The sequence below is a fragment of the Solanum dulcamara genome, chromosome 3, assembly GCF_947179165.1.
Source record: "Solanum dulcamara chromosome 3, daSolDulc1.2, whole genome shotgun sequence".
Classification (NCBI taxonomy): domain Eukaryota; kingdom Viridiplantae; phylum Streptophyta; class Magnoliopsida; order Solanales; family Solanaceae; genus Solanum; species Solanum dulcamara.
Window position 1 is genome coordinate 73,896,062 of NC_077239.1, and position 72,089 is coordinate 73,968,150.

Sequence of the window (72,089 nt, forward strand, 5' to 3'; positions counted from 1 at the left end):
GAGTTACAATTGGGGTAGGTGAGATGGGGAAATCATGATCATAATATCAATCATGTAAATCAGTAATTTGATAACCATCTAAAATCCATAGAAGAAATACGACGCATGAATTATTAGTTAAAATGCAGCCTTGGAATTGTCCAAATCATTGTAAGTCAATATTATTATTTAATTCTTGCAACTTTTAGCATGCATATACCAATCACACTCTTTAGGTGCGCTTAAATAAATAGTTAGACTTAGTATAATTTAGTAAAATAGTTTATCGACAAGTCCCTGTGGGTTCGACATTTGACTTTTAAAAAGAATCACTTTATTACTTGTCCGACCGCGTATACTTGTTTGGACGCAATACAACACTAGTAGCCTTTCATCGTAATATTATCACTGTAATTGATGAGAACCATTTAAATACATTTACTTTTTATTTTGGATGATTGTATTTGAAATTTTCTATGTGCATGACATTAGTGATGATTATTATAAAGAAATAATTTTAAGGTTTGTCTGAGTATGCTTGTTATAGAGGAATAATTTTATAAAGAGTGTACCATATAATGAATGTCATTGTTGTTATACGTAGAATGTTGAAGTAAAATATAACATAAAAAATTAGTTCAAACAAAAATCATGTTATTATAGCGAAGGTTATTATAACAAGATTTGACTATTAGATATTTTTAAAAATTGAAAATCAAATTTAGCGAACCAAAATTTTTAATATCTTACCATATTGTGCCATGACAACCTTTAAGTGTCATTACAACAAAGATAAAGTAATAAAATGGAAATATTTTGGTTTATAATTTTTTTTAAAATAGAAAGTTACTACTAATTAATTAGGTAAATATATATGAATGTTTAATAACGATAATCTTGTCCCGAAAAAAAAATCAAAAATAGTTATTTTTTAGGTGTAGTTACGTTTACAGCTTTTGCTTAAAAATTTAAAAACAACTTTTGCTATTGCTTCAGATCACTTATTTTTCAACAAACACTTTTATTCTCTAAATTATGTTGTTTTAAGAAATAAAATATTTTTACTTTTAGAAGTTTGGTCCAATAAGCTATTAGTTAAAGAACAGCGATTTTGACTGTTCAAATTATAGAAAATTATGACAACAAGAAGTCCAAAATTTATGTTTTAATGAATTTATTTTTACATTTCTATCACAAAAATAATTACACTCTTAAATTATATAGTTGAATGAATTTGAAGATACTTTTAATGATTAACCCTAAATTTAGGTCCCTAGTTTATTTTTATTTTTTTACTTACCAAAAAAAAAAATCTCTTAGGTTCAAGTGAAGTCATGCACCTATTGAGTGATTGTAACTTATGTCAATGTAATTCCATGTTTTTTTTCAATCGTAAAAAGGAATAATGAAAACGCTATCATAATCAATTGTGAACATACTAGTTAAGGGTCACATTTCAATGAGAGAACTTCATATTATATGAGGAAATATTATCCCAAAGTAGTTGTGAAAGATATTTTTAATTAGTAACTCAATATAATCATATTTTTAAAAATATAGCAATTTAAGAAAATGTTGATCTGTTTTACTTTTCAAGCTCATGAGCTAATCTCTTCTTATCCTGAATTACATCTACCCTTACACGGTCAAAGGCTTCACAACACTTTGGAGAGCTTTTAAATCCTGCTCTATTCTAAAATCCTTATTTTACTAGTATTTTAGTTGTAAATCAATCATTTTCTCCTATTTCAGGTGTCATCATAAAATTTCGATCATTATCGTAATAGTCAAATTTATCTTGTGTCGATTTCATGCATCTTTATAATTCTATTGACGACATTTTAAAATTACAAATATTTTTAAAGAAAAAATGTAAAACAAAACTTCCTTTTAGAAGGTTGGTCAAACAAGTTGTTCAAACTTCAAAGTATAGAAGATTAAGATGACAACAGGTCCAAAATTTAAAGTTTCATTACTTTATTTTGCGTGTTCCTATCACCAAAGTTATTACACTCTTAAAATACATATTTGGACTTTAAAGATACTTTTAATTAATAAACCTAATTATTAAGCCTTTTTTTGGACTTTGAACCCTAGTTTTTTTTATATACCTAGTTTTTTTTTTGAGGTTCAACTATTCAAGTGAAGTCATGAACTATTTTCATATCACCATAAGGAGAAGAAGCAAATGAGGGATTTTCATATCATATAAGGAAATATGATCTCTAGTTATCAGTTTTAAAGATATTTTTGGTATAAATTCATTGAATTGGTGGATTGTCCATTTGCTTGATACATGAACTATTTACATTCATGTATACATATTCCTTAGGTTCTATGAATCATTAAGATAAGAATGTATCTATTAATTATGACATTTCACATGGTAATTTTTAGAGTGATTTCTCAACCTATAAATCTGGTTGTCATTTACCATTGTAAGTGACACTTGAATAGAAGAAAAGTTCTCTCCTTCATTAACATTTCTTGCCTTCTTCTCTTTATACTTATATTATTCTGAGTTTAATTTTCCAATAATTTTTAATTAATAACTCAATTCATATTTTTTAAAATATAGCATTTTAAGAAAAATATAGGTATTTCTTAATTTCTGGCTTATATCTAATCTCTTCGTATCAACTAACTCTAATTTTTATCTTACATGCGTTTCACCTATCGAACAATTTCTTATTCTCTATTTCAAGTATCGTCATAAAATTGGGCTATTGTCATAATATATCAGTCTTATATTGACTTCCTACATTCTTGTAATTTTGTTGATAGTATCATTCTTCTTTTCTTCTCTTTCTCCTTCTACTGTATGAAAGCGAATTGTTAATAATTTTTGCCTTATAAAGAACATGAAAGTAACTCACAAACTAATGACATTGTTACTATCAGATCTTGTTGATGCTGATTTCATCATTTACTAGAAAAGGGATATATCCAGATCCTAATGGGCTTTCTTTTTCTGTCACAGTGAAGCCCATAAACTAAAGATGAATATTTTTACTTCTCAAACAAAACCTATCTACCCTAACCCCTATATTCACCTATGTACTTGTAGGAGACCGTTTGAATTGTTAAGGTTTGATTAATCAACTTAAAATTATTTTGTGAGCTGCCTTTCTGCCAAAGTTCTCTAATCCCAAATGATGTTCAAACATGAAGCTCCAGGACCCATTTCAGCTTTCTGTTTTTATCAACATTCAATGTATCTCATCAGAGATTTTTAGATTTGTATAGCTGCTGATCATGGATCACTTCCTTATCAAAACTTTGAATTGATGGTGTAGATTGATTCTTGTGGATCTATAGATGTAGAATTACAACTTGGGTGTGTTTAGTTTCATCGTTTGGAAGGACATTTTGGTGGGTTTTTCTTATCGACTGCTAGGGTTTCTCCATTTTATCCAAGATTGAGGCTTTTTTAATCAAAGATTTGATTTTTATTATCAAAGATTGGAGCTTTAGCTTTATAGATGGATGATTATCAATTTTGGCGTATGTTTATGGTGGATTGTACAACACAGAGCTGACTTTATTACTGGGGTTTTAGCAAGAAACAGGATCTGGGTATTAGGTGTAGGAGGATTTTGGGTCTGGTACAAAATTTCTATCCAAGTTTGATTCTTGAAAACGTGTAGGTTGCATTGGGTGTTGTTTTTTTGGTTTGTAATTATAGAAAGAGATCTTCTTTGAAGTTCACTGTTGAGGAAATTTTTATCTGTTGAGGTATATGTGCTTAAAATGTCCTTCAAGAGTATGATTCAGGACATGAAGGATGAGTTTGGGAGCATTTCTCTGAAAGGATTTCGTTCTAGGTCACATAGGGTGGTTCAGGATTGTACTGTAACACTCGATGCTTTAAGGCAAAGTTGTTGGGCTAATATGCCGCCTGAGCTATTGAGAGATCTACTAATGAGGATTGAGGCCTCTGACTCTGATTGGCATCCGAGAAAAATGTGGTTGCTTGTGCTGGTGTATGTAGGAGTTGGAGAGAAATAATGAAAGAAATTGTCAAAACACCTGAAATTTGCGCGAAATTGATGTTCCCCATCTCCTTATAGCAGGTTCGACTCTTCATTTTTATAAACTATTAGTGTTGTAATGTATGCCTTTGCATTCTTGTTGTTGTATTGCTATATGTTAGTTTGACTTAAGGTAGTTATCTGCATTTTATAGTTGATGTTTATATCTACTACTGTTGTTAGAAAAGCATTTGTTATTTCTAATGAGGATTGAGGCCTCTGACTCTGATTGGCATCCGAGAAAAATGTGGTTGCTTGTGCTGGTGTATGTAGGAGTTGGAGAGAAATAATGAAAGAAATTGTCAAAACACCTGAAATTTGCGCGAAATTGATGTTCCCCATCTCCTTATAGCAGGTTCGACTCTTCATTTTTATAAACTATTAGTGTTGTAATGTATGCCTTTGCATTCTTGTTGTTGTATTGCTATATGTTAGTTTGACTTAAGGTAGTTATCTGCATTTTATAGTTGATGTTTATATCTACTACTGTTGTTAGAAAAGCATTTGTTATTTCTAATTAACAAGCTACTATTGTTTACAACAACAACAACAACCCAGTGAAATCCCACATCGTAGGGTCTGGGAACAAGCTACTATTGTTTATTGAAATGAAATGGGTCTAGGTAGAATGGAATGAATATATATAATTCTATTATTATTTTGAGATTGTGTCAAAATTGTTTTGTTGTAGTATTTGTCCTTAAATATCTTCTCGTTCTCTTTAAATTACCAAAATCTCATGGCATTATTGCAGATTTAGCTAGAACATTAACACAATAAAAGGGAATTATTCATGTAGATGATATCAACTAGACGAGATAAGTGTGGCATTTAGAAAGTCTCTGATTTGCCTTAGAATGCAATATTTAGTAGCGATAATTACCTGATAGAGCAACCCAACCCTCTAATTAGCCTTTGTAGTGTTAGTTTTAAAACAATTCCAAACATAGCTATACTTGGGATTTTATAGCAAATCCCTAAAGATATACCCCATCGCTTCCCCAACCCAATGTTCAGGGAAGCGTGCGGAAAAAAGTGACTAGGCCCCACTTCACGCTTTAAGCGACGCGCTCGCTTTATTGAAGTGAAGCGTAAGTTAAAAGAAAAAAGACCAAAATAAATAAAGACAATATATATAAGCGAGATTTCAAATTAAAACTCTAGCTGCGTTAAAATCCTAGAGGAGAAGCCAATAGTCAAACTAAACTGGGTCTTTGAAATAAAAGGCCGCGACTCTTTTTTTCCTCTTTAATCGACCTCTTAAGACTTAAAAAAAATTAAGCGTCGCTTCCTTTGCTATGCGCATCTACTTAATAATTCTCCTAAAAGAGAATAGATATATGAATGTAATGCAGTACTACTCCAGAAAATCCCTTTTATGCTTAAGAGAAATATTTAAAATAAAATAAAAAGTGAAAAATATGATGCTTGTATATATACACATTTACAAATATATTCATATTCACATATCTACTCTCCAATGCACTTATTTTTATAAAAAAATAAACAAATAAAATTAGAATGAAAAATATGATTTACTTTAATTGAAGCATCTATATAGTAGCAAAAAAATTAGTTTGTAATGCGACCATCACTCATCTGCATATAAAAAAATAAAATATATTGAATCAAAGAACGTTTCTAAAAAATAAAGATTATGAAGAATGTAGTAAATAAAAATTCATCAATAAAGCTAAAGAACAATAAGAATAGTAATATTTATTTTAATTGAAGCATGTGTATTGTAGGCAAAAAAAAATTAGCTTGTAATGCGACCATCACTCATCAACATATAAAAAAGCATATAAAAAACTAAAAATATTGAATCAAAATTTTTTCTAGAAAATGAAGAATGCAACAAATAAAAATTCACAAAAAAGTGATGGTCAATAACAAAAAAAGAGAAGTTTAACATTATAAGTAATCATAGGAGTATATATAAGAGAGGTTAAGAAGTTAGAACCCTATTACAATTCAAATTTCATTTAAATTCGAATTCAAATATCATATCAATTTTTTTAAAAGAAAATCTTTTTATCACTCTTTCTTATCCTTGATTTTTTAAATATAATGATATTTTTCTTATAAGCTATATATTTGAATTGAGAGGAATATTTGAAATCAATAAGTTTTTTTTCCCTACGTCTTTTTCATCTTTTTTTTAGTTATTTATCTTCTTTTCTTTTTTAATTCTTTCTTTTGTTTGTTTGTTTGTTATTTTTTTTTACTTTTTTAATATTATTATATTTACTTCTACTACTATTACTATTATTGTTAAGGTTATTATTATTATTATTATTAGTATTCGTATTCTATTATCATTTATTACTTTCTATACTTTGATTGCCTTATCTTGCTTTTCTATATCGCTTTGAACTCCATATTCTTATCTGACTTCTTTCTTATCTGATTTTACTGAGCCGAGGGTCTCTCGAAAACAGCCGTCCTACCTTGGTAGGAGTCAGGTCTGCGTATACTCTATCCTCCCCAGACCCCACGTTGTGGGATTTCACTGGGTCGTTGTTGTTGTTGTAGTAGTATTCGTATTATTAGTATGTCTATATTATTTATATCAAATATTTAAATTAAATATATTTAAATTTATATTATGATATTTGAAAAGGATAAGTTTAATGAAATAATAGAGTTTATTTAGAACTCTTCCATCTGTGGATTTTTATTTTTTTGTGGGAGGTTGTTAGACTTTTTTTCTTTTCTCTTTTCTCTTTTTTTGGATACAAAAAATAAATTATTTTTTTTCCATATGTTAGCTTAATTATAATATATTTTCTCAATGTAAATATTTAATATAAAAACTTTAACAACTTCCCACAAAGGAAAGTTTTAAATTTAATGCTTTTTATTTAAATATTTAATGTAAACAATATGCAAATTTAATATAAAGGAGGAGTTGTTATGAAAAGTTAGTTTAAATATACAGTATAAAAAATCTGATAACTTTTCAGATAAAGTTAAATCAGATTGTTGATAAGGTTGGATGGATATATAAATATAAGACTTTTTAAAAAAAAATATGTATAATAAATTAATATTATTGTTGTTGTCGTTGTTGGTTTTGTTGATAAGATTGAAAGAATTTTAAAAATAGGACTCTTTCAAAGAAATATTATGTAGAACTCTATTTTTTATTTTTTTAATATTATTATTGCTACTATTACTGTTGTTGTTGTTGTTGTTGCTGCTACTACTATTACTGTTGCTATAATTATTTATATATATATACATTTATATTATTTTTTATCTAAAATTTAAATTTAGTATATTTTAAATATATTTTATAATATTTGAAAGGATAAGCTTATGAAATAGTAAGTAGCCATGAATTTCTCCTTTTAAGTTCATCGAAATTTATTTACTTTTTTTTTGAAAATTTTCAATAAAAAGCTTTTATTACAAAGTATATTAATTTTGTCCTAAAATTGCCAAGTGGCTTTTCAATAGCTTGCCTCTTGGCTTAATCATATTGCAAACTATTCTCCTTTATTAACCTGAATTAAGTGATAAATTGTCTCATTGTTATTGGTTTTTCCTGTTTCGTTTATCTATTATCTTCTTGTTATTACTGCTTATTTTTCATCTCTCCTTGAGTTGAGGGTCTATCAGAAACAACCTCTTTACCATCCACAGTAGGAATAAGATCTACGTACACACTACTCTCTCGACCACTACTTATGAGATTATAATGTGTCTGATGCTGTTGTTATTATTAGAAAAGCAAGGCTAATTAATTGAGGATATGCTAGCACATTAAAAAAACTAAGAAAATGCATGCATTCTTGCAACATCAAGATCAATAAGAAAATGCTCTATCCTGCTTTTTACATCTGAAATTTTGGCCACTTCGGGTTTGACTATGGAACGAATTTTGTGAAGCCCAAGTTCCCTTTAAATGAACATGAATTTAAGTTATTAAGTGTTGGGCGAGCTTGCTTGCTCTTTGGCTAATCCACTAGTAGCCGGCAAGAACAATATCGGTAATCATCCCGCTCCAACCTTCAAATGAGGTCAAACTGAGCATTGTAGTTAGGATTCGAACGTGGAACTCTAGGTCATTATTTCTATGCTCAAACACTTAGTCACTGCCCTTACCCTTGAGGATTTGGCTATGCAAATGATATAAGATACTGAATGATTACAAGTATGAAAGAAAAGAAAGTTACAACAACATACCTAGTGAAATCCCCATAATTGGGCATAGTAGGAGCGACAAAATTAGGAATTAGGTTATCCTGGAGAAAATAGGAGTGACCTCTATGGCGGACAAGATGAGAGAAGCGAGATGGTTTGGGCATGTGCAGAGGAAGTGCGGTGACGGTCCAGTGAATAGGTGTGAGAGACTAGTTAAAGGGGATACGTAGAGGGTTAGAGGTTGGCCGAAGAAGTATTGGGAAGAGGTGATTAAGCAAGACATAACGCAACTTCATATTATCGAGGATATAACTCTAGATAAGAAGGAGTGGAGGTCGCGTATTAGGGTAGAAGGTTAAAAAGGGTTAAGTGTTGTCTTGCTGTGCATAGGTTTAGGCTTGTTAGTGCATGTCGTAGTATTAGTCGTACCCTTGTAGTTCTTGCCACATTTTATTTATTGTGTTTTTATAATCACACTATTTTGTTATTGGTATTTTCTAGTAAACTTTACACTGGTTTTCTTATTATCAGTTATGCTTTGTTCATTGTTTTTTTTTCTTCTACTTGAGTTTGATGCACTTAAGCCGATGGTCTTTTGGAAAAAGCCTTTTTACCTCCATGAGGTAGTGGTAAGATCTGCGTACACTCTACCCTCCTAAAACCACACTCAATGGAATTTCATTGGCTATGTTGTTGTTGATGTCTGGGGAAGATAGAGTATATGTAGACCTTACCTCTACCTCATGGAGTTAGAAAAGTTATTTTCGAAAAACCCTCAGCTCAAGTGTAGCAAATTCAAGTACAAAGCATAGGAAAATAGTGTAGAAAACAGTGTAGAAAAAATAGCAATTAACAAGGGAAGCAACAAAGCCTACTAGATCAACAAAATAGTAAGGCTATCGAACCACAATGAACAATAGAGAATGATAGAGATCAAAAGTAGGAACTACAATAATACAGCTAGTACAATGACAAACACTAACAAGTCTAAACCCTCGAAAAGCAAGACAACACTCCACTACCTACTAAACTTCTACCCTAGTATGTGTCCTCCTATCTAAGTTCATGTTCTCGGTAGCCTGAAGTTGTGCTATATCCTGTCTAATCACCTCTTCTCAATTCTTTTTTCGGCCTACCTTTACCTCTCTTCATACCTATTATAGCCAACCTATTATACTGTAACACCCCATAAATATTATTGATTCATGGATCCTTTCTTTCATGAAGTCCAAATAAATTATCAAAGTTTTCTATTTAATTCAAGCATGAAACTTTATGGATTTTTCATATCATAATTCCAAATGCATAGATTATTAAATATATGAAATTTAATTACCTATCTTATATTAACTTATATTGGCTTTTAAATGCATTAAATTGTTGATTTATCAAAAGTCCTTATATGAAGGCATGAAAAGATTTTGATCATGTTCTAAAGTATTTTGATCATGTTCTAAAGTATTTTGATCATGTTCTAAAAGTATTTTGATCATGTTCTCTCATGCCTAAAGATTTTGATCATGTTCTAAAGTATTTTGATCATGTTCTAAAAGTATTTTTATCATGTTCTAAAGAAATTTGATCATGTTCTAAAGTATTTTGATCATGTTCTAAAAGTATTTTGATTATGTTCTCTCATGCCTAAAGTAATTTGGGCATAACTTTTCATAGGATGGTCCAAATTAGGTGATTCAAATTTCTGAATAACCACAACATCATTACCTACAACTTTCATGAAGAACATATCTTAAGATTCGGATTTTAAGTAGATCAAATAAATTGATCTTTGGAAGACATAGTGCTGTGACGGAATGGAGTGTTTGTAGAATAAAATTCATATCTCGATGTAGAATGCTCCAAATTGGATGATTCTTGAACTAACTGAAACTAGACTTCTATATCTACAATTCTTATGAAGACACCAAATCCTAATAAGGAATTTATCTTATTCAAACGTAGCTTCGAAAACAGATATTCCGTTAAAAGAGATTTCATCTCACCTACCATAGAAAGATCTAGAACCATTTGACATCATCCATGACATCAAAATTCTCCATTGAATTTTCAAGATCATCCTTTATGATTATGTTTATTTATTGTTAGGTCCCTCCTCCACTCCTATAAATACCCACCTTATTTCCTCATTTTATTCACCAAGCTTTCTTAAGCAACTCTTCTCTCTATATACTTCTTTACTCCTTCTCAAATATAGTTTTAGTTTTAGTAGTATAAAAATACTACTCTAGTGATTCTTATACTCCGGGTAGTACACAAAATAAACCGGCGAGAAGAAAAGGCTAGGGGTTCAAGAGTGTTCCAATTCGAAGTAAAGCTTCCGATTTAAGGTATGTAAGGCTTTCATAGCATCGGATTGAGTTCGTCCATGCGCCCAATATTTAAATTCATTATAATTGAGTTATAGTTGAGTTTTATCCAAATCGTGAATTCTAAATGAAATAATTCTTCTCCTATTGAGTTAGATATATTTATGCATTAATATTATTATTATTATTGTTATCTCTCATATTATTGGAATTATTGTTCATGGCTACTTTCCCATGAATCCTAATTGATTTGATGTTCATGAATATTTTTACACATATTTTGAGTAAAGATGTTGGCTTTTTAATATTTTCATTGATAAAAAGAGTGATATGAATTAATACTATATATGTATTTTATTGAGTTTTGAAAGAGCAAAAGAATTGAGTTTAAATGATTTTTTGAGTAAATGATGTTTTGAGCAAGATGTTTTGATGAGATGTAAATGATGTTTTCGAAGTATAATAATTGATGAAGAGGTAATAAGATGAGTTTGATGATTTAAATTAAAGTCCAATGAGACTAGATGATGAGTTTAATATGAGCACATATTTTGGGAGTAGTATTGAGCACCGAGTTGGGTAAGAGTTTAATTGACTCAAACCCCAGAACTACGTAGCCAGCGTAGGATGGAGGCTATGCCTCTTAAGTCCCAAAAAGAGGACTTTGATGAGTGGATCCAAGATGGTGATGTCCTTTACCCTGGCAAGGTATTGGATGGATGTGGCAACGACATCGCTTCGTTGTATCATCGCTAGCTCATAAGTGATGGTTGTCGGTTAGAGAAACTCCCAATTGAGTAAGCATTGCTTGTTACTATTATTTTTATTATTATATTTTAAACTTGCATTACATATTGATGTTGAGATGATGTTGAGTTCTGAGCTGAGTTTTCTTGAGAGAAGTTTCTTGATATTTGTCCTTACCTTCCTGCCATTTTACATACTCGTACATTCCACGTACTGACGTCATTCGACCTGCATCGTTTTATGATGCAGATACAGGTGTTAGAGATCCTCAACAGGCGCTTCGTTGAAGATCATTATTTTTCAGCTATTTGGTGAGTCCTTCTTATATTCGGAGGAACTCTTTATCCTTTAAGTATTGTTGAGTATTATGTTTCTTTTAAGGTAGCCATGGATATGTCATTGGCACCATCTAAGAGTATTAGAGGCTTCATATACAAAGTTTAATGATGTAATTGGAGTAGTTCTCCTTTGAAACTACTTCTTCAAAAAAAAACATTTCTTCTTTCATTAGATGTTGTTAATGGAGAGCCCACATAAGTATTCTTATTAAATCTTCCGCTGATGAATGAATAAGTGATGAGACCAAGTGGTTCTCTCAGAGGCCAGAGATGGTTTCTGAGTGCCGGCCACGCCTAGGGTACCCTCTCGGGGCGTGACAAACTTGGTATCAGAGCACAGAGTTCAAGAGTCCTAGGGTGTCTATGAAGCCGTGTCTAGTAGAGTCTTGCTTATAGGTGTGTCGTGCACCACACTTATAATCAGGAGGCTATAGGACATTAGGAATTATTTCACTTCTTTCATAATCTGAGTTCGTGCGATAGAGTTTAACTCTATAAAAGCTTCCTTTATAATTCGTGCGTTTACACGTTTCAGACATGCCTCCTAAACGTTCATCTAGTCAGAGGAACGCTGCCAGCACTGAGGTTCCACAATCAGTGATGCCTCCACGGAGAGCTAGGGGCCGACCTGCAAGGTTTACTGAGGTACCCCAAGTACCTACTGTTCAGACCACTCCTACTTCTGAGGAAGATTTTCGAGGAGCGATTGCTATGCTCACCCAGTTGGTGGCTGCTCGAAATAGTAGCCAGAGTTCACCAACTCCTAACTCTAGTTATCAAGAGCCGTCTGCTGCCACGAGGATTAGAGATTTTCTGAGAATGAATCCGCCGGTCTTCACGGGCTCCAACGTTGATGAAGACCCCCAAAATTTCATTGATGAGATGTGGAAAATACTAAAAGCGATGCATGCTACAGAGATTGAGGGGGTTGAATTGGTGTCTTATCAACTCAAGGATGTGGCAAATGTCTGGTATAATCAGTGGGAAGAAAGTAGAGGTGAGGATGCAGAGCCTGCTCTTTGGGATGAGTTTGAAAGAGCATTTCTTGATAACTTCTTTCCCCAAGAGCTACGTGAAGCAAAAATTGAGGAGTTTGTGAACCTCAAGCAAGAGAGTATGACTGTGAAAGAGTATAGTTTGAAGTTTATTCAATTGTCCAAATATGCCCCAGAAATGATTCCTCATATGAGGTCTAAGATGAGGAAGTTTGTCTCTGGCCTAGGCAAACATGTAAAGAAAGAATGTAAGGCAATGCTAATGATTTCTGACATGGAGTTTTCTAGATTGATGGTGTATGCTCAGCAGGTTGAGGATGACAAGAAAAAGGACCGAGAGGAACACCTAAGCAAGAAGGCTAAGTCTACTGGGCATGAGAATGAGCAGAAGCAAGGGAAGGGTAACAAGTCTTTCTTTCAGAAAAGGTCTTCCAATTATGCACCTTCCCCAACAAATGCTTTTACACCTAATACCAGGTATGATCAGAGATCGCTAAGTCACCAAAACTTTCGATCTCAAGGTTCTCAGTCCCAATTAAGTATGGCTCAAGGCTCTAGAAGAAAACCACCATGTGCTAGATGTGGGAGGCTCCATTTGGGAGAGTGTCGTGTGGGCACCAATGCTTGCTATGGATGTGGAAAGACAGGTCACTTCCAGAATGAGTGTCCTTCAAAGAGGCAGGGAGATGGAAGTAGTAGAGCTCAGTTTTCTTCTGCAGCTCCACAGAATAGAGGTAATCATAGAGGTGCAGCTTCAAGTGCAGGTGGGGGAACCAACCGTCTGTATGCTATGGGTAGTCGCCAAGACCAAGAAAATGCACCCGACGTTGTTATTGGTATGCTCCGAGTCCTTTCTTTTGATGTGTATGCATTACTTGATCCTGGTGCTACATTATCTTTTGTGACTCCTTACTTGGCTAGTAAATTTGAGATCCTTCCTGAGTGTCTTCTTGAACCTTTCAGTGTGTCTACTCCTGTTGGTGATTCTATCTTAGCTGAGAGGGTCTATAGAAATTGTACTGTGTCAATCTATCATAGGGATACCATGGCTGACTTAGTTGAGTTGGACATGGTTGATTTTGATGTGATTCTTGGTATGGACTGGCTTTATTCTTGTTATGCTTCAGTTGATTGTAGGACCCGAATTGTCAAGTTTCAATTTCCAAACGAGCCTATCTTAGAGTGGAAGGGGAATTCTGTAGTGCCTAGGGGTAAATTTATTTCCTACCTTAAGGCTAGAAAATTAATCTCTAAGGGATGTATATATCATATAGTCCGAGTCAAAAATATTAATGATCAGACTCCATCTCTTGAGTCAGTTCCCATTGTGAATGAGTTTCCTGAAGTCTTTCCTGAGGATCTACCCGGAATCCCTCCTGATAGAGAGATAGACTTTGGTATTGATGTCCTTCCTGATACACAACCTATCTCCATTCCTCCTTATAGGATGGCTCCTGCTGAGTTGAAAGAGTTGAAAGAACAACTGAAAGACCTCCTAGATAAGGGGTTTATTAGGCCAAGTGTCTTACCTTGGGGCGCTCCTGTCCTATTCGTGCGAAAGAAAGATGGGTCCCTTAGAATGTGCATTGATTACCGACAACTAAACAAGGTCACCATTAAAAACAAGTACCCTCTCCCCAGAATAGATGATTTATTTGACCAACTTCAGGGTGCCACATGTTTCTCTAAGATAGACCTCAGATCAGGCTATCACCAGTTGAAAGTGAGAGAATGTGACATCCCGAAGACGGCTTTTCGAACCCGCTATGGTCATTTTGAGTTTCTTGTTATGTCCTTTGGATTGACAAATGCTCCAGCAGCTTTTATGGACCTCATGAACCGAGTATTCAAGCCATACCTAGATACGTTTGTAATTGTCTTCATCGATGATATTTTGGTCTACTCTAGAAGTAAGAGTGAGCATGCTAATCACCTTAGGATTGTCCTTCAAACTCTTAAGGAGGAGGGGTTGTATGCTAAGTTTTCAAAGTGTGAGTTTTGGCTTGAGTCTGTAGCATTCCTAGGCCATATTATATCTGGGGATGGAATCCAAGTTGATACTCAAAAGATTGAGGCAGTTAAGAACTGGCCCCGACCCACCTCTCCAACCGACATAAGGAGTTTCTTAGGTTTGGCTGGTTACTACAGAAGGTTTGTTGAGGGATTTTCATCCATATCCTCACCATTGACTAAGCTGACTCAGAAGAAGGCTAAGTTTCAATGGTCTGATGCTTGTGAGAAAAGTTTTCAAGAGTTGAAAGCTAGATTGACTACTGCTCCAGTACTATCCCTACCCGAAGGAACGGATGGTTTTGTAACCTATTGTGATGCTTCAAGAGTTGGGTTGGGATGTGTATTGATGCAGAAAGGTAAGGTCATTGCCTATGCCTCCAGGCAACTTAAGACTCATGAGAGAAACTACCCCACTCATGACCTTGAGTTGGCAGCTGTGGTATTTGCTCTTAAGATCTGGCGTCACTATCTTTATGGTGTACATGTGGATGTGTTCACAGACCATAAGAGCTTACAATATGTATTCAGCCAGAAGGAGCTGAATTTGAGGCAGAGGAGATGGCTAGAGTTGCTCAAGGATTATGACATGAGCATTCTCTACCACCCAGGTAAAGCAAATGTAGTTGCTGATGCTCTTAGCAGGTTATCTATGGGGAGTACAACTCATGTGGAAGAGGAAAAGAAGGAGTTGGCAAAGGAAGTGCATAGACTTGCACGTTTGGGAGTTCAACTTATTGACTCTAGTGAGGGTGGTATAATAGTACGAAATGGAGCTGAATCATCTCTAGTTGCAGAGGTGAAAGAGAAACAAGATCAGGATCCCATTCTTCTTCAACTGAAGGATGAGGTTCACAAGCAGAAGGTAATGGCTTTTACTAAAGGGGGAGATGGAGTGTTGAGATATCAAGGAAGATTATGTGTTCCAAGTGTTGATGGTATTCGAGAGAGAATCATGGAAGAAGCCCATAATTCCAAGTATTCCATCCATCCAGGTTCAACAAAGATGTATCATGACTTGAGAGAAGTATACTGGTGGAGTGGAATGAAGAGAGATATAGCACAGTTTGTGTCCAAGTGCCCAAACTGCCAACAAGTTAAAGTTGAGCACCAAAGGCCTTGTGGAGTGGCTCAGAATATAGAGATCCCAAAATGGAAGTGGGAAATGATCAATATGGACTTCATTACCGGTTTACCACGAACCCGCAAACAACATGACTCTATTTGGGTGATTGTGGATAGGATGACCAAATCGGCACATTTCTTGCCAGTGAAGACTACCAACACTGCAGAGGATTATGCCAAAATGTATCTTAGAGAGATTGTTAGACTGCATGGAGTTCCTTTGTCTATCATCTCTGATAGGGGAGCTCAATTTACTGCTCAATTTTGGAAGTCATTTCAGAAGGGTTTGGGTTCAAGAGTGAACCTTAGTACTGCTTTTCATCCGCAAACAGATGGCCAGGCAGAGCGTACGATACAGACTTTGGAGGATATGTTAAGAGCCTGTGTCATTGACTTCAAAGGTAATTGGGATGATCATTTACCCCTTATTGAGTTTGCATATAATAATAGTTTCCATTCGAGTATTCAAATGGCTCCTTATGAAGCTCTATATGGGAGGAGATGTAGATCACCAATTGGTTGGTTCGAAGTTGGTGAAGCTGAGTTGATTGGACCAGACTTGGTTCACCAAGCTATGGAGAAGGTGAAAACCATCCAAGAAAGATTGAGGACAGCTCAGAGTCGCCAAAAATCCTACACTGATGTTAGGAGGAGAGATTTGGAGTTCGAAGTGTACGATTGGGTATACTTGAAAGTTTCACCCATGAAGGGTGTGATGAGATTTGGAAAGAAAGGAAAGCTTAGTCCTCGCTACATTGGTCCTTATCAGATTATGAGGAGGGTAGGTAACGTAGCCTATGAATTGGAGTTGCCCCCAGAATTAGTTGCTATTCATCCCGTGTTTCACATCTCTATGCTTAAGAAGTGTTTGGGAGATCCTTCACTTGTTGTCCCAGCTGAGAGCATTGGAGTGAAAGAGAGTTTGAGTTATGAAGAGATTCCAGTTCAGATTCTTGATCGTCAGGTTCGCAAATTAAGAACTAAGGAAGTAGCATCTGTCAAAGTCCTGTGGCGAAATCAATTTGTTGAAGAGGCTACATGGGAAGCTGAAGAAGATATGAAGGCTAAATATCCTCATCTATTTGTGCCTTCCGATGATGATGTTCAAGGTAATATTCCTTACTCCAACCTTTGAGTCGATGTATATTCTTGAATTTTAGTAATGGAGTTTATGAGAAATTGATGTCTTGATGATACTCATTCTTGATGTCTCCTAGTTTCATCTTCATTCGAGGACGAATGATTCCAAGGGGGAGATATTGTAACACCCCATAAATATTATTGATTCATGGATCCTTTCTTTCATGAAGTCCAAATAAATTATCAAAGTTTTCTATTTAATTCAAGCATGAAACTTTATGGATTTTTCATATCATAATTCCAAATGCATAGATTATTAAATATATGAAATTTAATTACCTATCTTATATTAACTTATATTGGCTTTTAAATGCATTAAATTGTTGATTTATCAAAAGTCCTTATATGAAGGCATGAAAAGATTTTGATCATGTTCTAAAGTATTTTGATCATGTTCTAAAGTATTTTGATCATGTTCTAAAAGTATTTTGATCATGTTCTCTCATGCCTAAAGATTTTGATCATGTTCTAAAGTATTTTGATCATGTTCTAAAAGTATTTTTATCATGTTCTAAAGAAATTTGATCATGTTCTAAAGTATTTTGATCATGTTCTAAAAGTATTTTGATTATGTTCTCTCATGCCTAAAGTAATTTGGGCATAACTTTTCATAGGATGGTCCAAATTAGGTGATTCAAATTTCTGAATAACCACAACATCATTACCTACAACTTTCATGAAGAACATATCTTAAGATTCGGATTTTAAGTAGATCAAATAAATTGATCTTTGGAAGACATAGTGCTGTGACGGAATGGAGTGTTTGTAGAATAAAATTCATATCTCGATGTAGAATGCTCCAAATTGGATGATTCTTGAACTAACTGAAACTAGACTTCTATATCTACAATTCTTATGAAGACACCAAATCCTAATAAGGAATTTATCTTATTCAAACGTAGCTTCGAAAACAGATATTCCGTTAAAAGAGATTTCATCTCACCTACCATAGAAAGATCTAGAACCATTTGACATCATCCATGACATCAAAATTCTCCATTGAATTTTCAAGATCATCCTTTATGATTATGTTTATTTATTGTTAGGTCCCTCCTCCACTCCTATAAATACCCACCTTATTTCCTCATTTTATTCACCAAGCTTTCTTAAGCAACTCTTCTCTCTATATACTTCTTTACTCCTTCTCAAATATAGTTTTAGTTTTAGTAGTATAAAAATACTACTCTAGTGATTCTTATACTCCGGGTAGTACACAAAATAAACCGGCGAGAAGAAAAGGCTAGGGGTTCAAGAGTGTTCCAATTCGAAGTAAAGCTTCCGATTTAAGGTATGTAAGGCTTTCATAGCATCGGATTGAGTTCGTCCATGCGCCCAATATTTAAATTCATTATAATTGAGTTATAGTTGAGTTTTATCCAAATCGTGAATTCTAAATGAAATAATTCTTCTCCTATTGAGTTAGATATATTTATGCATTAATATTATTATTATTATTGTTATCTCTCATATTATTGGAATTATTGTTCATGGCTACTTTCCCATGAATCCTAATTGATTTGATGTTCATGAATATTTTTACACATATTTTGAGTAAAGATGTTGGCTTTTTAATATTTTCATTGATAAAAAGAGTGATATGAATTAATACTATATATGTATTTTATTGAGTTTTGAAAGAGCAAAAGAATTGAGTTTAAATGATTTTTTGAGTAAATGATGTTTTGAGCAAGATGTTTTGATGAGATGTAAATGATGTTTTCGAAGTATAATAATTGATGAAGAGGTAATAAGATGAGTTTGATGATTTAAATTAAAGTCCAATGAGACTAGATGATGAGTTTAATATGAGCACATATTTTGGGAGTAGTATTGAGCACCGAGTTGGGTAAGAGTTTAATTGACTCAAACCCCAGAACTACGTAGCCAGCGTAGGATGGAGGCTATGCCTCTTAAGTCCCAAAAAGAGGACTTTGATGAGTGGATCCAAGATGGTGATGTCCTTTACCCTGGCAAGGTATTGGATGGATGTGGCAACGACATCGCTTCGTTGTATCATCGCTAGCTCATAAGTGATGGTTGTCGGTTAGAGAAACTCCCAATTGAGTAAGCATTGCTTGTTACTATTATTTTTATTATTATATTTTAAACTTGCATTACATATTGATGTTGAGATGATGTTGAGTTCTGAGCTGAGTTTTCTTGAGAGAAGTTTCTTGATATTTGTCCTTACCTTCCTGCCATTTTACATACTCGTACATTCCACGTACTGACGTCATTCGACCTGCATCGTTTTATGATGCAGATACAGGTGTTAGAGATCCTCAACAGGCGCTTCGTTGAAGATCATTATTTTTCAGCTATTTGGTGAGTCCTTCTTATATTCGGAGGAACTCTTTATCCTTTAAGTATTGTTGAGTATTATGTTTCTTTTAAGGTAGCCATGGATATGTCATTGGCACCATCTAAGAGTATTAGAGGCTTCATATACAAAGTTTAATGATGTAATTGGAGTAGTTCTCCTTTGAAACTACTTCAAAAAAAAACATTTCTTCTTTCATTAGATGTTGTTAATGGAGAGCCCACATAAGTATTCTTATTAAATCTTCCGCTGATGAATGAATAAGTGATGAGACCAAGTGGTTCTCTCAGAGGCCAGAGATGGTTTCTGAGTGCCGGCCACGCCTAGGGTACCCTCTCGGGGCGTGACATATACCTCCTTACTGAGGCGTATGCGCATCTCGTCTTCAAATGTCCAAATTATCTCAATCATAGTTCCCTTATCAAAGAAAAGGAAGTTAGAAAGGGCAAATAATACAAACCATAATCTCCTTTTTGGAAGGGGTGGTTTCTCCAATTGAAATATCAAAGCAAATAGATATTTTGTGCAACCATAGCTTTGTTTTAACCATATAGCAAACCTCATAAATCCTCAGCAAGAGATGGAAGATCTTTTCGCCATTTTAGGGTTTGACTAAGGAACAAATTTTGTTAATCCCAAGTTTCCCTTTGAATTAACATGAGTTTAAATGGTTGAGCCTTGGGCGAGTTGTCTTGCACTTCGGCTAATCCATTGATAGCCGGCAAGCACAATATCGATAATAATCTTGCTCCAGCCTTCAAATGAGGTCAAACTAAGCTTTATAGTTAGTATTCGAACTTGGAATCTCTAGGTCATTACTTCTATACTCAAACACCTAATTACCCTCCATCCCCCTTGAGGATTTAGATATTCAAATGATATAGGATACTATAAGAAAGAAAAGAAAATTACAACGACAACAAATTCAGTGAAATTCCACAAGTAGGCATACTAGGAGCGAAAAGATCAAAAATGAGGTTATCCGGGAGAAGGTAGGAGTGACCTCTGCGGCGAAAAAGATGTGGGAAGCGAGATTAAGATGATTTGGGCATGTGCAGAGGAAGTACGGTGACACCATAGTGAGGAGGTGTGAAAGACTAGTTAAAGGGGTTATGCAAAGGGTTAGAGGTTGGTCGAAGAAGTATTGAGGAGGTGATTATGCAAGAGATGACGCAACTTCATATTATTGAGGATATAAATCAAGATAGGAAGGAGTGGAGGTTGCGTATTAGGGTAGAAGGTTAGAAGGGGTGAAGTGTTGTCTTGTCGTGAATAGGTTTAGGCTTGTTAGTGCACGTCGTAGTACTAGTCGTACCCTTGTAGTTCTTGCCACATGTTGTTTATTGTGTTTTGATTATCACACTATTTTGTTATTGTTGTTTTCTTGTAGACTTTACACTACTTTTCTTATTAATAATTATGCTTTGTTCATTGTTTTCTTCTTTTTCTTCTACTTGGGTTTGATGCACTTAAGGCGATAGTCTTTCGAAAAAAGCCTTTTTACCTCCATAAGATAGTCGTAAGATCTGCGTACACTCTATCCTCCTAAAACCACACTCAATGGAATTTCATTGGGTATGTTGTTGTTGGTGTCTAGGGAGGATAGAATATATGTAGACCTTACCACTACCTCATGGAGTTGGAAATGTTGTTTTCGAAAAACCTTCAGCTCAAAGTGTGGCAAATCCAAGTACAAAAAAGAGGAAAACAATGTAAGAAAATATAGCAACTAACAAGGGAAGCAACAAAGCCTACAAGATCAACAAAATAGTAAGGTAATCGAACCCCAATGAACAATAGAGAATGACAGATATCAAAATTAAGAACTACAATAATACTGTTAGTACAACGACAATCTCCAACAAGTCTAAACACTCGAAAAGCAAGACAACACTCCAGTACCTAATAAACTTCTACCTTAGTATGCATCTGCCACACATCCTATCTAAGGTTATGTCCTCGGTAACCTGAATTTGTGTTATTTCCTATCTAATTACCTCTCCCCAATTCTTCTTCCGGCTTACCTCTCCTCATACCTACTATAACCAACCTATCGCACCTCCTTACTAAGGTGTATGCGCATCTACTCTTCACATGTATGAACAGTCTCAATCATAGTTCCCTCATCAAAGAAAAGAAAGTTAGAAAGAGCAAACTAATACACACCATACTCTCCTTTTTGGAAGGGGTGGTTTCTCCAATTGAAATATCAAAGCAAATAGATATTTCGAGCAACCATAATTTAGTTTTAACCATATTGCAAACCTCATAAATCCTCAGCAAGAGATGGAAGATCTATTGGCCACTTAGGGTTTGACTAAGGAACAAATTTTGTGAATCCTAAGTTCTCCTTTGAATGAACACGAGTTTAAGTGGTTGAGCCTTGCTGATCTTGCTTGCACTTCGTCTAATCCACTAGTAGCCGACAAGCATAATACCGGTAACATCATGCTCCAACCTAAAAATAAGGTCAAACTAAGCATTGTAGTTAGGATTCAAACTTGGAATCTCTAGGTCATTACTTCTATGCTCAAACACCTAATCACCCCCTCCCCCTTGAGGGTTTAGATATTCAAATGATATAAGATATTGTATGAGTGTGAAAATGAAAGAAAAGAAAGTTACAACAATAAACCCAATGAAATCCCATAAGTAGGCATACTAGGAGAGACAAGATTAGTAATGAGGTTATCCGGGAGAACGTAGGAGTGGTCTCTGTGGTGGACTAAATGAGGGTAGCAAGATTAAGATTGGTGGGCATGTGTAGAGGAAGTGCGGTGACGCCCCAGTTAGAAGGTGCGATAGACTAGTTTAAGGGGGTAAACAGAAGGTTAGAGGTTGGTCGAAGAAGTATTGGGGAGAGGTGATTAAGCAAGACATGATGCAACTTCATATTATTGAGGATATAATTCTAGATAGGAAGTAGTGGAGGTCGTGTATTAGGGTAGAAGGTTAGTAGGGGTGAAATGTTGTCTTGTCGTGCGTAGGTTTAGGTTTGTTAGTGCATGTCGTAGTACTAGTTGTATTCTTGTAGTTCTTGCCACATGTTGTTTATTGTGTTTTGATTATCACACTATTTTATTATTGTTGTTTTCTGGTAGACTTTACACTGCTTTTTTATTAATGGCTATGCTTTGTTCATTGTTTTTTATTTTTCATCTACTTGGGTTTGATTCACTTGAGCCGATGGTCTTTTGGAGAAAGCCTTTTTACCTCAATGAGGTAGTGGTAAGGTCTGCGTACACTCTACCCTCCTAAAATCAAACTCAGTGGAATTTCATTAGGTTTGTTGTTGTTGTTGGTGTCTAGGGAGGATTGTGTATACGTAGACCTTATCATTATCTCGTGGAGTTGGAAAGGTTGTTTTCGTAAAATCCTCAGCTTAAATGTAGAAAATCCAAGTACAAAGAAGAGGAAAACAATGTAGAAAACATAACAACTAACAAGGGAGGCAACAAAGACTGCAAGAACAACAAAATAGTACGATTATCGAACCACAATGAACAATAGACAATAATGGCTATCAAAAGCAAGAACTACAATAATACGGCTTGTACAACGACAAACACCACCAAGCCTAAACCTTCGAAAAGCAAGACAACACTCAACTACCTACTAAACTTTTATCCTAGTATGTGTCTTCCACACCCTCCTATCTAAGGTTGTCCTCAATAAGCTGAAGTAGTGTTATATCCTGTTTAATCACCTCTTCCCAATTTTTCTTCCAGCCTACCTATCCTCATACCTACTATAACCAACGTCTCGCACTTCCGTACCGAGGTGCATGCTCATCTCCTCTTCACATGTCCGAACCATATCAATCAAAGATCCCTCATCAAAGAATAGAAAGTTAGAAAGAGTAAAATAATACAAACCATACTCTCCTTTTTGGAGGGGGTGGTTTCTCCAATTGAAATATCAAAGCAAATAGATATCTCGAGCAACCATAACTAGTTTTAACCATATAGCAAACCTCATAAATCCTCAACAAGAAATGGAAGATCTATTGGCCACTTAGGGTTTGACTAAGGAACAAATTTTGTTAATCCCAAGATTCCTTTTAAATGAACATGAGTTTAGTGGTTGAGCCTTGGGCGATCTTGCTTGCACTTCGGCTAATCCACTGGTAGTCGGGAAGCATAGTACCTGTAATCATCTTACTCCGTCCTTCAAATGAGGTCAAATTGAGCATTGAGTTAGGATTTAAACTTGGAATCTCTAGGTCATTACTTCTATGCTCAAACACCTAGTCACCCCCCTTCCCTTGAGGATTTAGATATTCAAATGATATAGGATATTGTATGAAAGAAAAGAAACTTATAACGACAACAAACCCAGTGAAATCCCACAAGTGGGAATACTAGGAGCGACAAGATTAGGAATGAGGTTATTCGGGAGAAAGTTGGAGTAGCCTCTGTGGCGGAAAAGATAAGGGAAGCGAGATTAAGATGGTTTGGTTATGTGTAGAGGAGGTGTGCGAGGCTAGTTGTAGGGGGTACACAGAGGGTTTGAGGTTGGTCGAAGAAGTATTAGGGAAATGTAATTAAGCAAGACACGACACAACTTCATATTATCGAGTTTAGGAGGTTAGTAGGGGTGAAGTGTTGTCTTGTCATGCATAGGTTTAGGCTTGTTAGTGCATGTTGTTGTACTAGTCGTACCCTTGTAGTTCTTGCTACATGTTTATTGTATTTTGGTTATCACACTATTTTGTTATTATTGTTTTCTTGTAGATTTTACACTGCTTTTTTTATTAACGGCTATGCTTTGTTCATTGTTTTTTTCTTTTTCTTGAGTTTGATGCACTTGAGCCAATGGTCTTTCGAAAAAAGTCTTTTTACCTCCATGAGGTAGTGGTAAAATTTGCGTGCACTCTACCCTCCTAAAACCACTCTCCATGGAATTTCATTGGTTATGTTATTGTGTTTGTTGTCTTGGGAGAATTTTGTGTACACAGACTTTACCACTACCTCGTGGAGTTAGAAAGGTTATTTTCGAAAATTCTCAGCTCAAGTGTAGCAAATCCAAGTACAAAGAAGAGGAGAACAGTATAGTAAACGTAGCATACAAGGGAAGCAACAAAGCTTACAAGATCAACAAAATAGTAAGGTAATCGAACTCCAATGGACAATAGAGAATGACAGATATCAAAATTAAGAACTACAATAATACTGCTAGTACAACGACAATCTCCAACAAGTCTAAACACTCGAAAAGCAAGACAACACTCCATTACCTAATAAACTTATACCCTATTACGTGTCTTCCTCACCCTCATATCTATGGTCAAGTCCTCGGAAACACCTGTAGTTGTGCTATATCCTGTCTAATCATCTCTTTCAAATTCTTTTTCAGGCCCACCTCTACCTCTCCTCATACCTACTATAACCAACCTCTCACACCTCCTTACTGAGGCTATGAGCATCTCCTCTTCACATGTTCAAACTATCTCAATCATACTTTCCTCATCATAGAAAAGAAAGCTCCAAAGAGCAAAATAATACGAACCATACTCTCCTTTTTGGAAGGGGTGGTTTCTCCAGTTGAAAAATCAAAGCAAATAGCTATTTCGAGCAACCATAACTTAGTTTGAACCATATAGCAAACCTCATAAATCTGCAGCAAGAGATGGAAGATCTTTTTGATCATTATTGCATTCTCATTTAACTTTCATGTTCCCTTTAGATTACTCTGAAGCATAGTCAAGGTATTTTTATGGTATGCTTCACTCATGATAAATGTTTGTAACATGTTATATGACCTTCAACATAAACAACTATAGTCCTGCCATCTACTGCATTCTTATGCACTTGAGTGAAGATTCTGCTGAAGTAGTGTGGAAGACATTCTCAACTTTTAAGTCAGGGTTGTTCTTGTTTATTTTGTGCGGGTGTAACTCCAATTGGAACTTTAGCGACATTTCGAATGGTTCCATGTTCTACAACATTTGACTTTTGTAAATAACAACTATTGACTGATTTTATGCCGTCAATGCACTCGAAAGGGGGGAGAGGAGGAGGGAGATAGAGAACAAATGGATGGAACAATTAGTGCAACAGCCATGAAAAGAGATGATTATAGCATATTAATACAATATGCTCAGTATATACTTTATATATACCAAGGACTGAAAAATTCTGTCAACCTAAAAGAAGCTTTTTGGAATGATATTTTGTAAAGACTTCTAGTAATTATGACTGTTGGAATTACTACTGAATGGTTATACTTTTTCTAGCTGTATTTGCTTATCATCTAAACTTTATTTTACTTATATTTGTTGCTCAAGCCACTTTGTGCTGATTGAACAAAACCAATTGCTTCACAAGATTGATTTATGTTGTTTTATATTGTTCTCAACATTTACATTCCTGTGTACCTATTTCCCTTTTCCCAGTTAAAGTATGCAAACTAGAACAATCTTTATCTGCTTGCAAATCATAGTGAATGATCACTCTCTCTTCTTCCTTCAGCCTGGTCCTCGCGACAAACTTGTTCAATGTTTTATCAAAAGAAACCGCAGCTCATAGACATATCACCTCTTCCTTAATTTAAATGAAGGTGAATAAGCATTTATTTCATTTTCACTTCTTTCTTTCCAGGTGCATTAAGCACCCTTCTTGTATCTTTTCCCTCTTTTCCTTTTCAGTATATCTTTTGGTACAATCAGTGGCTTCCTTTTCTTATGCCTGCACCTATATAGGATTTCTTTGCTTACATTATTCAGTCTAAATGATATTGCAGTGACCTTCACTACTTGGGTACCCCCCATACATCCTTTAATGATGATGGGTAAGTTCCTTATTGCTGCTCGGAAGTGTAAAAGGCCAACACACACAGATTACATCATTTCTTTAAATGCTGAAGATGTTTCCAAGGTAGCAGCACCTACATTGGGAAGCTGAGGTTTGTCGCGCTAGTATGTCATTTTTGCTACTTTATAGTCGTCTTGCTGACTACTTTCTCCTTGCTGAAATTTGTAACAGATCCAACTTCTTGGGGACCAAGTTCACTATCTATGATACACAACCCTCTAATGCAGGAGCTAAAGTCAGTAAATGCTGCTCTACTAGATTTGTTGGGATGAAACAAATCTCTCCAAGAATACCCACTGGAGTTATCTTGTAGCTCACATCTCATACTAGTTGAATGTTCTGGGGTCCACGTAAGAGATAGTTCCTTTTGTGTGCTTTTATCTACAGGGATGTCCTATCAAGGAAATACTCTTTGTATGCCTAGCCGGCTGGTATCATTCATTCTTCAGTTGTCCATATTATCCAATTCACTCTTCTAAAAAGAATGAAAAAGTTTGTGGATATTTTCGTTCTGTTCATACTAAAAAGTGAATGCTTAATTTAATAGGTTGAATACAGAAAGGCTACTTTTCTTACAGATGGAAACAAGGGTGGTTGTCTTTCACTTGCCAATTGATATACATTGTTTTCTCTCAGGAGGATGCTGTCTGTCATGGACGCAATTCCGGCTTCTTCTATTGAACCTGGGGGTTCAGCCCCTACTCAAACAGAATTTGTTCCTGTGAATGTAGATCCCTCCCTCCACTTTTTTAGATCAAAATCAACTCGCATGGATAACTTCTCATCCGTGCCTTTACCAAGTCCTAAAGATGAAGTTCTAACTTTGAAGAACAAACAACTCCAATGCTGGTGTCTTAACTTCAATGGCCGCGTAACAGTTGTGTCCGTAAAAAACTTTGCCCTATGTATCAGTAGATTTTGAAGTACTCTACCTCTTTGAAGTAAAACAAAAAATATATGTTTGCCCTATATATCAGTAGAGTTAAAGAATTGAACCTCCTTGCACCCATCCGCCTGCATTCTTGCCAATGAAGACTATATTTCCACATATCAACAAAATTAAAGAAATGAACCTCTTTGCGCCCTTCTACTTCTGCTCCGAGAAAACTAAAATGGGGTTCATCTGTTCAAATGTGAAAGTTGTGCACAGGCCAAAGCCACAAAAACAACTTTATCACTATCCTATTGGCAAAATACACCAGGAATATGTATTATATATATATATATATGAACGGATGGAAAAGGGGTAGTGTATATGCAGACCCATTGTCATCCCTAGGCAATTACAATAGCATACTCGATTACTCGCTATAATTTCATAAGTGGAGTTTGAAAGGGTAGTGAATGTGTAGACCTTACTCTTATCTTGGAAGGCAATTAGAGAGAATATTTTCGATAGACCACCCCCTCAAGAAAAAAACATATCAAAGCATTTCGAAAAAAAAAGGGTGGGGGTGGGGGTGGGAGGAAGACGCCATAGTAAAATAAAAATAAAAATAAAAACATGACAAAATATTCTTAAAAGGTATAGTAGCTACAACAAAATAGAACAATAATCGGAATACAAGAAACAATACATAGTAACAGAAATTCAATAACAAAAAACTATCAGAGTACTACTACCTTTACTAGTGTGAAAGGATAAACTACACGAGACTCAATTACCCACCAACATTCTATCTTAATCTCTTATCTAAAGTCATTTTCTTTGTAAGCTCTAGCTGAACCATTTACTAGCATTAAGCTTAGCACATTTTATGAATATATACAGAAAGCATCCTAGCAAATAGTGTGGATGGTTAAGGTTGATACTTGATTGCAAAATTGACAATCTTAAAAACCAAAAATACTGAATGGCTTGTGCAGGTTTTTTCAATAACATTGCCAAGCTGCTTTTTCGAGGAAAATCACATTCATCGTCTTCTAGCCCATTGAGATGTGGGATTACGAAGGAGAATTCGAAAGAACTTTAAAATATCATTTGGTATAACAATTGTACAGTCAAACCTCGATGTACTGGCAATATTTGTCTTAAAATTTCATGTTGATATAGTGAGGTGTTATTATATATGTATATTGACATTTGACGTTTTGATTTCATTTAGTTGATATAAACAAAAATACGTAAAAAAAAATTAGTTAAGAAGAAGGAATAACGTATTTATTAACCAATTTAACCAAAAAATTAGAAAAAGTATGAATGTAGAAAAGGCAACACTAGTAGCCTTTCATCGTAAAGTTATCACTGTAATTGATGTGAACCATTTAAATATATTTATTTTTCTTTTGGATATTTGTCCATGACATTAATAATGATTATCATAAATATTTTAATTTTATACATGCTATATTTAATTTCTTATAAAATATTACATTACATAAAGTCTGCGTATGCCTATTATAGATGAATAATTTATAAAGAGTGTACGACATAATGAATGTCACTATTGTTAAAGGTATAATGTTGAATTAATAACATAAAAATTAATTTGAAAGAAAATCATATTGTCATAATGAAATGTTGTTATAACTAATAGTTATTATTATGAGGTTTGACTGTTAGGTAATTTTACAAATTGAAAATCAAATTTATCGAATCAAAAATTTTAATATATTACCATATTGTACCATGTCAACCCTTAATTGTCATTACAACACAGATAGTTTGATAAAATGGAAATTTTGTTTTATAATTTTAAAAAATAGAAAGTTACTACTAGATATTTAGGTAAATATATACGAATTTTTAATAACGACAATTTTGTCCGAAAAAAAATCAAAAATAGTTATTTTTAGGAGTAATTACTTTAACAGCTTTTGCTTAAAAATTTAAAAACAACTTGTGCTACTGCTTAAAACCACTTATGTTGCACCTAACACTTTCATTCTCTAAATTACGTTTTTTTAAATGAAAACAAATAAAAATAATTGGAAGTTTGGTCAAACAAGTTATTAATCAAAGAAAAACTATTTTTACTCTTCAAATTATAGAAAATTAACATAACCATAAGATCCAGAATTCAAGTTTTATAAATTTATTTTTTACGTTTTTGTCACCAAAATTATTACACTCTTCAAATTATATAGTTGGACGAATTTGAAGATACTTTTAATGATTAACCCTAATTTTAAGTCTCTAGTTTATTTTTATTTATTTAGTTACCAAAAATAAGACTATTAGGTTCAGGTGAAGTCATGCACCTATATTGCATCTTCTTGGATGAGCGATTGTAATTTATGTCAAAGTATCTCACTTTTTTTTTCATCAAAAAAAGAGGAATAATAAAAACACTATCATAATCAGTTGTAAACATATTAATTAAGCATCACATTTCAATGAGAGATATTTAGAATTTCTTATTATATAAGGAAATATGATCCCTAATTATCAGTTTTAAAGATATTTTTAATTAATAACCCAATATAATCATATTTTTTAAAATATAGAAATTTAATAAAATATTGATATTTTTTAATTTTCAAACTCATGTGCTAATCTCTTCTTATCCTAAATTACATCCATCCTCTCATAGATGAAGGTTCCATAACAGGTTGGACAACTTTTAGAACCCTCCCCCTCCTCCAGCCACCCTAAAATCCTTATCTTACAAGCACTTTAGGTGTCAATCATTTTTTTTCCCTATTTCAAGTGTCATCATAAAACTTCGATCATTATTGTAATAGTCAAATCTATTTTATGTAGACTTCATGCAACTTCATAATTCGGCTGACGACATCATTTTTTAAATTACGAGTGTCAAAATTTCCTTTTAAAAGGTTGGTCAAACAAGTTGTTAATAAAGAAAAACTATTTTGACTCTTCAAAATATAAAAGATCAAGACGACAACCAATCCAAAATTTAAAGTTTCATTAATTTATTTTGTGTTTTTCTTATTACCAAAGTCATTACACTCTTAAAATTACATATTAGACTTTAAAGATACTTTTAATTAATAACCCTAATTATTAATTCTTTTTTGGACTTTGAACCTTAATTTTTTTAGTTACCAAAAACACACACTCTAGGTTCAACTGCTGAAGTCACGCAACTAAAAATAAAAAGTCATGCACCCATATTGAATCTACTTGTATGTGATTATAATTTAAGCCAACTCTTTTGGGAGGGGGGGGGGGGGGAGGTCATAAAATAGAACAATAATTAAAACATAAATAGTTGTAAATATTCTAAATGAGCAGCATGTTTTAGAGTCGAAGTCGAAGAAGATGGAGACTTAGGAGAATAAAAGACCTCCTTATCGAAAATGGTCTTGTCCGATGCATGCAAATGAGGAAGGCTCCAGAAGGAGAAGAACCAAATAAGGGATTTTCATATCATATGAGGAAATATGACCCCTGATCGTTAATTTTATAGATATTTTTAATTAATAATCCAATATAATCTTTTTTTTTAAAATATAGTAATTTTTTAAAAATATAGGTATTTCTTAATTTCAAGCCCATATCTAATCTCTTCTTATCAACTAACTGTAATCTTTATCTTACCAGCACTCCAACCGTCTATCCATCCCCTATCCCTATAGTCATATCTATTTTATGTTGACTCCATGCATCCTTATAGTTCTGTTGATAATATCATTGTCGTTTTCTCTTTCTATTGTATCAAAGTGGATTGTTAACAATTTTTGCTTTCTAAAGAACATATAAGTACCTCATAGTATAATGGTGTTGTTATTATCAAACTCTACTGAGGCTGATTCATTTGCTAAAAAAGGAGATATATCCAAATCCTAATGAACTTTTTTTTCTTTTTTTCTTCTATGAAAGTGATTTTTGTAGTGGTACGAGAAAATGTGTTTGTAGTTATGATGACTTATGGTAATGATTAAAATGGTTTGAAGGTGAAAATAATTGTTTGTATGGTGTATCTCAATTTATATATATATCAGAGTATGTTTGGCCAATATTTAGTAAATGTTAGATGTATAACATTATATATGCAATATTATATACATGACATACAAATACATTAATCGATATACAAGTGTATATATCATTTATGTCCTAGATACACTTGCCTAATTCAAGAAATTTTGAGATATTATACTTTTTCTTAGAAGAGAAATCTCTTCTAATAAAGTCAAGTCAGAAAGAATATTATCATCTTAAAAGGGAGCATACGGAAAAAAAACGTAAAATGCTTTCTTGAAATGCTGTGTAAATGTAAGATACTTTATGGATCAACTCAAAACATTTCTCAATCACTACATTCTTTCTCATCTCTAAACGTTTAAATATCTTTAAATTTATACCGTAAGGGGTCGTTTGGTGTGATGGATAAAAAGTCTTAATTTCAGAATAATTTTTAAGTGTCCTTTAAATCCTCATTTGGTTGCAAAGGATGAGATAACTTATCTCAAGATTAACAATTAGTACTGGGATAAGATATTCTTTTCTGGGGATGGAATAGTAATCTGATAACTTATCCTAGGATAAGGTATGTTAAATAACTAAAATACCCCTTTAAACTCTTTTTTATACACAACTTTTTACATTAATGTATATTAACATAATTTTTAACAACATTTATAATAACATTCACAAACTTAATTAATCGTTGTTTTTATGATAATATATTTTTCTATTAAAAAAATATATTTTATAAATAAAATTTCTATGTATGAATATATTATAGGTCAAATTTATTTGTCTAATTCTTATGTTTATTTATATTTTGATTTCTCTTAAAATATTCATTTCACTACTAAATTACATATTTTAATTAAATAGTTTATTACTCACTTAAAAATTATATTTTATATATCAATTAAAATGTAAATAACTTTAAAATGTAGATAATTTTAATAATAAATTTTATTTTACTTTAATAAACTTAAGATGAAAGTTTTATTTTTAAGCTAAATAAGATGAAAGTTTTATTTTAAAGTTAAATAAGATGAAAATTTTATTTAAAGCTAAATAAGATGGAAGTTTTATTTTTAAGCTAAATAAGATGAAATTTTAATTTTAAAAACACACGACAAAATCATGAAAATACATACACAAAAATATTTTAGTTAAATAAGATGTAAATTTTATTTTAAGAATGAATAACTAAAAGTTTGCTAAGTAAATGAAAAAAATAAATAAATAAGGTGGAGAATATTTTTGTAAACGAACAACTTATTCTTAGATTTATGCAATGAATATAATTTTGAATATGACAAACCAAACAAACAATAAAAACTACTCTCAACATAACTAATCACATTATAATTTATTCCAACATAACTAATTCTATCATAATTTGTATCCCAACAAACGATCCTAATTATATAGAACTCAAATCCTCTAGAGTAGTAATTTAGACTCTTTATTATATCCTACCTAAAGAGGACTTAGTGGCCAAGAATCCATCCAACTTGTCGGATCAAGAATCGAACCCGGTTTGATGGTGTCAGAAATGACCCAACGCTTATGTGAGACAAAAGGCCATAGTACAAACCAAAACTTGCTGTCACTGTGAAGCCCCAAAACTAAAGAAGAATTTTCTTACTTTTCAACAAAGCCTACCAACCCTAACCTCTACTGCCAAAGTTCTCTAATCCCAAATGATAGCTGCTGATCCCATTTCAGCTTTCTGTTTTTATCAACATTTCAATGTACCTCGTCAGAGATTTTTAGATCTGTATAGATGCTGATCATGGATCACTTCCTTATCAAATCTTTGAATTGACGGTGTAGATTGATTCTTCTGGATCTATAGATGTAGAATTCCAACTTGGGTGTGTTTAGTTTCATCATTTGGAAGGACAATTTGGTGGGTTTTTCTTATCTTCTTTGGTGTATGACTGCTAGGGTTTCTCCATTTTATCCAAGATTGAAACTTTTTTTAATCAAAGATATGATTTTTATTATCAAAGATTGGAGCTTTAGCTTTACAGATGGCTGATTATCAATTTTGATGTATGTTTATGGTGGATTGTACTACACATAGCTGACTTCATTTCTGGGGTTTATCAAGAAATAGGATCTAGTACAAATTTTCTATCCAAGATTGATTCTTGAAAACGTATAGGTTGCATTGGGTGTTACTTTTTTGGTTTGTAATTATAGAAAGAGATCTTCTTTGAAGTTCACTGTTGAGGAAATATTTTGAAACCAGTGTTGTATATTTTATTATCAGTTGAGGTATAGGTGCTTAAAATGTCCTTCAAGAGTATGATTCAGGACATGAAGGATGAGTTTGGGAGCATTTCTCGGAAAGGATTTCGCTCTAGGTCACATAGGGTGGTTCAGGATTGTACGGTGACACTTGATGCTTTAAGGCAAAGTTGTTGGGCTAATATGCCACCTGAGCTATTGAGAGATGTCTTAATGAGGATTGAGGCGTCTGACTCTGATTGGCGTCCGAGAAAAAATGTGGTTGCTTGTGCTGGTGTTTGTAGGAGTTGGAGAGAAATAATGAAAGAGATTGTTAAAACACCTGAAATTTGCGGGAAATTGACGTTCCCCATCTCCTTGAAGCAGGTTCGACTCTTGTTTCTTAAACTACTATTAGTGTTGCAGTGTATGCCTTTGCATTCTTGTGGTTTTGCTATATGTTAGTTTGACTGAAGGTAGTTATCTGCATTAGGGATGAACCTTATAGTTGATGTTTATATCCACTACTGCTGTTACAAAAGCATTTGTTTTTCTAACAAACAAGCTACTATTGTTTATTGAAATGAAATGGGTCCAGGTAGAATGGAATGAATATAGATAATTCTTTTATTTTTTTGGGATTGTGTCCTAATTGTTTTGTTGTAGTATTTGTCCTTAAATATCTTCTTGTTCTCTTTAAATTACTAAAATCTCATGGCATTGATTGCAGATTTAGCTAGAACATTAACACAATAAAAGTAAATTATTCATTTAGACAATATCAACTAGACGAGATAAGTGTGGCATTTAGAAAGTCTCTAATTTGCCTAAGAAGGCAATATTTAGTAGGGATAATTACCAGATAGAGCAACTTCAACCCTCTAATTACCCTTTATAGTGTTAGTTGTAAAACAATTCCAAACATAGCTATACTTCGGATTTTATAGCAAATCCCTAAAAATATACCCCATCGCTTCCCCAACCTCTTTTCATTTTCCCTTCCCTTCCCATGTTAGTCTTCGTTGATGTCTATTGATTTAGACTCCCCACCCCCCTCCATTCCTTTCCCTTCGCCCATCTTTCCTCCTTTTTCTTATTTTCTGTTTTTCATCAAGTTTGAATTCAAAATTTTGCAGACTAAAATTCTTTAAGGCATTCTTCAATTTCACTATCCAACTTTTCAATTCCTTTAAATACTAAATTTCTTACCCACATCAATTTTGTGTTCCAAATAATGAAATAAAGAAAGAATAGAAGAAAAAAATATAACTTTGGTAGAATCCTTAATCCAAAAACCACCATCTCACCATTGCTCAACAAAAAAGATTCCATGTATTATAAAATAAAAACTAGTGCAAAAGTAAATTACACAAGAAGAGAGGGAGAGAGGATCCAAGATTCAAAAGAAGTGGTGGAAGCTAATACCATCATGCATATGGTGGTCAGTATGGAAGGAAAGAAATGGTAGACGTTTTGAAGATGGATCTAATTCTGTCACAATGTAAAATGGAATTGTTTAATATCTGTACTTTTTTTTGTGTAAACAGCTATGTATAGAAGATGTCTATCAAATTATAGAATTGATAGGGAGCTTGTAATTTTGGTGAGGGTTGTAAATTTTTGAAGGTGGCCAACATGTCCTTAATGCTGAAAATACAACATCACCAATGTTAAAAAAATATTACTATTTTTTTCACCTTTTTTGGGTGTATTACTTAATACTCCCTTCGTTCCTTTTTAGTTGTCATAGTTTTCTTTTTGAGAGTCAAACAAGATAAACTTTGACTAATATTTTAAGATATATTTTTCCATTATATTGATATGGAAAAATTGTAATTTATAGTACATATCGTAATTTTTAAATATCTAAATTTTTGTTTTGAAATATGAATTAATATAATCAAATTTAGCTTTTAAAATTAGTCAAATTGACTTTCGAAAAGCGCAACATGACAACCAAAAAGGAACGGAGAGAGTAGGTATGATAGGCTATTTATAAACCTAGGAAGCTTGGGCACAAGTATTTGCCACAATGGGTGGGTCTCATCTAAACCACATGGTATCCATTTATTTTACAACACTCTCCCTTAGATGTTCATGTAAAAGAAAAAATCCAGCGAAAGAAAAAATATAAATGTATCTTTATGCGAAAAAGAAATGAGATAAATGAAATACACAAGGATTCTCTCAAAAACCTAGTGTCGATTGTGAAGAAAAAAGTGATTTTCGAAGCTGTTGCTAGAATGTATGTGTTGTATCCGGAATGTTTTTGTGTTGTATCTGGAGTGTTTCTAGTTCACATCTAGGATTGAGATTTGAATTTAGGGTGATGGTTGGGTATTTTTTTTTGTGATGATACAAGTTTATCTCATAAAATATAAGTTACACACGGATAAAAAGTGAATTGGTGTATCACTGATAAATAGCGAATTTCAGAATTGTTACTACATTTGGTAATTAGCTAAACTATTGCTATGTTTGGTAAATAGGCATCAAAGTGCCACTATTTGTGATTTTTTTCTCTATTTAGTATGGGAATGGAATTAACTTGATTAGAGTGAATAAATATCTCATTGTTATTGTTTTTCTCGTTTCGTTTATCTATTATCTTCTTCTTGTTATTAATGCTTATTTTTCATCTCTCCTTGAGCTGAGGGTCTACCAGAAACAACCTCCCTACCATCGACATTAGGGCTAAGGTCTACGTATACACTATCCTCTCGAACCCTACTGATGGGATTATATTGTGTATGTTGTTGTTATTATTATTATTAGAAAAGTAAGGCTAATTAACTAAGGATATGCTAGTACATTAAAAAAACTAATATCGTGCATACATTCTTACAAAATCAAGATCGATGAGGAAATGTTGCATGTTTTTGTGGAAACTGATTCCTAGATGAGAAATAATTTGTTAAAATCTCACACATCATATTCAAAATAACAAATATTGGGATGTTCTATCCTGCTATTTACATTTGAAATTCCACTTAGGGTTTGACTGAGGAACAAATTTTGTTAAGCCTAAGTTCCCTTTTGAATGAACGTGATTTTAAGTGGTTAAGCATTCGGTGAGCTTGCTTGCACTTCGGCTAATCCACTGGTAGCCGACCAACACAGTACTGGTAATCATCCTGCTCAAGCCTTCAAATGAGGTCAAACTGAGCATTGTAGTTAGGATTCAAACTTGGAATCTCTAGGCCATTGCTTTTATGCTCAAACACCTAGTCACCTCCTTCCCTTTGAGAATTTGGATATACAAATGATATAGGATGCTAAATGAATGCAAGTATGAAAGAAAAGAAAGTTACAACAACAAAGACAACATACCTAGTGAAATCTCACAAGTGGGCATATTAGGAGCAACAAGATTAGGAATGAGGTTATTCAGGAGAAGGTAGGAGTGGCCTTTATAGAAGACCAGATGAGGAAAGCAAGATTAAGATGGTTTGGGCGTACAAAGGAGGTGCGGTGACGCCTAACTGATAAGGTGTGAGCGGCTAGTTGTAGGGGAAACATGGAAAGGTAAAGGTAGCCTAAAGAAGTATCGGGGAGTGGTGATTACAAGACATTACGCAATTTCATATTATCGAGGACATGACTCTAGATAAGAATGAGTGGAGGTCGTGTATTAAGGTGGAAGGTTAGTATAAATGAAGTGTTCTCTTGCCGTGCATATGTTTAGGCTTGTTAGTGTATGTCGTAGTACTAGTCTTACCTTTGTAGTTCTTGTCATTGTGTTTTGATTATCGCACTATTTTGTTATTGTTGATTTCTTATAGACTTTATATTGCTTTTCTTATTAACGACTATAATTTGTTCATTGTTTTTTTCTTTTTTTTTACTTGGGTTTGATGCACTTGAGTCGATGGTCTTTCAGAAACAACCCTTTTTACTCCACGAGGTAGTAGTAAGTTTGTGTACACTGTACCCCCTAAAACCACACTTGGTGGAATTTCACTATGTATGTTGTTGTTGTTGTTGTTGTTGGGGTCTAAGTAGAATAAAGTGTACGCACACCTTACCACTAACTCGTGGAAAAAGAGAGGTGGTTTTTGAAAAATCCTTAGCTCAAGTGTAGCAAATCCAAGTACAAAGAAGAGGAAAATAATGTAGAAAACATAGCAACTAACAAGGGAAGCAACAAAGCCTACAAGAACAACAAAATAGTACAATAATCAAACCACAATGAATAATAAACGATGAAAGATTTCAAAAGCAAGAGTTGCAATAATACGGTTTGTACAATGACAAACACCGACAAACCTAAACCCTCGAAAAGCATGACAACACTCCACTACATACTAAACTTCTAACCTAGTATGCATCCTCCACACCCTCATATCTAAGGTCATGTATTCAATAACCTGAAGTTGTTCTATATCCTGTCTAATCATATTTCCCCAATTCTTCTTTCGGCCTAACTCTACCTCTCCTAAAACCTACTATAACCAACCTATCGCATTTCCTTACTGAGGCATATGTGCATCTCCTCTTCATATGTTCAAACCATCTCAATCTCACTTTCCTCATCAAAGAAAAGAAAGTTACAAAGAGAAAAACAATACAAACAATACTCTCCTTTTTGGAAGGGGTTTGGGCATGTGCGATGATGCGCTATTGAGGAGGTGTGATAGACTAGTTGTAGGGGGTACGCGGAGGTGTAGAGGTAGGCCGAAGACGTATTGGGGAGAAGTGATTAAACAAGACATGACGCAACTTCATATTATCGAGGACATGACTTTAGATAGGAAGGAGTGCAGGTCATGCATTAGGGTGGAAGTTTAGTAGGAGTGAAGTGTTGTCTTGTCGTACATAGATTTAGGCTTGTTGGTGCATGTCGTAGTACTAGTAGTACCCTCATAGTTCTTGCTACATGTTTATTGTGTTTTGATTATCACATATTTTATTATTGTTGATTTCTTGTAGACTTTACACTACTTTTCTTATTAACGGCTATGCTTTGTTCATTTTTTTCTTTTACTTGAGTTTGATACACTTGAGTTGATGGTCATTCGGAGACAACCTTTTTACCTTTACGAGGTAGTGATAAGGTTTGCGTACACTCTACCCTCTTAAAATCACACTTGGTGGAATTTCACTAGGTATGTTGTTGGGGTTTCAGGAGGATAGAATGTACGCACACCTTACCACTACCTCATGGAGTTAGAGATGTTTTCGAAAAACCCTCAGCTCAAGTACAACAAATCCAAGTACAAAGAAGTGGAAAACAGTGTAGAAAACATAACAACTAACAAGGAAAGCAACAAAGCCTGGAAGAACAATAAAATAGTACAATAATCGAACCATAATGAACAATGGACGATGATAGATATCAAAAGCAAGAACTATAATAATACGGCTAGTACAACAGCAAACATGAAAAAGCTTAAACCCTCGAAAAGCAAGATAACACTCCACTACCTAGCAGTGTTTTGAGAAGCGAGAAGTGGAAAAAAGCGATGGGGGCTCGCTTCACAGAAGCGAGAAGCGTGAAGCGAAGCGCATGCTTTTTTCAGAAAAAGCGTTATTTAGTATAAAAATATAAAATATAAAATATGCATAGATAAATAATCAAGAACTCAAAAGAATTAGATTAAAAATTAACTAGATAGTCAATAATCCTCATAAGTAACAACATATAAAGCAAATGCATAACCAAATCACAAAGAGAGCAAAATCCTATTCTTCAACAAGATCCTCAAACTCTTGAAGTGCCATCAACAAGGGTTCTACTTCTACTTGGTCCTCATCTTCTTCCTCATCGGAGGACTCATCAACAAGAGTTCTACTTCTATTTGAACATGAACTTGAACAGAGCATATGCTTTATCTTAAAAAAAAAGGTCAAACTGCTGAATAAAAGTTGAAAAAAATAATTCTTCGCAGACAGCAGTTGCGCAGAAATAGAAAAAGAAGAAGAGAAGAAGAAAAGAAGATCGCAGCAGTTGAGAGCAGTGCTGCGCTGAATGAAAATAAAAATAGAAATAGAAAGAAAAGAAGAGAAGAACAGAAGAAGAGAAGAAGAAAAACTAACTTGGTTGACGTTGAAATGTTGAAGTTGGACTGTCGAATTGAAGAAGTCACACTGAAAGAGCAGCTTGGAGAAGTCACAGAAGTTATACAGTTTTTTAAAAAAAAAAAATCCTAGCGCCGCTTTTTTCCAAAAAAGCTCGCTTTTTTCTCGCTTTTAGATGAAGCGCGCTTCTCGCTTCTCTCGTGAAGCGCTCGCTTTTTCGAAATCACTTCGCTTCACGATGTTGAAGCGCTAGTACCTCGCCTCGCTTCGCTTCACGCTTAAAGCGAGCGCTTCAGCGCTTTTTCACAACACTGCTACCTAGTACACGACCTTCACACCCTCCTATATAAGGTCATGTCCTCGGGAATCTGAAGTGTTATATCTTGTCTAATCACCTCTCTCTAATTCTTCTTCTGGCCTACCTCTATCTCTCCTCATACCTACTATAACCAACCTCTCACACCTCCTTATTGAGGCGTATGTGCATCTCTTATTCACATTTTCAAATCATCTCAATCCCACTTCCCTCATCAAAGAAAAGAAAGTTACAAAGAGCAAAATAATACTCTCCTTTTTGGAAGGGGTGGTATCTCTAATTGAAATATCAAAGCAAATAGCCATTTTGAGCAACCATAACTTGGTTTGAACCATATAGTAAACCTCATAAATACTCAACCAGAGATGGAAGATCTTTTGGCCACATAAGGTTTGACTAAGGAACAAATTCTGTTAAGCCCAAGTTCCCCTTTGAATGATCATGAGTTTAAGTGGTTGAGCATCAGGTGAGCTTGCTTGCACTTCGTCTAATCTATTGGTAGCCGACAAGCACAGTATTGGTAATCATCCTACTCCAGCCTTTAAATGAGGTCAAACTGAGCATTGTAGTAGGATTCAAACATGGAATCTCTAGGTCATAACTTCTATGCTCAAACACCCTGTCGCCGCTCTCCCCCTTGAGGATTTGGATATCAAATGATATAGGATACGGAATGAATGTAAGTATGAAAGAAAAGAAAGTTACAACAACAATGACAAGATACTAGTGTAATCCCACAAGTGGGCATACTAGGAGCGACAAGATTAGTAATAAGGTTATTTGGGTTAAGGTGAGAGTGGTCTCTGTGGCGGACAAGATAAGGGAAGCAAGTCTAAGATGGTTTGGGCAGGTGCAGAGGAGGTGTGGTGATGCCCCAGTAAGGGGAGGTGTGAGAGGCTAAATGTAGGAGATGTGTGATAGAGGTACGACGAATAAGTATTGGGGAGATGTGATTAGAAAAGACATGACACAACTTCATATAATCGAAGTCAGGACTTTAGATAAGAAGGAGTGGAGGTCGCGTATTAGGGTAAAAGATTAGGAGGAAGGAAGTGTCTTCTTGTTGTGCATAGCTTTGGCTTTGTTAGTGCATGTCATAGTACTAGTCATACTCTTATTGTTCTTGTCATATGTTGTTTATTGTGTTTTGATTATCACACTATTTTGTTGTTATTAATTTCTTATAGACTTTACACTGCTTTTCTTGTTAACGGTTATGATTTGTTCATTGTTTTCTTCTTTTTTTTTACTTGGGTTTGATGTACTTGAGTCGTTGGTCTTTCAGAAATAACCTCTTTACCTCCATGAGGTAGTGATAAGGTCTACGTATACTCTATCCACCTAAAACCATACTTTGTGGAATTTCACTAGATATGTTGTGTTGTTGGGGTTTCAGTAGGATAAAATGTACGCACACTTTACCACTACCTCGTGGAGTTAGAGATGTTGTTTTCGAAAAATCCTCAGCTCAAGTGTAGCAAATCCAAGTACAAAGAAGAAGAAAAAATTGTAGAAAATATAGCAACTAACAAGGAAAGCAACAAAGCTGGGAAGAACAACAAAATAGAACGATAATCGAACCACAATAAGCAATAGATGATGATCGATATTAATAGTAAGAACTACAATAATACGGCTAGTCCTACGACAAACATGAACAAGCCAAAACCCTCGAAAAGCAAGACAACACTTCACTACCTACTAAATTTCTACCCTTGTACGCGTTTTCCACACCCTCTTATCTGAGGTCATGTCCTCGGTCACTTGAAGTTGTGTTATATCCTGTTTAATCACTTCTTCTTAATTCTTCTTCCGACCTACCTCTACCTCTCCTCATACCTACTATAATCAGCCTCTCGCACCTCCTTACTGAGGTGTTTGTGCATCTCCTCTTCGCATTTCCAAACCATCTCAATCTCACTTCCCTCATCGAAGAAAAGAAAGTTACAAAGAGGTAAATTATACAAATCATACTCTCCTTTTTGGAAGGGATGGTATCTCCCATTGAAATATCAAAGCAAATAGATATTTCGAGCAACCATAACTTAGTTTGAACTATATAACAAACCTTATAAATCCTCAGCTAGAGATGGAAGATCTTTTGGCCATATAAGGTTTGACTAAGGAACAAATTTTGTTAAGCCCAAGCTCCTGTTTGAATGAACATGAGTTTAAGTGGTTGAGCATGGGGCAAGCTTGCTTGCACTTCGGCTAATCCACCGGTAGCCGACAAGCACAGTACTGGTAATCATCCTGCTATGGCCTTCAAATGAGGTCAAACTGAGCATTGTAGTTAGGATTCTAACATGGAATCTCTAGGTCATTACTTCTATGCTCAAACACCTAGTCACCCCCCCCCCCCCTTGAGTATTTGGATATGCAAATGATATAAGATACCTAATGAATGCAAGTATGAAAGAAAAGAAAGTTACAATGACGGCAACAACATACTCAGTGAAATCCAACAAGTGGGCATACTACGAGCGACAAGATCAGTAATGAGGTCATTTGGGAGAAGGTACGAGTGGCCTTTTTGGCGGACAAGATGAGGGAAGCAAGTTTAAGATGGTTTGGGCATATGCATAGGAGGTGCGGTGATTCCCTAGTGAGGAGGTGCAAGAGGCTAAATGTAGAGGATACGTAGCGGGATAGAGGTAGGCCAAAGAAGTATTGGAGAGGTGATTAGATAAGACATGACAAAACTTCATATTATCGACGACTTGACTTTAGATAGGAAAGAGTGGAGGTCGCGTATTAGGGTAAAATAGTAGGGATGAAGTATCTTCTTGTTGTGCATATGTTTTGGCCTGTTAGTGCATGTCGTAGTCCTAGCCGTACCCTTGTAGTTCTTGCTACATGTTGTTTGTTGTGTTTTTATTATCACACTATTTTGTTATTGTTGATTTCTTGTAGACTTTACACAGCTTTTCTTATTAACGGCTATGCTTTGATCATTGTTTTCTTTTTTTCTTTACTTGAGTTTGATGCACTTGAGCCGATGGTCATTCGGAAGCAACCTCTTTACCTCCACGAGGTAGTGAGAAGGGTTTGTGTACACTCTACTCTCCTAAAATCACACTGGGTATGTTGTTGGGATTCCAGGAGGATAGAATGTACTTACACCTTACCACTACCTCGTGGAGTTAGAGATGTTTTCGAAAAATCCTCAGCTCAAGTGCAACAAATCCAAGTACAAAGAAGTGGAAAACAGTGTAAAATACATAGCAACTAACAAGGGAAGCAGCAAAGCCTACAAGAACAACAACATAATACAATAATCAAACCACAGTATGATGATAGATTTCAAAAGCAAAAACTACAATAATATGGCTAATACAACGATAAACACCAACAAGCCTAAACCCCCTCGAAAAGCAAGACAACACTCCATTATCTACTAACCTTCTATCCTAGTACGCTTTCTCTACACCTTCCTATCTAAGGTCATATCCTCTGTAACCTGAAGTTGTGTCATATCATGTTTAATCACCTCTCCCAAATTCTTCTTCCGGCCTACCTCTACCTCTCCTCACACCTATTATAACCAACCTCTCACACCTCCTTACTAAGGCGTATATGCATCTGCTCTTCACATGTCCTAACCATCTCAATCACTCTTTTCTTATCAAAGAAAAGTAAGTTACAAAGAGCAAAATATGCAAAGCATACTCTCCACTTTGGAAGGGGTGATTTTTCCAGTTGAAATATCAAAGCAAATAGCTATTTCGAGCAACCATAACTTAGTTTGAACCATATAGCAAACCTCATAAATCCGCAGCAAGAGATGGAAGATCTTTTGATCTATATTACATTCCCATTTAACTTTCATGTTCCCTTTAGATTACTCTGGAGCATATTCAAGGTATTTTTATGGTATGCTTCACTCATGATAAATGTTTGTAATATGTTATATGACCTTCAACATAAACAACTATAGACCTGCCATCTACTGCATTCTTATGGATTTGAGTGAAGATTCTGCTGAAGTAGTGTGGAAGACATTCTCAACTTTTAAGGCAGGGTGGTTCTTGTTTATTTTGTGCGGGTGTAACTCCAATTGGAACTTTAGCGACATTTCGAATGGTTCCATGTTCTACAACATTTAACTTTTGTAAATAACAACTATTGACTGATTTTATGCCTTCAATGCACTCGAAAGGGGGGAGAGGAGGAGGGAGATAGAGAACAAATGGAAAGAACAATTATTGCAACAGCCATGAAAAGAGATGATTATTGCATATGAATATAATATGCTCAGTATACAACAACAACAACAACAACAACCCAGTGGAATCCCACAACGTGGGGTAATATGCTCAGTATATACTTTATATATACCAAGGACTGAAAAATTCTGTCAACCTAAAAGAAGCTTTTTGGAATATTATATTGCAAAGACTGCTAGCAACTATGTCTGTTGGAATTACTACTGAATGGTTATACTTTTTCTAGCTGTATCAACTTATCATCTAAGCTTTATTTTACTTGTATTTGTTGCTCAAGACTCTTTGAGCTGATTGAACAAAACCAATTGCTTCACAAGATCGATTTGTGTTGTTTTATGTTGTTCTCTAACATTTACACTCCTGTAACTATTTCCCTTTTCTCAGTTAAAGCATGCAAACTAGAACTATCTTTATCTGCTTGCAAATCATAGTGAATGATCACTTTCTCTTCTTCCTGCAGCCTGGTCCTAGAGACAAACTTGTTCAATGTTTCATCAGAAGGAACCGCAGCTCACAGACATATCACCTCTTCCTTAATTTAAATGAAGGTGAATAAGCAATTATTTCATTTTCACTTCTTTCTTTCTAGGTGCATTAAGCACCCTTCTTGTAGCTTTTCCCTCTTTTCCTTTTCAGTGTATCTTATGGTACAATTAGAGGTTTCCTTTGCTTATACCTGCACCTATATAGGATTTCTTTGCTTTCATTATTCAGGCTAAATGATATTGTACTGACCTTCACTACTTGGGTTTTCATACAGCTGTTAATGATGATGGTAAGTTCCTTCTTGCTGCTCGGAAGTGTAAAAGGCCAACATACACAGATTACATCATTTCTTTAAATGCTGAAGATGTTTCCAAGGGTAGCAGCACCTTCATTGGGAAGCTAAGGTTTGTCACCCTAGTATGTCATTTGCTGCTTTATAGTCGTCTTGCTGACTACTTTCTCCTTGCTGAACTTTGTAACAGATCCAACTTCTTGGGGACCAAGTTCACCATCTATGATGCACAACCCTCTAATGCAGGAGCTAAAGTCAGTAAATGCCGCTCTACTAGGTTTGTTGGAATGAAACAAATCTCTCCAAGAATACCCGCCGGCAACTATCCTGTGGCTCACATCTCATACGAGTTGAATGTCCTGGGTTCCAGGTAACAGATAGTTGCTTTTGTGTGCTTGTATCTACAAGGGTGTACAATTAAGGAAATACTCTTTGTATGCTTAGCTGGCTGGTATCATTCATTCTTCAGTTGTCCATATGATCCAATTCACTCTTTTAAAAAGTACGAAAAAGTTGGTGGATATTTTTGTTCAGTTCATACTAAAAGTGAATGCCAAGATTAATTTAATAGGTTTTTTGTGTCATAAAAATCTTATGCTTATAGAGGTTGAAAACAGAATGGCTACGTTGCTAACTGATTGAAAAAGGGTGGTTGTCTGCTTGTTTTTCACATGCCAATTGAAATAAATTGTTTTTTGTGTCAGGGGGCCCAGGAGGATGCTGTGTGTCATGGACGCAATTCCGGCTTCTTCTATTGAACCTGGGGGTTCAGCCCCTACTCAAACAGAATTTGTTCCTGTGAATGTAGATCCCTTCCCCTCCCTCCACTTTTTTAGATCAAAATCAACTCGCATGGATAACTTCTCATCCGGGCCTTTACCTAGTCCGAAAGATGAAGTTCTAACTTTGAAGAACAAAGCTCCAAGGTGGCACGAGCAACTCCAATGCTGGTGTCTTAACTTCAATGGCCGGGTAACAGTCGCTTCTGTAAAAAACTTTCAGCTAGTTGCTTCTCTCGGGGATGGAGCTGGGCAGGAACAGGAGAATGTCATTCTTCAGTTTGGGAAAGTGGGAGAGGATTTGTTCACCATGGACTATCAGTATCCTATCTCTGCATTTCAAGCATTCGCAATCTGCCTCAGCAGCTTTGACACCAAAATTGCCTGCGAATGATGAGATAACAGGTGCTTCTGCTGTAACCTTTTTCTCGAAAAAATCATCATTTGATGTTATGTGCTCACTTTGATATGATTCTGGTGGAACGAGAAATGTTCTCAATACCTATGTACCATTTGGTAATCAATAACTGATAAAACGAATGTCCAAGACTTCTATTAAGTTGTCTACAATCTCTCATTTCTGAAAGCATAAGTATTACAGATGAATCATTTCGTCCTCTCTCAAGTGTAATGATCGGTAGACTGAATCGTGCAGGTTCTGCAAGAAGTACTGAGGTGTTTGGATTGGCGATTGCACTAACCCTATTTAAGTTGGTTACTGAACTAACGCCCAGTTAAATTGCAGTAGGTATGTTTGTTGTCGAATGAATTAATCACCTGTTCTTCATGCTCTTGGACCTTTCCTTTCTTGTATTTCTGTACATAGTTAAGGATGGTTCACAGTTTGGTTCAACTTAACTTACTATTTCTGTTAGCGTAATGTTGAACTGTACTTGGGATTTACATGTTGCACCTTTCTCCTGATTGGAAGTACTTTCATTTCTGGATTTTTGTGCTCTTCCGTCTATAGTTCAGAACTTTTTTTCTTTTTTTCTATAACCGAGGAATTTCTCGGTCGAGGTCAAAGTTTGACATAATAAGGCAGATGATATCAAGAAGGCGATTGGGAGAAACGTGGGGCTCGTGCCCTAGATAATCCTAGGATTGCCACAGGTGAAGAGTTGTTGGAGAGGCTGTATACCCTTTTAGAATATCTTAGTCAGGGCCCAGTATGATTTGCCTAGCTAGTGCTTGTTGACGGCGGATGTGACCCTTGGAGTCATTGCTTGTGCACTTGTCCCCAATGGAAGAATGAGTGATCTGTTTCCCTTCCCCACTACAGGGCCGGGGTGGGGAAGAGTCTGCAACAAATTGAAGGATCATGGCCTTACCAGTGTCAAATAACTTAAAATTGCATCCATCTACACTGCAACTTGTCATGAGAGTAGTAAGGTTTTCTGCATCATAAATAAAAAAACATACTAAAATATATGGTGAACGAACCAAATTATGTTTCTTTTTTGAAAAGAAACAAAAAAAGCAACACCGGCTAATTGTACATGAGTTTTTTTTTTTTTGTTCTTAAAAAAAAAACATCATTTTGGTTATATCTTGGAATTGATTTTTGGTAAGCTTTTGAAGGTCTTTCAAATTTGAAAAATTGGTTTTGAGCAAAAAAAATCCACTTACAAAATTTCAGTTTTCTTTAGTGAAATATGCATGTGCAAAAATAACTTCAACTTTCAAATACTATTCTTCAACTTAAATTTTAAATATAATTTTTTTTACAAATATCACTAAATTTATGATCACATGCCCTACTACCATTTTTCATCAATCCTAATCCTTTATAGTTATCATTTTTCAATTAAAGTTTTTAAAATAATAATTATTCTTTCTATAAGAACCCATATAAAAAAAACAAATTCTCTTTTCTTAAATATGGACTCCAACAAGCATGGGAAATAATTTCATTCTTAGACAAATTTTCATCAATACTATCCATATAATCTCACATAACATCTTCAACTCATTTAACCCCTTCATGCTATACTAATAAACAGTATACAAAATACAAATCAAGACCCAAAAATAATGGGTATCTTCAAAATAGAGAAATTCCAATTAATTGAATTGGGTTTGTTATTTTCACCAACATTAGGAAGAGGAAAAAATTAAATTGCATTAAGATTGTGAAATGACACAAATCTATGGAGTAAATTGTGCAATAATGGAAGAAGCTGTAGAAAAATTCAATTGAAATATCAGTACAACGTCGTTTGGGAGAGGATTGTTTTGGCTATAGAGAGTACTTTCACTCATCGAAAAAAATAATTGTTCTTTCCCTTTTTGGCAGGTTAATCGTGATGAGGGGGTTGGATTTAGGGATGGTGATGCCATCAGTTATAATGGAGGCTTTGTAATGGGTATAAAATGAAAAAAAAAAAAAAATATAGTAAAAATAAATATGAATTTATTATATTTATTATGTGGCATTGACGTGACGTTGAGGTGGTGTTGATGTAGCGTGGCGTGCGCATGTATTACACTACAAGATACATAACTAATTATGACATTTTAGGATGACAATAATTTCAATTTTAAATAGTTTAGGGAAATAATAAAACCCCTCTAATGTGTAGTTGAAATTTCGATTATAGATTAGGGGGGATTTAGATTATTTTCTCTTTATCTTTATCATATAAGTTTTCTTATAGGTAAGGACCTATAAACATATGAAACATACATCAATATTTTGGATTTATTTTACGTATCACTAATATTTGAATGAAAGTTTTTATTTTGGATTTATTTTACATGTCATTAATATTTGAATGAAAAAGATTTTTACATGTCATTAATTCAAATGGGTCTGCTGCTGAAAAAAACCAATTAATAGCAAATCGAAGTGGGTCTGGAGCAATGTTCTAAAATTGAGACACCAAACTACAAATCCACCAAATAGAATTTTGTGGCTCAAACAATTTGCACGACCTATGGTGTCAGTATTGTATCACGATGTTACGGTATATACATTGTCAATATAAAAAATTAAGGAATAATGTATAAGTATTTCTGAACTATGATTAAAATTTTAGCGACACATCTTAAGTTAACTAGGATTTTATTACCCCTTCAAACTTATTTTTTTTGTATTTTCGAGCATCTTTTGTGCTGACGTGGCATCTTTAACTAAGTAAGTTGATTGTGTTTATATGCACACCGCCACATTAACAAATATATAATAATTTTTTAAAATCTTTTCATTTTCTTTATCTTGTATTTAAATTAAATTAATACATGTAATTTTTTTTAAAAAAATCCTTGTATTTAAACTTTTTAATTTTTTTTTACCTTCATTCATTGTCTTTTCTTTTTTATTTTTCTATTGATTTTATTTACTCTTTTATTTTCTTGGTCTTTTCTTTTGATTTGATTTCAAATTTAATTCTAAATGTCTTGTATTTAAAATAAGTTAATTTTGAACGAACATCAAAATAAGTGGGAAAAATCAAATAAAACATAAATAATAAAAATTAAAACGTTAAAATTAAAGGACATTTTAAAATTATTTTTTTGAAAAAATCCACATAAATTTTTAGAAAATAATTAAAAGTGAAAAGATAAGAAATTAATGAAAAAAAAGTTTTAAGTAAGTAAAAAATTAAAATATAAATATTTTACATAGAAAGAAGTGAAAATAATTAAATATATATAAGTTTTAATATCAATAATTATATGAACTAACTAATTGTAAAGTTACTAATTAAAAAAGGACATATGTTCAATTTTTTCACTCATCACTTGCTTCAAAAGAGTGTGCACACTCTTTGTGTCAGGTCAGTTTTTAGGGTGTATTTATTTTATTTTAAAATAGTTTAGAAAATAAACAAGGCATTAATTAAGTCAAGATGTGTCGCTGAAATTTCAATCGTAATTCAAAAGTACTTATGCATTATCCCAAAAATTATTAAGAAAATTGTTAGAGCAAAATAGGAACAGAAAAAAATACTGTTCAAAAGGCTTACGTCCCTCAAGAGGTCCTTTGAAAATGTTTGAGGTGTAGAGATGTGCTTGTGGCTTATATTTAAGCACAAGAGGTCAACTCATAACCCTTTTCTATTTGTCTTAGTGATTGTAGAATTGATACAATATAATATGTTATTCGCATATGACATAGACAATAGATTGGAAGTTTGGAGATAGCTCCTCCTTAAAATCTAAAGGTTTCAACTAAAGCATGACTAGGGTGCAAGTTAACTGACGTAACGCATGAGACGAAAGTGGAAGTGAAGATCAATGACATAATTTATATCAAGGAAGGAAATTTTTAAGTATCTTGGATAAATAATTCAAAAAGACAGAAAAATTGATGACGATGTCACACATCATATTGGAAGGATGTGTGAAATGAAGGCTCTCCTCCAAGGTACCGTATTATAGGAATGTGTCGCCAAGATTTAAAGGTAAGTTCTATAAAATGGTGGTTAAACCAACATTGTTGTACGGGGGACAGTGCTAACCAGTCAAGAACGCTCACCTTTCTAAGATGAACTTAACGGAGATGAGAATGTTCAAATAGATGTATAGCTATAATAAATGAGATACAACAATGTTATATGAGATAAGATGGAAGTGACGTCCCTGAAGCCATTAAGTAAGGTTGAGATAATTCGAGTATGTGAAAAAAAGGTGTGTGGATGCATGGTGTGAGGTTGATTGTAGAAGGAATTAAGAGTTGTAAAGATAAATCGAAAAAGAACTTAAAAAAGGTGATTATAAAGGACATGACACAATTTTAGCTAACAGAGGACATGATGAGTGTTAATGAATTTTATGTGGTAATAGTAGGGGGCTCCTCCTCTCTACTTCTCATATGTATTACTATTTGTTACTTCATTTGCTTTGTATATTATTATTTTACTTTGATTTTATTTTTGCTTTCCTATTTCAATAACATTTCTTTTAAAGAAAAATTTTTTGCCCCTCAAAAATAAGAATAAGGTACCTAAATCCTATCTTCATCAAACCCTATTTGTAGGAATATATTTTGGACCATTTGGCTATAGATATTGCAAGTAGTTTTGGGGGGTAAATTGGCCAAATTTCCTTGGCCATAAAATTTGTCAGGTTTTGGCGGAAAATTTTTTTGCACAAACTCCCATGATCCCAAAATCTAGTTTTTGAGTCCTTTTAAAACAAACCTAAACTTTTATATTGTATATTTTTTTAAAAAATTTATTAATTATGAATTTAGCTATAATTCTATCGACCCAACACCTCATTAGACACATTTGTGAAGATTAAAAAAATACTACAACAACAACAATCCACAACAACCCATGAAATCCCACAACGTGGAGTCTGAAGAGGGTAGAGTGTACACAGACCTTACTACTGTTTTCGAAAGACCTAGGCTCAATAAAAGCATAGAAAGAAGTCAGATAAAGCTAAGAAATTCGAAGCGATTTGGAAAGCAAATAACGAAAGTTTTACGTATAAAATAGCGTAATCAAAGTATAAAAAAAAAATACTATAGTTAGTTATTATAATTATTATTATTTATTTATTGCATCGATGAATCTTTGAAATAACTGATAATTGTACTAGTATTTTTATTAAAAAATATATGTTATGTTTTTGTATAGTTTATCTACCTTGTTATAAAAATAATAATTTTATGTCAAACTTGTAGTTTTTAGAACTTATACATATAAATCTAAAACTTGTAGTTTTTAGAACTTATACATGTAAATCTAAGTTTCATGTTTTCAAAAAACTATGATAATGTCGAAATTTAAATCCAAACTTCACCGAAATCTAATTTACCAAATAAGCCAAATCAAGCAATATCAAAGAGAAAAAAACTACTCAGCACAAAATTAACACCCATAAAAACTAAAAAAAGCAACACAAATTTCACATTTCAACTGCAACCAGAAGAAATTTTTAGAAAACAGGTACTAATGACAATGAAGAACAGAAGAAAAATGGGGGGAAAAAATGCCTCAGATTAGCATATTGGCACATTTATCATAGCAACAACAACCCCATGGTAACAACCATAGGTGCGCAAAAAAGGATGTTATTGCCGCTCGTGCAAATATTTTTGTCATCACCGGCCATATTCCTCCAAAAGACATAAATCAAAAATTAAGTCAGGAAATGATAACCATCTTAGCAGAACTCCTTTGTTTGATTGTGTTTTGACTGTTGATAATTCAGAGGAGTAAAGCAAATAATCGGCGACAGCTTCAATCTCGAATTAGGGTTAGGGATTTTAGTAAGCGGACCAACACATATATAGGTGCTCCAAACAGGCCTAAATGATTTTATACTGTATTTGTTTGCTTGGCCCGTTTTATTAACTGGCTTTGACTTATAATTTTTTTAAAATAATAATAAGTAAACTTTACCTAAATCCCATAATGGAAAAGTCTAATTACTATACATCCCTCATTGTATCAAAATTACCCGATATCCCTTTTTTTCAACTTTTCTGATACATTAGTTTTGTATCTGATACATCAATTATCTAATGAGTAATTAATGAAGATCGTCTATTTATGGATAATATCTTAATATAAGGGATGATTGGTTCTTTAAATCAATTACTAATCTAATTAATGGGATTAATTTGGTTAAAAAAATAACGGTTGTGAAGTTGAAGATTCAAGCCAAAAAAATAGAGCATAAATTCAAACCAACTTCGATTTCAATTTTTTTTCCAGTTTTGGTGATACATAAGTTATGTATCTGATACATCAATTGTTAAAAAAATCAATTGTTATGTCCATGAAGATTCAAGCCAAAAACAGAGCGTCGTCTCGAATGGAAAAAACAGAGCATCAATTCATACCGAATTTGATTTCAGTTATTTTTTCACTTTTGCTGATACATAAGTTATGTATCTGATACATAACTTTAGCTATAGAATAGTTAATGCACATCAGCTATTTATGGATAAAAGATTGGCTCTTTATATCAATTACTGATCTATTAAAGAAGGCGACAGTTATGTACGTGAATTTTAAAAATTAATGTATCGGAATCATTAAATATTGAGAAATGAGAATCTGATACATGTGCATGATGTATCATAATAAATAAAACTTGATTCATGTATCAGAATTCACAAAATGTGACACTTATGAATATTATACTCGATACAAGTTTGATACAGTAGAAATATAAAACATAAACTTTGATTTTATATTCGATTTTGACACCAGAGAAAAACATAGTAAATCTGATGTATGAAAATATTAAAACATATTAAATCTGATACATTACAGTTTATGTATCAGATACATTAAAAGAATCAGAATCACCTAAAATGTTTACTATCAAAAAAAAACTATTGGACATCAATCAGTTCTCCTTGGTTTGGAGAGATGTCTCTCCTAGTTTTTTTTGGATCGTCGTTATCGCTAACACAACCATCCATGGCCTTCTGACAACAATATTTCCACCTATTGATGATTCAAAATCATCAAGAAAATTAGCCCTATATGCCGTTCCGAATCTCAATGGGTGGGACGGGATCTTCTTGATGACGTATTTCATTCCCTGCATTGAAAATGGTTAAATACAACTTGAACTTTATACATAAATACGATGTATCATATGCATTAAAATATCTGATGCATGAGATGAGAATCTGATACATACAGAAGATGTATCAGAAACAATTATATATTATATTCTGATACATAAATGTAGAAGTATCAGAATCATTAAAACTTGAAACATCAAAAAATGACACTTACACATGATGTATCAGAAATAGTAAATCTCCAAAAAATTGCATTTGAAAAAAACATTATGTATCTGATACATAAATATATATGTATCAGAATCATTAAAACTTGAAAATAACAAATACTGAGACTTAAAGATGATGTATCAGAAATAATAATTCTCAAAAAATTGCATATGAAACAGGCATTATGTATCTGATACATAAATATAGATGTATCAGAATCATTAAACTTGAAATAACAGAAACTGAGACTTAAACATAATGTATCAGAAATTGTAAATCTCAAATAATTGCATTTGAAAAAGACATTATGTATCTGATACATAAATGATATGTATCAGCTTCGTTAAAACTTGAAACAACAGAAACTGACACTTAAACATGATGTATCAGAAATAGAAAATCTCCAAAAAAATACATTTGAAAAAGACATTATGTATCTGATACATAAATGTATATGTATCAGAATCATTAAAAATTAAAATAACAGAAACTGACACTTAAACATGATGTATCAGAAATAGAAAATCTCCAAAAAAATACATTTGAAAAAGACATTATGTATCTGATACATAAATGTATATGTATCAGAATCATTAAAAATTAAAACAACAGAAACTGACACTTAAACATGATGTATCAGAAATATAAAATCTCCAAAAAAAATTTCTTTTAAAAATACATTATGAATCTGATACATAAATGATATGTATCAGAATCATTAAAACCTTCAAAAAAATTTCATTCTAAAACAAAAAACGTAATTGAACACATACCTTTGGGAGATTAGAGCGTGTTGTAACCCCTTCAATCTTGTTGTCTATTTCTTTGGGTGCATGTTTAACTGTAGCTTTCGACTTCAATTTCTCACGTAGCTTATTCATCACTGTTGGATCGTTACAATGTTTGGATCTAACTTCGTCGTAACCTTTCCAAGACGAATCAGAACCAGGAGAAACAAGAATTCGTTGATTTTTAGTGGACTGTTTGACACCATGAACGGATTCCATTGAAAGAATGAGAAACAAAAACAGAAAGATTTACAGAAGAAAACAAATGATAAAAATTTAGAAGATTTTTCAAAGATTTTCAGAAGAAATCAAAATATACAAATTTTAGGAGAAATCAGATTGAATGAGGATGAAGTAAAATTTCATATAAGGAAAGATTGAAATATACCTTATTTGGAACCTTGAAATTGATTAACAGATGAAGAGTAACAAATTAACTAGAGCAAATTAGGGCAAGAATAAAGGAATAGGCGGATGTATCAGAGAGGTATAGAGAGAGAAAGGAAAAAGAGGGAATTTGGAAATTTTTTGGTGTATATGGGAATAAAAGTAAATATATTAGGGGAATATGTGTAAAAGGGTAATTTACCCTAATAATAATATGTAACTGTGCATTTTTATGTTGGATACATGAAATTGATATTGGATATACCGGATGAAATTGATAAATTGAGTACATCAGTGCATATTTGATACCATATATACATATACATGTAATTGTGAAACACAAATAAATCATGGAATACAAATACAGTGAAGTAATAGAAAGAGAGAGAGGGAGAGGCAAGCGAGACAGGAGAGAGGGCTCTTGATACAGTGTATCTAAAGACAACTCGAATAAGATACACAATTATTGAAAATATGGATGAGTTGAGTAATTAGCACTTATACTATTGTGTTTCTAATGAAAAAATTACATGGATTGGCAAACATTACTAGTTTATTATTCCATATGGATATAGATTTATTTTTTTACCATCCGTGGATATATTTTGTTGAGATTTGGTATAATTCGTGAGTATAACGTTTGTATAATTCGCAGTTTTTGTATAGCGTTTGTATATTTTGCTATACAATTCATGTACAATATTTGTATAATCCGCTATACAATTCGCAGTGTTTGTATATTTCGGTATACAATTCGTGTACAATATTTGTATAATTTGCTATACAATTCGCAGTGTTTGTATATTTCAGTATACAATTCGCGCACAACGTTTATATAATTGCGCACGTCATTTGTATAATTGCACATCAGTCATCTTTAAAGAAAAGGAATTTTGTATATTTTTTTTACTTAAAAATCCGTTTATACAAATTTAAATTGACCATAGCAAATATAAATTTGTCATTGTAAGTAATTAAAAAAACTATACTTATATGAAGTTATTATGCTTAACAAAATTGCCATATATAAAATTTTCGCGTTTTGTGATTACTCGATTTGGTGAGAAAAACTGTGGGCCTCGTGATCACATACGTTATCAAATATATTGTGCCCCCTCTAGGGGCCTTAGGCCTTTACATGATAGCTAATACGTTGTGGCCACTGGGGGGCTCGTAATGGATATTTTGTGGCTACTCTTGAGTTGAAAAAGATAACATTGAAGTGGAAGAGTCTAGTGATGTTTAAGTCGACGGAAATTCATAATTACAAAGGGAACTGTGAAACTTGGGCCAATCCATTGCATATCCAAAGTTTCTCGATCATAATTCAGCTAATAATCGAGAAGTGAGAGGGCTATCTGTATTTGATAAAAGTTGAGCTTGATAAATAAGTGAATCATGAAGTGATGCATGGTGAAGTGAATATAAGTGTTCACAAGCATTGTACTATAAAATATGTGTACTCAAATTTCTTAAGCTTCAAAGTTACTTTTCTGGTGGCATTGTCAGTCAATTGTATTGAAGCCCGGGAGAATTATATTTCTTATTTTATTTTTCATTGGTCAATTATTTGTTTGTTATTTATTTCTCATTGTGTAATTCATCTTACAAGCAAATAAGTTTGCTACAATTTTTTTATCCGGTCAATTCAACACACATATTCTTAAATAAGATGTATAAACCAATTGTATCATTTTAAGCGCAAACAATATTCAATTACTTATCATGTTAGATTACTCACAAATCTTATTAGATCGCTGCAATTATTTGTGTAATTTAGATTGCATGCACCAGCTAAGGTAAAATGTATCATTTATCTAGCCCGTTAAATAAATGCTTATTTTTATAGAATATAAAAATAAAAATATAAAAATTAATAGCAATTCCACTTGTACTATTGAACAATATCTTGAAAGAAGTTGATAAAAATGTATGGGTCTCCAAGAGGATCAATATGGATCCAACGATATTGAAATATGTGATGCTCAATTTTTCGGCAAAAAGTACTTGTGAAAACTTTTTCTAAAAATGTAGGTTAAGTTGTTTTCAAAAGTTTCAGAATAATTTTTGTTGTTAAATAATTTATAATATTAATCGTTTGGCCACAAAAATATTTGAGAAAAATTTGAGGACTAGTTTTTGGCTATATAATTTTTTTTGGTAAGTAAAATTTTATTTACCAAGTAAATGTTACAAAACAAAAAAATATAGCAGGTATGGACTTAGAGCTCCATCCTTGCTAAACTTAAGCATCAACTATCAACTAGCTACACCATGTATACATATTTAGATTCTGCAATTTAGTAGCTATGCTAGGATATCTTCTTCCTCTCCCATGTATCTCCTGTATGATATGCCTAATTAGTGAATTGGTAGCTTGTTGCTTCTGCTTGAATATCCTATTATTGCGCTCCATCCATAAGCTATATATTGTGCTTGCCAATGTTAGTTTATAAACGAGTGTTGTACTGCTATTGTCCTTCATAACTTTAGTAGCCCATTGAACCTCCTCTAGCCAGCTCATTGTGCCTCGACTTGCTCCTTGCCATTTCAGTATATTATTCAGATCTTCATTCATCTGTTGACACAAAAGACATAAAGGAAGAATGTATGACTCCCCATTTAGCTAGTCTGTCTTTAGTTGCAAGTCTACCATTCACTACTAGATATAGAATAAATATCCATTTTGGAGCTCCCATATTTGTCCGCACTAGTGATCTCCACTCCACCTTCTCCTTTGTATCCCTCATTTGCAGATATACTTTATCGATGGAGTACTTGTCCATGCCTCTTAAACATGCATCAGTGTATCCAGCCTCTTGAAGATGTTGAGAAGCCTTTAGAATTCTTTGAACAACCCAAAAAGCTTGTTTCACTTGTATGTTCCACACACCATGTTTGCCATAGTAATTGTGAATCCATGTTACCCATAGCTTATCTATCTTCTGGCAAAGATTCCACAATAATTTTTTTCCATGTATGTATGTCAAGAAAGTTCATGCCACCACTTGCCTTAGGCCAACACAACTTATCTCATGCAATAAGAGCCTTTCTTGAGGTTTCAATGTTGTCAGTACATAAAAATCTCCTATGCATTGCTTTCACTTTTTGAACAATCTTCTTGGAAAATGCAAATATTTGAGATCAAAACATCTGGATAGCATATAGAACACTCTTTATAAGTTGAGTTCTGCCAATATATGAAAGGAACTTAGTGGTTCAACTTGTGGTCCTTCTTAGCATCTTCTCCAAAAGTGGGTTGCACTGGACTATGGATACCCTCTTAGTACTCAAAGGTACTCTTAGATATCTAAATGGGAGCTCACCTTTAACAAACTGCAGGTTCTCCAAGATCTCCTCTTGTAACTGATAATTAACTCCTCCAAAATAGACACTGTTTTTCTCTGTATTTGCAACCAGTCCTAAGGCCTTAGAAAATACCTGGAAATACTATAGGATCTTTACTAACTTGATATCTCCTCTACAGAACATTAATAGGTCATCAACAAAGCTCAGGTGCATTATCCTTTAGTTTTTGCATCTAGGATGATAATGGAAATCAGAATTTATCTGTAAGCTTTTCAAGCTTTTTGTCAAGTAATCCATAGCTAATACAGACAAGTAAGGGGACATTGGATCACCTTGCCTTACCCCTTTTCTTGCTCTAAATGGTGTTGTATTGTGCCCATTCACCTGGGTTGAATAAGTGATTGTTGTGACACATTGCATTATCCATATGATGACTTTAGTGGGCATTTTGAGTTCCACCAGTATTTGTTCCAAGAATGTCCATTCCAGAGAATCATAATTTTTTTCTGTCAACCTTTACCATACATCTTTTAGAGATCCCCTATCTCTTATATCCTTTTATAATTTCATGACTCAGTATCACATTATCACTCAAAGCTCTACCTGATACAAATTCTAATTGGTTTCGATCTACTAAAGTCTCCATAACTAACTTCAGCCTAGTAGTGATTACTTTGGAGATAACTTTGTATATTGTTGAGCAATATGAAATTGACCTGAACTCACTTACTCTAGTTGGGTTCTCTATTTTAGGTAAGCGAATTACTGCAGTATGACAACGCTCAATTACACCTCTCAAAAAAAATATAGACAATCGTTAGCAGTATATTTTACCCAACTAAGAGTCGGAGTCGAATCCACAGGAAATAGGTTGATTTCACAGAAGCAGAAGCTGGAGAGAAACAATAACAAGCTCACCATGGAAGAGTCTCTAAAAATGTCTTTTTTCACAAGTTGGGGACTCAGAAGATATAGACAATCATTAGCAGTATATTTTACCTAACTAAGAGTCGGGGTTGAATCCACAGGAAATAGGTTGAAACAAGTTCTATTAGCTATCACTATTCAGTCGTAGTTGTTACTTCTCGAAAATAAACTTGCATAAAGTAAAGATAGGGGGTTTGATTATGTTTCAGAAACAAAATAATAATGCGGTGACAAATAAACAAGATTGAATTTATAAACTATATAAAGACTAGACTAAGATTGTGTTCCCCATGACCTGTAAGCTAATAGGCTAATCGTATTCATGATATTGTTCATTATATTGCATGGAAAATCTAGCGAGTTAGGTAACATCTAATTCACCTTCCGGTCCTTTTTAGATGTATCTCATTCATCTCCTTCTGATCTCAGAATGTATACTTTACTAACCCTCTCCCTGGATCCCAAAGTACTATCTCCTTCCAGTCTCAAGTAACTTAGACTAAGTTTATCCCTTCTTTCGAAGCCAGACTCTTTGAATTTCTATTGTGAAGTCTTTTCCTAATCACTACCTCCCTCCTAGGCAAGCAATGAATACGATAAATTTCTTAATGCTTGCAATCACTAAGAAAGACTTTTGAATGAATAAATTACAATACATGCAAAAATAATTCACAAATATCAATCCTACGTTTGTCTATTCTAGTTAAGTCGTCATGGTTCCCATAACCCTAATTGTGGATTTAACGTTACATAATTATGATGAATAACTCAATAAAAATGAATTAAACATGTATTAGAAGGCTTAAAAATAACAATGAACCAAACTCACAATTTAAGAATTACATTTAGAATCAAATCACCAAAACTAGAACGCGAAGAATCTAGGTTGTGTGTTCTTCTTACAAATATGTCCAGTTGCGTGTGGATAATGAACCAATGGAGTTTTGGTCATGTAATGTAGCCTCTAAAGAGTAGGTATGAAAAGTGTGTCTCCCAGTCCCCTTAAACCTAGAACAAAATAGGGTATTTATAGAAGTTGAAATCTAATCATAAACAAACTAGGAAACCAAAGTCTTGTTGGGCTCGTATTGCTCTAGATGGGCACCATCACGGCTCATGGTGGTGTTCCTTGATGTTTTACTCGGTATTTTAGAGTAGGCCACCCCACCATGACACCCATAACAGGGTGTGGTGTGCACCACGACCCTTGACGGGGCTTATGGTGTTTGCCTTGGCCAAGTTCTTGGCTGCCTTCTCTTGAGAGCTCTCTTCACGAATGGATGTTGCCTTTTACGGGCAGTGGTGTGCACCACGGCCCTTAAAGGGTCTTCTGGTATACACTCTTGATCAAAACAAGTTGGTCTAGTCTTCAAACATCCGAGCCAAGGTCCTTCAATGCGCGATGAAGATTTTTCTTTGAGTTCTCCTTTCAAGTTGTCGCAAATCATTTCCAAGATCAAGTAACTTTATCACTTCTTGCATATTTTATTTTCCTTGTGATATTTCCTCAACACCAAGCTACCAACATACTTCAATATCAATCAAATCTTCATATGAACTATGCCAAATACCATTAATCCAAGCGTGCTTCAATTTCCCTAAAAACTAACTAAAAATACATATCAAACTAACAAAATATGCTTAAGAACTTACAATAACTCCTTGTTTTGAGCGTCCTAAATGTCGTATTTTGGAGACACATCATAATATAGTTGATAGACTAATACATCTCCTGCGTTTCAAAGAATTTTAGAACTGCATGTGTGATCTCCTCCCCCACCACTTCCCATGCTCTTTAAAAAAACACAATATTTAGTCCATCCTTCCCTAGATCTTTCTAGTCACTAATGCTTTGTAAAGTTAATTCCACTTCCCTCCTTGTAACTAGAGCTGCTAACTGAAGTTGTTGATCTCTACTTAGCATTCCACCCCTCCCCATTATGTTAGTGTCTACACTTAGTAAACAAGAAATAGCCTGTCTAAGCAAGCCCTGATAAACCCTGACTATCTCCTTCTCTATAGCTTCTAGAGAATTCACAGTAATGTCTTCTGCAATGATGAAGCTAGTTATAGTATTATGTGTTAATCTACTTTTCATATGTGTAAATAAGTAACCTATATTTGCATCACCAAGGTTCAATCATTGTACCCTTGACTTCTATTTCATAGCACTCTCCTCAATCAAACTCCATTTCTCCAATTATTATTACTTCAATTCCCTCTCTCATTCCCTAATAGTATCCACCATATTATGGTCAATCATACCAGCTTGTACTTGTTTGAGATGCTCCCTAATATGTTGTATTCTGTTATTCACTCCTATAAATTTAGTATTATTTAAAACTTTAAGAGTAGTTTTTACCTTTTTGAGTTTCCACCAGATTGTCTTCATGTCCCCTTTGATATGCCCTTACCAAGTTTGTTGTACTAGCTTGATAAAGTTTGAGTGATTTGCAATACAATTAAAAATCTTGAAAGCTCTATATGTATTATTACTAGAGTAATCCAGAGTCAAGCTCAGAGGTGTGTGATCTGATATTTCTAGTCTTAAAGTTTTAACCTCCATGACTGGCATATGAAGCATCCAATCAACATTAACTATAGCCCTGTCTATCATAATAAAAGGGTGTCCATTTGTCCAGGTGTATGAATCCCCAACTATTTGCAGTTCATCCATCCCAACACCTATTAGGGATTCATTAAAGTCTTTAATTTTCATATCCTGCACTGGCCTGCCTTGTGGTCTGTCTCCAGCTTGTAGTAATGCATCATAATCCCCCATACACAACATAGGACCTTTAGCATTTGCAATAAAGTTCCTCAAATCTTTCCATATTTTCAGTCTATCATGAATTGTATGTAATCCATATACTGCCGCAAACACTAATTCCAGGCCACTTATTTTGACTCTCACACTTGCTTGAATGTATTGATCAAATTTTCTTCCCACGCTGCACTCTACATATTGAGGATCTCAAATCACTCAAATCCTACCCTTGTTAGTGAATCTATAATTCTCCTCATACCTCAATCATGGAGCTATTTTTTGAATCGCTTTATTTGATAGCTCTACCTTTACTTTATGTTCTAAAAGTGCTATAATACTAACTTTATTCTCCTTCATAAACAACTTTAACTCCTTCTATTTATGAAGTTTATTTATTCCTCTAGTATTTCAAGTAACTAACTTTATATTAACTATTGTTTAGTTCATTCCCCACCCTCTAGTCTGTTGTTTTGAAGTAGCCTTAGCTGCTAACTTTGATGGAACCTTGTCACGACCCGAGCCTAGGGTTTAGACGTGACATTGCGAATGAGGAACCCGAAAGTACCTCAAACAAGCCTCTTAGTATTATTTTAGTCTTTCATAGGTAATGAAAATAAATAAACAAGCTAAAACCATAATAGTAAATCTTCAACTTATATATGTCTAACAATACCTCTAACTTTAGATTTAACGGGGCTAAGACAAGTTTCTAGCTCGCCCTCCATCAAACTAGAATGAAATACCATAGTAAGTGTCTAATGATCTCAACATATCATAAGCTAGAAATATAAATGAGTATTGTTATCACGAATCGAATTCGGGTTTGATAGCACTCGCCTAATCAACCAAAACGAGTCAGCCTAAGAGTCTGAACAATTCAAAATAAGTAAAAAAATAAAAGCGAAAATGTAAAGTCCAATATGATATAGATAAGGATAAGCGGAAAAAAATAGATTCTAACTATCCAAGACTTGGTGTCATAAGTACAAGTCTATATGTCATAGTTCTCAAGTAGAAAAAAGCATAAAGTAAATGGACGACGACAGTCTGCCGAAGAAGACAAGCTGCTACCTCTCACGTGTCTAGAAGCTCAGCCGATCAAAAGAGTAATAAGAGCAGGAGGTGCCGATCTCAGATCTTACATAAATGTAGAAGCAAGAGGTGAGCACCAACGACACGGTACTCAGCAAAATGAAAATTAAACCCTAAATAAAGCCATGCGGAACGTAGGGACTCCTAACATCCCAACCACAATACTCCATAACTACACACAAACACTCAGATAGTCCAATCTATACAATTTATATCACAACCACACCAGAATACTAGACAGTCTACAAATAGAAAGCACATATTCGTTCTCACTACCATACTCAGGTAATACGGGAAATCTCAAATCATAATCAATCACAAGATGAAGTAGATGCAAATGCAAAATTAGATAATTATGATGCATGTTTGTCCTACAATACACATCCACTGATCACCTCATACTAGAATTCATGAGGGCCTCACATAGACCACGTATTCGTTAAAAAGCCTCAGCCATAATATCCGCCGAAAGAGACCTCGATCACTAGAAGAAACCTCGGCAAATCATCTCGATCAGTAGAAACCTCAGTCCCAATATTCAGTACTTCACTCATATCATTTCTTAGACATCCCAGATATAACATATGCACAAGTAACGAGTGAAATAAGATAAATATTCATATAAGATTTTATATTTTCAACAATCACACGATAAATCAATTCACAACGCTTAGACAATTACCCCTATTCAGATTCCACTATCACACTTCAACTCATATAATTCAATTCAATCTAATGACCCAACACACCCTAATCCCCTCACAAAGGAAAATACAAGTTCCAACATACTAAACAAAGGTTAGAATTCCACTTGCCTTTGCCAAAAGTCACAAACAATCCGAAGTCAAAGCTTTTTCCTTCCAACGATACTCCAAATCACCAATATCTAATCACATTTCGAAACTATTGACACCAAAATCAAGTAATTTGGGTGAAAAGGGTAAAATGGTCAAAAATCTCATATCGAAAATTAAACTCAGAATCTGATTATTTTTAGATGAAAATATTCTCCAAGTAATAAAGAATCTAATAGTGAAAACCAGTTCAAAAACGGGTTAGAATGAGTTCACAAGCCCAACTTTTGTTAGAATTTCGAATTAGGCAACCCCCCCCCCCCCAAAATCTCTAATTTGAAATTCAATTTTTGTAGTTAAAATCATGAATTAATCAATGAAAATCAAAGATATAGGTGTAAAATGACTTACTCAATAGTTTTTCATGAAAAATCTCCTTGAAATTCGCATATACCGAGCTTAGAATGTCAAAATGTAGGAAATTGACCTTAATACCATCTTTTTGGAAAAGACATTGTTCAGGCCCACTTAACCCTTCGCAATCGCGACCCACTTACGTCGCGAACTGAAGGTCGGGTCCTTAATTCATCGTGATCGTGCACTGTACCTCGCAATTGTGAAGGTTAAAAGATAAGTGCCTCGCAATCGTGGCAGGACTCCTCCACGATGGCGAAAAACAATTGGAGACACCAGTTGACAACAACCATTTCACAAGGCTAAGTCTCCGAATGGACCCTCAGGATCTGATCGGAACCCCACGAACACAAACTAGATAAGAAACCCTACTAAATTCAATAATTCGGACTCAATTGAACTATTAGAATTTGAGTTTGAGGCCTCCTTGACCCCAAAATCTGATAAGTCACAACTAAACTAGTTTCGACACTTGATATATCCAAAATATCCTCGTGACCTCTAAAAATTTTAAAAGCGTCATTTCTAGTGTTTGAATCACCTCTCGAAATCATTAGAACCATCAGAAATCCAATTCGAGGGCCCGAACCCCAAATATTGACCAAAGTCAAACTTAGATTAAACTTTAACTCAATGTCCAACTTTGGACCTAAATTCCATGTTTTAACTGCAAATCTGATTCTGACAACTTTCCTAGATCAATTTTCATATTTCGGAATTGATAGAATCGATGGAATTCTATTTCGAGGCTCGAAACTCCAAATAACCCCAAAACTTAAAATTTGACAACTTAAACTTTTAAAACTCATTTCTCAAGCAAAACCTCAACTTTTTACAAGATTTCCAAAAACTAACTTTTAGAATGATTCAAAAGTGACTCGGAGAAACTAATAAGAGGGGTAAAATGGTAATTTTATCAAAAATAACCTTTAGGCTCATTGCATCATCCCCTACTAAAAATCATGTTCGTCCTCGAACATAAAGGAAGGGACATACGTGGAGTCTCAAAAAGATGGGGGTAACGGGTCCGCATGTCTGACTCTAACTCCCAAGTAGCCTCCTCCACAAATCAATGTCGCCGCTGGACCTTCACCAAAGCTTTCTCCTTGGTCCTCAATTTCCTGACCTTCTTGTTTAAAATAGCCACAGACTCCTCCCCATATGTCAAATCTGGGCTCAACTCCACCGAATTATGGGAAATCACATAAGACTTATCTGGAATGTAGCATCGTAGCATCGAGTCATGAAATACTGGATCCACAGAGGATAGAGTAGGTGTCAAGTCAAGTCTGTAGGCCATATCTCCCATGCGATCTAAGATGTCACAAGGGCCAATGCTGAGATTTCCCTTCTTCCCGAATCTCATGACACCCTTCAAGGGTGAGACCCTCAACCATACCTGATCACCGACCATGAATAACAAAGGTTGAACTCGTCTATCAGTATAGCTCTTATGGCTACTCTAAGTTGTCAGCAACCTACCCTGAATTAGCCGAACCTGCTCGATGGCATCTTGAAGCAAATTAGTGCCTAGGTTATCCACCGCCACAAAATTAAACCATCCAATGGGCGATCTACATCTCCGGCCATACAAGGCCTCAAAAGGAACCATATGGATACTAAAATGGTAACTATTATTGTAAGCGAATTCCGACATAGGTAAGTGTTGATCCTATCGAGCACCAAAATCAATCATACATGCCCGTAGCATATCCTCAACACTTGAATAGTCCTCTCAAACTGTCCATCCATCTAAGGGTATAATGCGATATTCAAATCTAATTAAGTACCTAATCCACGCTACAGATCCTCCAGAAGTGAGATGTGAACAATAAGCCCTAATCCGATATGATGGAAACAGGGACCCCATAAAGCCTAACAATCTGACTAATATAGAGCTTAGCCAATCTATCCACTGTGAAATTAACCTTAACTAGAATGAAATGAGCTAATTTGGTCAATCGGTCGACCATAACCCAAATAGAATCGAATTCTCCCACTATATTGGGCAAACCCGCCACAAAAGCCATTGTGATCCTCTTCCACTTCCAAGTGGGAATGGACATCCTCTAAAACTCACCCTAGGCCTCTGGTGATCACACTTAACCTGCTGGCATGTCAAACACCTGGACAAAAACTCAACGATGTCCTTCTTCATACTACACCCCTTATAGTGTTGACTCAAGTCATGGTACATTTTTGTTGTCCCCTGATGAATGGAATATCGAGTGTAATGGGCCTCCTCAGGTATCAATATGACCAACTCATTCACCTTAGGCACATATATGCGACTCCCAATCCTTAAAACACCCTCAGAATCAAGCATTGCTTCCTTAGCTTCCCCTCTCGCCACCTTATCTCGAATGAGGCACAACTTCTTATCCTTAAACACCCTCTCTCTCGGGTATGATTCATCAAGGAGGAGAGGGACTCTATAAAAGCAAGCACTCGGCCCTCATTAGAAAGTTGCAATCTCAACAACCTATTGGCTAATCTCTGAATATCTCTAGCCAAGGGTCGCTCCTTAGATAGAATATCTGCAAGACTTCCTATACTAGAAGTCTTCCTACTCAATGCATCAGCCACCACATTGGCCTTCCCGAGGTTATATAAAATAGTCAAATCATAATCTTTCAAAAGCTCAACTTATCTCTTTTGCCTCAAATTCAAGTCCCGATGGCTGAAATGTATTACAGACTCCGGTGATTGGAAAATATCTCATAATAAACTCTATACAAATAATGCCTCTACAACTTCAAAACAAAGTTAACCGCCGCCAACTCTAAATCATGGGTGGAATAATTCTTTTCATGAATCTTTAATTGCCTCAAGGCATAGGCAATCACCTTCTCCTTTTGCATCAATACTCCACCTAAGCCTACTCCCGATGCGTCATAATACACGTTGAAGTCAACACCTTCCTCAGGTAAGGTCAACACAAGCGTGGTAGTTAATAATACCTTGAGCTTTTGGAAGCTTTCCTCACACTCATCCGACCAATAAAATACCACATTCTTCTAAGTGAACCTAGTCAATAGAGGTTCTATCGTAGAGAAGCCCTAAATAAAACAGTGATAATACCCTGCCAAACCCATACAACTATGAATCTCTGTAGCAAAGGTCGGTCTAGTCCATCCTCGGACCACCTCAATCTTAGCCAGATTAACTCTAATGCTCTTCTTGGACACTACATGCCCTAAGAACGCCACCGAACTCAACCAAAACTCACAGTTGGAGAACTTGGCATAAAGTTTCTCCTCTCTAAGCCTCTAGAGCACAATCCTCAAGTGTTGCACATGAACTTCCTTAGTTTTGGAGTAAACTAAGATATCATCAATAAAGACAATCACAAATGAATCTAGATACGGATAAAACAACCCATTCATCAATTCCATAAATGTTGTTGGGGTGTTAGTCAGTTCGAAAGACATAATAAGAGACTCATAGTGACCATATCTGGTCTAGAAGGTTGTCTTAGGAATATCTGAAGGTCGAATTCTTAACTGTTGATACCCGGATCTCAAATAAATCTTAGAGAGTAAGGCCGCTTCTTAGAGTTGATCAAATAAATCATCGATATGGGAAAGAGGGTACTTATTCTTAACAGTCACCGTGTTTAACTGTCTATAGTTGATACACTTATTCACAAATAATATTGGGGCACCATACAGCGAAACACTAGGGTGAATAAACCCCTTACTCGACAGATCCTGAAGTTGCTCCTTTAGCTCTTTCAACTTAGTTGGAGCCATAAGATAAGGAGAAATAAAAATGGGCTTGGTGCTCGACTCGAGGTCCATAGAAAAGTCAATATACCTGTCAGGTAGAATCGCTGAAAGATTAGTAGAAAATACATCCATAAACTCTTGAACCATGGGAATAGAATCCATAGAAGGCGGCTCAACATTAATATCATGAATAAATGCCAAATATGCCAAACAACCTTTATTGATTAATCATTGGGCCCTAATACAAGAAATAACCCTACTAGGATAGGAACCACTCGAACCCTTCCACTCTATCCGTGGCTTACCAAGTATAGCTAATGTCATTGTCTTGGTATAAAAATCAAGAATGTCACGATACCGACATAACCAATCCATACCCAAAATGACATCGAAGTCTATCATATCGAGGATAATCATGTCCACCCATGTCGCATAACCCGCCAAAGACACAAGACATGATCAGTACACCCGATCCACTACTAAGAGCTCTTCTACTAGGGTAAAAACATACACATGCACGAGCATACGAACACATAGCAAGTCAAACCCATAAGAGAAATATGTTGACACATATGAATAAGCGGAGCTAGGATCAAATAACACAGATGCAGGGCGATGAAAAATCGAAATAATACCTTTGATGACTGCATCAGAGGCTTTGGCCTAGGGTCTACTTGGAAAGGCATAACAATGAGCTCCCCGCCCGCCAACTATCTAGGCAATTCCTCTACCACCCTGTTGTGCAAGTACATCACCCTCTCCCCTACCTCCGGTATGACCACCTCTATCGAACTGACCCCTACCACGACCCCAAGTCGGTGGAGCTGAACCTTTGGCTTATGGCACCAGACCCCTGACTAACAATGTTGTGTAAGGACAGTGTAGACCAAAATGAGTCTGCATAGGGTACTGTCAAACCATATGGTTCAGGGATTGACACCCAAAACACGATCTCGGAATAGATGGTTGATATGAATAAATATGAGGGATATTATAACCAACCCAGCCTACAGGCCTATGCTGTGAATCGGATGAACTCTGACCTAAAATGTATGATCTTCACTGACTCTTCCCTGCCTCAGATGCTGACATAGAGGCATAAACCGACCCTCTACACTGGAAGGACCCACCTCCTCTACAAGAATCTTTACCTACAAATGAGGTATCCGAGAAGTGACTAGAAGCACATGCCCTCATGGGGTCCTCAAAATCCTCCTTGTCCATCAACTCCACCTCCTTGGCGGAACTCACCACCGAATGAAAGGAGGCTCTATCTCTAAATACCCAGAATAGTGATTGCCTAATAAAATAAGTCAAACCCCTTACAAAGCGGCGAACTCTGTCGATCTCATCAAGGATGATAGCAGTGGCATGTCGGGCTAGTTGATAAAAGCGAACCTCATACTTAAAAATGGATATCCCATCCTGCCTCAGGTTCTCAAACCTGAGGCGACTCTCCTCCCTCACACTTCAAGGGATAAAACAATTATAAAAAGCACTAGTGAACACCTCCTAAGTCACTGGAGTAGATCCAATAGGTAAAGATACAAAATATTTCCTCCATCACTCTCTAGCCAGCCCACAACTTGAAGAGTAACATAGCGAACACCATAAGACTCAGCCAACTCTACTATCTCAGGCAACTCTCTGTAAGTGGTCAAGAATTCATATGCATCCTCGGTCTTCCCAGCTTGGAATTGAGGTGGGTCCATCTTCCTAAACTTCTCATAATGACGCTGCTCATCCTCAGTTAATGCAGCTACTGGTGTGTCCTAAACCTAAACTACTGGTGCTGGAGGAACCTCACCTACAAGGACTACTAGCGGTTGTCCTGCCTGTCCCTGAGCCTCATGAGCCTGCTGCTAGTTTGGAGCCTGGACCCTCACTCGGGTCTGTGATATATCGGGGTGCCCACGGCACTACCATTCTGTGTCATAGTCTCAAGCACGCCCAAAACCCTCAATAAAGTGTCTTGTAGTAATGGTGTTGCCGCATACTTAGGAGGAGCCTGCTCGGGAGAAATGCCCCTCTCATGATCCCTAGCTGGTGTCGTTTCTTGTCCCCAACCCCTACCTCGACCTCTGGCTCTGCCTCTACCTCTACCCCGAGCTGGGGTCTCAATAGCAATCTCGAGGGCTGGCTCTCCTTGTTCAGTAGAAGCTAATGCTCGAGTACTAGCCATCAGTCGAAAAAATATGCGATAAATCAAAACTTATATAAGAACCCATGCACGACAAAATTGAAAGAAGTAAAAAGAGGATTTCCTAACAGTCTTCATAGCCTCTCGAAGATAAGTAAAGATGTTTCTGTACCGCTCCTTGAGACTCAACTTACACTTAGCTTGTACACGTAAGACCTATGAACCTAAGACTTTGATACCAATTTGTCACGATCAGATTCGGGTGTAATAGCACTCGTTTAACCCACCAAGATAAGTTAGCCTAAGAATCTGAACAACTCAAAATAAGCAAAAAAAAATAAAAGCATAAATGTAAAGTCCAATATGATATAGATAAGGATAAGAGGAAAAAAATAGATTCTAACCACCCAAGACTTGGTGTCACATGTACAAGCCACTATTTCAACAGAAATAAAAAAGATACAAGTCTATATGTCCCAATTCTCATTTATAACAAAGTATAAAGTAAATGGACGACGACAGTCTGCCAAAGAAGATAAGTTGTTACCTCTCATGCGTCCAGAGGCTCAGCCGATCAAAAGAATACTAAGGGTAGGAGATGCCGAGCTTGGATCCTACATAAATATAGAAGCAAGGGGTGAACACCAACAACACAGTACTCAGTAAAATAGAAACTAAACCCTAAGTAAAGCAATGCGGAACGCAAGTACTCCTAACATCCCATCAACAATCCTCTACAATTACACAACTACACACCTATATCAGACAACCAATCTATACAATTTATATCACAATCATATCAGAATACTAGACAGTCCACAAATAGAAAACACATATTCGTTGCTATAATACTCATGCAACACAGGAAATCTCAAATCATAATTAATCATAAGATGAAGTAGATGCAAATACAATGTCAGATAATTATAATGCATGTCTGTCATACAATATATATTTATTGATCACCTCAGACCAAAAATTATGGGGGCCTCACATAGACCATGTAATCGTCGAAAAAGACCTCAGCCAACATCTGTTGAAAGAGACTTCGGCCATAATATTCGTTGGAAGAGACCTCAACCATCAAAAGAAACCTCGGAAAATCACCTCAACCGATAGTAACCTCGATCTCAATATCTAGTACCTCACTCATATCATTTCTCAGCCATCACAGATATAACATATGCACACGTAATGAGTGAAACATGATAAATATTTACATAAGATGTCATATATTCCACAATCACATCATAGATCAATTGACAACACTTAGACAAATACCCCTATTCAAATTCCACTATCACACTTCAACTTATATAATTCAATTCAATCTAATGACCCAACACACCCTAATTCTCACACATAGAAAAATATAAGGTTCAACATACTTAATAAGGGTTAGAATTTCACTTGCCTTAGTCATAACTCACGTATAATCCGAATTGAAAGATTTCTCTTTTGATGATACTCAAAATCACTACAATATAATCAAATATAGACTCACAATCACATTTGAAAATTATTGACACTAAAATCAAGTAATTTGGTTGAAAAGGGTAAAATGGTCAAAAATCTCATATAAAAATCAAACTCGGAATCTGATTATTTTTAGATGAAAACATTCTCCAAGTAATAAGGAATCTAATGGTGAAAACTAATTCAAAAACGTGGTTAGAATGAGTTCACAAACCCAACTTTTGTTAGAATTTCGAATTAGGCAAAACCCCCCAAAATCTTCAATTTTAAATCTAATTTTTAAATCTAAAATCCTGAATTAATCAATGGAAATCAAAGATATAGGTTGAAAATGGCTTACATAGTAGTTTTTCATGAAAAATCTCCTTGAAATTCGCATATACCGAGCTTAGAATGTCAAAATGGAGGAAATTGACCTTAATCCCATCTTTTGAGAAAAGACATTGTTCAGGCCCACTTAACCCTTCGCGGTCGCGACCCACTTACGTCGCGAACTAAAGGTCAGGTCCTTAATTCATCGCGATCGTGCCCTGTACCTTGCGATTACGAAGGTTAAAAGACAGGTGCCTCTCAAATGCGGCAGGACTCCTCCACGATGGCGAAAAACAATTGGAGACACCAGTTGACAGCAACCATTTCACAAGGCTAAGTCTTCGAATGGACCCTCGAAATTCGATCAGAACCCCGTGAACACAAACTAGATATGCAACCCTACTAAATTCGACGTTTCAGACTCAATTGAACCATCAAAATTTGAATTTGAGGCCTCTTTGACCCCGAAATCTGATAAGTCACAGCTAAACTAGTTTCGACACTTGATATATCCAAAATACCCTTGGGACCTCTAAAAATTATAACATAGTCATTTCTAATGTTTGAATCACCTCTCGAAATCATTAGAACCATTAGAAATCCAATTCGAGGGCATGTACCCCAAATGTTGACTAAAGTCAAACTTGGATCAAACTTTAACTCAATGTCCAACTTTGGACTTAAATTCCACGTTTTAACTCCAAATCCAATTCCGACAACTCTCCTAGACTAATTTCCATATTTCAGAATTGATGGAATTAACAGAATTTTATTCCGAGATTGGAAACTCTAAATGACCCCGAAACTTAAAACTTGACATCTTAAGCTTTTAAAACCCATTTCTCAAGTAAAATCTCAATTTTCATAAGATTTCCAAAAACTATCTTTCAGACCCAATCAAAAGTGACTCGAGAAAACTAACAAAAATATTAATTTTATCAAAAATGTCAAAAATGACCTTTAGGGTCATTACAATTTCTCTCGGAACATCGCAACTCACCAAAAGTAGCTTTCAAACAAAATTTCACTATCCACGTGAAGGAGCACCGGTCCCTACATGG

The 72,089-nt window shown here is 34.7% G+C and overlaps 1 protein-coding gene and 1 pseudogene across 2 annotated transcripts; both read left to right on the forward strand.

Annotated features, from left to right (window-relative positions):
* Positions 1-3,729: 3,729 nt before the first annotated feature.
* On the forward strand, positions 3,730-26,605 carry LOC129883672 (tubby-like F-box protein 3; annotated as a pseudogene).
* Positions 26,606-32,443: 5,838 nt separating this feature from the next.
* Positions 32,444-46,150, forward strand: LOC129882898 (tubby-like F-box protein 3). 2 transcript variants are annotated; one of them, XM_055957386.1, is made up of 7 exons: positions 32,444-32,749; positions 33,116-33,459; positions 44,093-44,180; positions 44,393-44,522; positions 44,601-44,780; positions 45,115-45,594; positions 45,845-46,150. In XM_055957386.1, exons 2-6 carry the CDS (start codon positions 33,136-33,138, stop codon positions 45,581-45,583), a joined length of 1,191 nt encoding a protein of 396 aa, XP_055813361.1. In that variant the 5' UTR covers positions 32,444-32,749; positions 33,116-33,135; the 3' UTR covers positions 45,584-45,594; positions 45,845-46,150. The 2 variants fall into 2 exon arrangements, with proteins under 2 accessions (XP_055813361.1, XP_055813360.1); XM_055957385.1 differs by having other exon boundaries at positions 32,444-33,459.
* The last annotated feature ends 25,939 nt before the right edge of the window (positions 46,151-72,089 follow it).

Bases quoted from the DNA above. Each gene is read 5' to 3' on its own strand.
- LOC129882898 (XM_055957385.1), top strand. From the start codon at position 33,136: ATGTCCTTCAAGAGTATGATTCAGGACATGAAGGATGAGTTTGGGAGC. The intron at 33,460-44,092 runs GTTCGACTCTTG...TTCTTCCTGCAG, and splicing joins TCCCCATCTCCTTGAAGCAG to CCTGGTCCTAGAGACAAACT. The intron at 44,181-44,392 runs GTGAATAAGCAA...GTTTTCATACAG, and splicing joins CTTCCTTAATTTAAATGAAG to CTGTTAATGATGATGGTAAG.